Consider the following 72089-nt stretch of genomic DNA (forward strand, 5'->3'; position numbering starts at 1 on the left):
TGGAGTCAACGAGCGATTCTAAGCAACCTTGCAATGAGCACTTCTAGGGTCCAAGCAAATTGGCCCACTTAAAACGGGCATGCCACAAACAGGCCTAGTATGTGATAATAAACGGAGGTAACCACCAAGGCCCTCTACTCTATCTATCATTAATTAGCTAAAGCTAATCTAACAATCCTCTAGTAGATGTTTCATGGTGACTTTATTTTCTTCAGTTCTTTTAAATCACACCAGACATACCGGAAGAGACAGAAAGACATCTCATTTGTGTTAAAAAAAACACATTTCTAGTTTAATATACCACACACACACACACACACACACCTGTCACATTACATCAGGTCATGTGAAACAGAACAATCCGATAAAATGTATCAGTGTCTTCTGGGGCAAATACATTATAGAGCCTTTCATGCTGTCAGTTCGATGTGTTGCCGGATCTTTGTCCTGGAGTCAATCTGTGAGGGTTAGTGCGAGTGCAATAAAATAAAAGAAGCTCTTCCTGAAAGGAGGTATTCAGATGTGTTTTGTTTGTCAGTGAAGTGGGGCGAGTTTGTCAAAAGAATTACAAAGTATGGAAGGAAATGAGACTTAACTCTTCATGCTAGACAGCTTGCCCCAGATACAAGGATGTGAGGCCCGTACAATGTGAAGACCAACTCTGACCTTTCAGTACTTTATATTCGACCAAGGGACATTATTATGGTAGTTAATTATACTTAAATTGTACTCTTTGCATCTAACCAAATGAAATGGGTTTCTGAGAAAAGCCCGTTGAGGCTAAACTTGAAAGTACAATTCTTCTCACAAAGGAGCAGACTTCCAATTGGACGGTTTGATTCATTTGCGCTTAACATGTTTTTTTTGGGGGGGGTCGGGGGGTGGTGCATTTTGAGTCTTCAACCTTGCTCGTCCCTCCTCCCGTCCTCTCCTGCCTGTTGGATGGGGTTGCCATGACAACGCCCATTACCTCTTGATTGGAGATCCGATGTAATGAGCGTGCCCATTTATCCGCGGTTAACACAGCGGTAGCGGCATTAGCAGCAGCCAAGAGTGGGAAAGCGAATGAAAGTCATTAGAGCGAGGGATGTACTGGAGATGCCTCTATGACAAAGAGAAGGATTGAGTGCTTCTACGATTGCACATGTGGGGGCCCGGACCCGCCGCCTGCAGGGCTAGCGTGCACGTCGAGTTTTATGTCCGTCGTTTGCTTTGCTAGAGCGGCAGGAGTGATCTCCGGCTCAGCGTGACTCGGGTGGCCGGCTCCCGAGCATCACACCGCGGATTGTGCTGCCAACTGAGATTGCGGTGCACAAAGATAAGCTTTTCCCCGTCTCCTCTCCAGCTTTCAGATCCCCACAATGAAGTGGGACAGGATTACGCCCGAGTGAAATTGGGTGCTCGCTGCGAACAAATCGGCTGCAAAAGTCGCATGCTCCCGGTTTCCGTCAGTCGGACCCCGAAATGACGCGTCCGCCCGCGTCCGCCAGCTGCCATCGTGTGGCATTCAACCAGAGATGTGATATTGATATGAGGGGAAACACATCGACTAAATGCCTTTTGATTTTCCAAACGAAACAACATTGAAAGTCACCGTTGTGGTTGCTAACAATCTGATGGGCTATGTGAGGCGCTAGCCGGGCTACTCCAATTACGTTGAGGGACAGAATAAAGGGATTCGCTGCATGGTAAATCACAATCTTTTCTCATTTCCTCTCTTTGTGTAACCCCCCGAAAAAAAATATGTGTCACTGTGAATCAATTCTGCCACCACTCTCCTGGATATGCAACAAATAAAAAGTGACATCAAATTATTTCCAAGCTGATAGATGCTACACTAGCTTTGTCAGTGTTGTCACCTCTTTGGAGAGATCTTTCTAGTTTATAATAATTGAAAGAGTAACTTGAGTTTTCCAGACAAGTCAAGAAACGGTGGACAAGTTGGCACAGGGAAGATTTCTTCCTCTCTTTCTCTTCTTTTATTGCCATCATTTCATTCTTTTTCATTCAGAAAAAAATTAATGATATTGGACTGCCACGGGCAAATAAATAAATATGAAAAAGAAAAGGAAAATGAGCGTCGCGCAAACGTAAAATGTGACTTCAAAGTCATGACACTGACAAGACAACAAAGCCACGCCGATGGAGGTACTACACACCTGAGGTTCGAGTATTCGTCATTAAAGAAGAAAAATGAAGAAGGAAAAAAAAAAAGAAAAACTAACGTTGTTAAAGGACAGCGACAGTATGAGATGTTGACTATTTTCTGTTTTATTGCCCTGGATTCCCTCGAGTCCGCTGCCAAAAGAGTTGTTTTGATGAACAATATGAGTGATGCGGTCCTCTGCGCCCATCTAGATTGCCTTTACACCGAGAGGACAAAGTTCATGCTGCCAAACCTACTGTGAGGATGCGATGCTGCAGTCCAACAGTCGCGATACAACTGTGCAGTTTCGGCTAAATAGCTGTGATTCTAATTCCAAGACATGGGATGAACTGTATTAAAATAGACCATAGACCAGTGATTTTATATCTTAGCCACTTGACTTTTCACAGTTTCAGCTATTCTTGACTTAGTTATCGATGTCAACCTTTAATCCATCACGTCATGTGTTCATTTCTTGTAGCTGTCTATTTGAAGCCTTCATCCTATACATTTAGATATCTCCGTGGGATTGTTATCTAGTTTTCAGGCCGACTTCATACGTGGATTTATTCCTCTGGCATAGAAATGTATATTTTCCCATATAAGCTGAGCTACTCAACAATCTTTGCACGTACCCCGTGGCAACTGCAGAAGTAACCCCTGTGGTGCGAGTTGGAAATCCCAACCATAGACAATAGTTCACAGAGGAGCATCTTCTCTCTCCTGTACTTCACAAACATCTACGTGTGACATAAACTCTCCACAACCCCCCCCCCCCCCTCCCAACATGACCCTTAACATATCTGCAACGCCGCACATCTTGTGTGTGTGTGTGTGTGTGTGTGTGTCGCTCCATTAGGCGCGCATCCAATCAGTCACCCGAGCAGCAGCTCGGCTCGTCTCCGCCCGGCCTGTAACCCGTCTGTCAGTCAACCGGCTGGAGTTCATTAGAGACACTGGGAGTGGTTGACAACTCCCCGCGGATCTGACTTGTGTATACAAACGCATGTGATCTGACCCTCTGGGAGGATATTATCGCATACGCAACGATATTGTGTCTCTTGGGAGGAGTACAAATATGGGCATAAACACTCGGAGATCCATAAAAAAGAAAGGCCTGTGAGAGACAAGCAGGAGGGAAATTGAAAAACAGAAAAAAAGAAGGGATTAATGAAACACGAGCACATCATTTGAGCCTGGTGGGCTTCAGTGTATTCGTGGCCAAAGAGACATTCAGATTCAACGAGATCCCATTCAGCACCCGGTACTCTCAAGCTGCAGATACATCATCTGGTAGACAGACGTGTGCTGCATTGAAGGTCAACGGTGGGATTTCTTACTATTGATACTCCAAATTCTATAAAGCACACACATAAGCAACTGCACAAATGTCGTTTTTTAAAGTGAGTACCCGGCATACCAACGTCTTCACTTCGTCAAACTGGATTACATCGGGGGAGGCTGCAACAGAACCGCTTCATCCCGGCTAAAAAAAAAAAAAAAAAAAAAAAAAATGAGTTATGGAAAATCTGTTGTGCGTCTCGACACTCTTTCCTGTTGAATGTGAAATATTAATTGAAAAAAAAGGCTTAATAATAAATGGAGGGGTATTAAAAATTGAATTAATTCAAATTCCATCCATGAATTGTTAAAAAGGTACATTAATAAGAGTGCACCAACAAGCCATTTCATTGATGTAGTCCCACCTACTGCTCTTCCATTCATTTCCCACATGCTCAACAGACGTCTTTAGGAAAGACTAACGGCCAGCTTGACAGCAAGGTGAAGTAAAGCTCCTCCACCGCTCCTCCACCGCTCCTCCACCGCTCCTCCCTCCCTCCAATTAGCATTAGCGCTCACACCTCCTTGTGAACTGATCGCTGACAGGAGGCGAAAAACGGGGCCCAGGGTCAATAATTTAAGGAACTTGAGGCTAATTTTAATCTATTACCCTGCCATGTGCATACAGTGTGTCAAAGGCAAGGCCAGAGAGGGATCCGTCATGTGATTCATACTCCGGGTAGAGAATTACTTTCATGACACATCATAATTTAATGCATTTTAAGGGAACTCAGCATGACGTTTGCCGAGGCTGATGGAGGGAGGGAAGAGAGAAAGAGGGGGAGATGAAGAACGAGAAGGATATTAAATTATGAAGCACCTTAACAGAGCAATCTGTCTTAAAGAGACATGATTGCTTTACCTCTGTGGATTGATGATAATCTGTTTGTAAGGGGCCTTGTAAAAGCTACAAAGGCTGTAATGGGAGGAAACTCTGGGCTCCGCCTCTGACCATAGCAGACCAGTGTGTGATAAACCTATGGAGTACATTTCAATATAAACTTTGGAATTCAGCACCACTTTATAATAAAGTATACTTAATAAGGGGCTTAGGTAACGGTATAGGCTATGGTATAGTTGTCAGGATCTGTAGTGTTGTTTCGTGTTTCCTGTCTTATTTTGAAGTCCTTGTCTCTCGTGTCCTCTGTTTCTCTTCACTTCCTGTCCCTGTGATTGTCTGCCCTGTTCCTGATTGTTTCCTCCTGTGTCCAATCACCTGCACCAGCCCTCTGTATTTAAGTCCTGTTCATGTCATTCCCCTTGGTCGGTTCGTCTTGTCTAGATCGTGGAAGATCTTGTGTGCATGTTTTGTATCCTGGTTTTTTGGAATCCTGTTTTGGAATCCTGTTTAGCAATAAAAGTTGCTTTTCCATCGTTGACGGCGTTTGGGTCCTGTGTTCCAAGCTGCACATAACAGAACGAACCGACCAAAGATGGACCCAGCCTACAACCCCTTCGAAGGGACCCGCTTGGCCTATGGGGGCCCTCGTAGCCTCCAGAAGGGGAACTACAACCCCCATAGGGTCTCGGCACCAAACCCATTCGAAGGAACCCGCTTGGCCTATGGGGGCCCTCGTAGCCTGCAGAAGGGGAACTACAACCCCCATAGGGTCTCGGCACCAGACCCCTTCAACGGGACCCGTTGGGCTCGTAGCCCCAGTGGCAGAGGTCACGCAGGCCCAGCCCCAGAGTGGGGGGCGCAAACCTCTGGACCGCGTCGTTGGAGGGTTCCGGCTGCCGCCTCTGTGCCGCAGACTACTCCGGTTCCCGCAGTCGCCTCCGTGCTGCAGCCCTCGCCCGTTCCTGTTGCCGCCTCCGTGTTCCGGCCAACCCCAACTTCCTGGGACCTATTGGACTTCCGGCCGGCCCTTGCTTCCTTTGCCTTATCCCAGGACGCTTTCCGGGACATGATGGAGTCCCTCCGAGCGTTAGACATGGTCCTGCTTCGGCCGCAGTCTACGCCGGTTCCTGCAGACGCTGCGCCGCAGTCAATGCCGGTTCCTGCCGACGCTGCGCCACAGTCCACGCCGCAGTTCCGTGTCCCGTCGGCGCCCCGGCCGATCCCAGCTCCTCGTGTCCTGTCGGCGCCCCGGCCGACTCCAGCTCCCCGTGTCCTGTCGGCGCCTCGGCCGATCCCAGCTCCTCGTGTCCTGTCGGCGCCCCGGCCGACTCCAGCTCCCCGTGTCCTGTCGGCGCCCCGGCCGACCCCAGCTCCCTGTGTCCCGTCGGCGCCCCGGCCGACCCCAGCTCCTCGTGTCCCGTCGGCGCCTCGGCCGATCCCAGCTCCTCGTGTCTTTTCGGCGCCCCGGCCGACCCCAGCTCCTCGTGTCCCGTCGGCGCCTCGGCCGATCCCAGCTCCTCGTGTCCTGTCGTCGCCCCGGCCGACTCCAGCTCCCCGTGTCCCGTCGGCGCCCCGGCCGATCCCAGCTCCGCGTGTCCTGTCGGCGCCCCGGCCGACTCCAGCTCCCCGTGTCCTGTCGGCGCCTCGGCCGATCCCAGCTCCTCGTGTCCTGTCGGCGCCCCGGCCGACTCCAGCTCCCCGTGTCCTGTCGGCGCCCCGGCCGACCCCAGCTCCCCGTGTCCTGTCGGCGCCCCGGCCGACCCCAGCTCCCTGTGTCCCGTCGGCGCCCCGGCCGACCCCAGCTCCTCGTGTCCCGTCGGCGCCCCGGCCGACTCCAGCTCCCCGTGTCCTGTCGGCGCCCCACCCGACCCCCGCTCCTCGTGTCCTGTCGGCGCCCCGGCCGACTCCAGCTCCCCGTGTCCTGTCGGCGCCTCGGCCGATCCCAGCTCCTCGTGTCCTGTCGGCGCCCCGGCCGACTCCAGCTCCCCGTGTCCTGTCGGCGCCTCGGCCGATCCCAGCTCCTCGTGTCCTGTCGGCGCCCCGGCCGACTCCAGCTCCCCGTGTCCTGTCGGCGCCCCGGCCGACCCCAGCTCCCTGTGTCCCGTCGGCGCCCCGGCCGACCCCAGCTCCTCGTGTCCCGTCGGCGCCTCGGCCGACCCCAGCTCCTCGTGTCCCGTCGGCGCCTCGGCCGATCCCAGCTCCTCGTGTCCCGTCGGCGCCCCGGCCGACCCCGGCTCCTCGTGTCCCGTCGCCGCCCCGGCCGTCCCCGGCTCCCCTTGTCCTGTCGCCGCCCCGGCAGACCCCGATTCCCCGGGTCACGTCGCCGCCCCGGCAGACCCCAGTTCCCCGGGTCACGCCGCCGCCCCGGCCGACTCAGGCTCCCTGTGTTCGGTCGCCACCCTGGCCGCTTCCTTTGACACGACCTACGGCTCCAGAGCCCGGTTCCCCTGAGCCCGGTTTTCCGGAGTCCGTCTGTCCGTCTGGTGACCGTCCTTCTGCCCGTCCCCCGGAGCAGGTCTATGTGCCTGGTGGCCATCCTCCTGTCCGTCCCCCGGAGCCCTTCCGTCCGCCTGGTGGCCGTCCTTCAGCCCGTCCCCCAGAGCCCTTCCGTCCGCCTGGTGGTCGCCCTTCTGCCCGTCCCCCGGAGCAGGTCAGTCCTCCTGGTGGCCGTCCTCCTGCCCGTCCTCCGGAGCAGGTCAGTCCTCCTGGTGGTCGTCCTCCGGCCCGTCCCCCGGACTTCTTCTGCCAGGCTTTTGGTCCCGCCTCCGGCTCCCCTCCACCCACCCTGGGGGACTGTGTTGGGTCGTCTGGAATCCGCCCCTTGAGGGGGGGGTTATGTCAGGATCTGTAGTGTTGTTTCGTGTTTCCTGTCTTATTTTGAAGTCCTTGTCTCTCGTGTCCTCTGTTTCTCTTCACTTCCTGTCCCTGTGATTGTCTGCCCTGTTCCTGATTGTTTCCTCCTGTGTCCAATCACCTGCACCAGCCCTCTGTATTTAAGTCCTGTTCATGTCATTCCCCTTGGTCGGTTCGTCTTGTCTAGATCGTGGAAGATCTTGTGTGCATGTTTTGTATCCTGGTTTTTTGGAATCCTGTTTTGGAATCCTGTTTAGCAATAAAAGTTGCTTTTCCATCGTTGACGGCGTTTGGGTCCTGTGTTCCAAGCTGCACATAACAATAGTGGTATAATTAATGGTTAATAAATCATTCGTCAATGCTTTATAGGTCATTAGTTGTTGGTTGCAATTAGAACAATTTAAACGTTAAAATCAAACAAATAAATAACGCTGATAGTAAAAGGTAATATATAATAAATCACATGTTATTCTTTCTGGTAAGCAATCGGGGAAAAATGACAGCATCTAGTCACGTGGATGTTTTTTTGCCAACATAGCAACCTAAATAGTTAAAGTGCCATGGAGGAGTTTTGAAAACAATGAACTAAAAGTTACTCCATGAGAGTGCAGCGTAACAGGTATGGCAGGTGGGGTCAAGCACCCTTTTCCCCTTTCCTCTCATTCCCCCTCAGTCTCTCCATCCACTGCAGCCGCACAGGCTTTCTGCATGGGAAGTAGAGGGGAATAGTAAACTGGCCTATCGCTGCCAGGGCTTACTTCAGAGAGCAGGAAGGCTTTGGCTGTCATAGGTTCTCAGGATCAGAGCCGAGAGCGGGGACACTTCATTTGTCGGTGCTGAGGAGGAGAAGAAGGTGGAGGAGGAGCAGGGATGGGAGGTGGGGAGGGGGGGTATGTGCCAGGGTCAAGTGCTGTGGAAAAAGCCGGGCAGTTATCCAATAGAGCTTTGCTCTCCTCTCTGCTCTCTGTTAGTGTCTTACGCAGCCCACTCTGTCCCGAGGCTTTCCAGGCTTTGCCGGTTCTGTTGTGGCAAGGGCATCCTGGATCAGCATTTCAAAGGCATTATAACTGGAGGAACTGGCGCGGGTCTGTTAAACCTGCAATCCATCAGCAATTCACGAGATGTGAGAGGCCCATCCGAGGAAGCAAAGCATATGGATCAGATGCCTGTGTGGACGCTTCCAAAGCAGAATATCGAGTGGCATGTATTCAGAAAAAAATCGTTCTGAACGTGGCAAATGTAAAAGGGATTAAGAGGACGCTTGTCTCTCATTTGCAACTTAATTGCTTGTGCAAACTTCTTAATTTCACAAACAGGAGGGAAGGTGCTATAATATTGTGCTGAACAGGTGCTGCAGACACACACAAACATGTTCAGCTAATGTGCAAGTGAAGCTGAGGAATTGTCGTCGTGTGAAACAATATTCATGGAATGAGCTAAAGAGTTATGCAGAAGGGGAAGAGGACAAAGACAAGTGATGCCTCGTGACTTTCTTCGTCTGAATCCACGAGTGAAATGCTCAGGGGGGAGGCAACCCGCCTCGTCCATCCACCCGCACACCTGCTAAGCCCCCCCCCTAGTGGCAGTGATGGACATTGCAGAGCCAGAACGGGCTGCTTGACAGGCAGACGGGGGCTAATCCCTCCTCACCGACCGCACACAAGCCCACTTTTCATTCTCACTGGTTTGACCCGCGCACACAGACACACAGACACACACACAGACACACACACAGACACACACACACACACACACACACAGATATGGGAACAGGAGCTGGAGGGGAACAAAAGTGCAGGAGGAGGAGGATAACGGAGGAGAGAGCAGATCGCAGAGGAGAGAGGGCAGGTGGAGAAGTATAAGCAGTGGGAAGGACGGAAGGACGGGGGGGACGGGTGGGGGGACGGGGGGGTATAACACGTAACAACTACCTGAGCCACACACAGGATGTGGTCATCGGACACCCTGGAAGCCCATCTGCCACCTACAAGCCTGTCTGACAGGTCAAACTTATATATATTATACATATCCACTGTATATTATAGCTGCATTGCACCTTTTCTTTGTGTGTGTATATATATATATATATATATATATATATATATATATATATATATATATATATATATATATATATATACTGCTTTCTTTGCACTGCTCTGGTCAGATGCTAACCCCATCGTCATCATCATCATCATCATCATCATCCTCAACCAGCCCCCGATCCCCAAGACGCATTGCAGGAAGATGTTCTCTTTTTAATTAGTTTTCGCCGGAAAAAAACCCAGCAAGCGACTGTAATATATCGATCAGAGTGAAGCAAACATTACAAATTATGATAGATTTGTACAGTAGACACGACGCTAGGGATGTAAATACAAACGGTAGTTCAAAGGCTTAAAATCAAACTGTATTATCCACGGTCTGCACTTTTCTTTTTTAGCAAAGGCTAGTACATTTTTTTACATTCTGTAATTACCTGTTCATAATTGGTTATTGCCACGCCGGATTAAAATGACCCCATGCTCATGATATTCATAGGGAACGATGCAGCATTTAATCCACCTTTTACTGTACTACTAGTATTTGTTGGTGGTGGAGCAGATAGACTTAATGAACTGGAGACAGTCAAATTAATATCATCCACTGGAAGACAGATCTGATGATCTCCGAGGAGTTTGTTCCTTTGGCTCCTCCTTTAAGTGCAGAGATGTGTCAAGTGATTTCACTGAGCCGTTCTTCTCTTGTTATCAGACTGACAACACTTTTCAGCAGAGAGGGGCTTATTAACCCACTCACAATGTCCCCTTGTTTTTCTTATTATTATTTCTGGTATAATCACTCAGAGACATTTTCTTGATTAAAACTCTTGGAGGGAAAAACATGATTGCAAACAGAAGTTTGTTCCATCGCCCACTTTTCCTGGGAAATAAATATTAATCTGCTTCCTAAAAAAAGGAAAATTCAGAATCTGTGGTGAACAGATGTGGCAAATTATAGTCATACAATATGTAGCTAAATGTCCACATTAACAACAGAAGAAGTTGTTTTAAAGAGAATTGCTCCACATGAATAAACTGGTTTGAAATGCCTCCTTTTGATCTACTAATTCTGAGGTACAATGAACAGCCAAAGGTTGCCTGTGTGTGTTAATGCTGTACGACTTTGATCACATGAGGAAAATGACACTACAGCGGGCACAAATATGCAATATCAACAGGCATTAACCGAATAAATCAAATAGAGAATCATATATATATATATATATATATATATATATATATATATATATTCTGTAATACCAACTTTATCCCCTGGTAGGCGTCATTGTTAGTGACGGAGTCCACCATTAACCCTTTAATTGCCTGCTCTACATTTTGGTAGAGCACATTTTGAGTCGCCATATCTCATTGAAAAATGTATTGACCTTCACTTAACCTGAATGAGCCATCTCTACTACTTGGTTGAGGTACCTCATTGTAAAAAAACGGTGTCTTTAAGAAGTAACTTATGCCTTCTCAGCTAGCTTCTTCACAGGAAGTTAGCGAGACGAATCTTCCTCCAGACATGTGGACACTATTTAGTGAAAATTTCAAAGGTAAGTGAATTTATTCGACATATGACAGCACTTTTGACAGCAGAATTATGTAACTTGATTAAAAAAAAAATTAAAAAACCTAATGAGTCATTATTTGCTTTGAAATAAAACATGTGACTATTCATTGTTGTAAATATGATGCATGTAATGTTATTTCATCTTATATATGTAGTAGTCTTTTCCTACAAAATTGTTGGTACGTTAAAGGGTTAAAGGCAATGTGGGATGCATTGTCACCGACGTCAGCCTCTGTTTACTGTTCACTCTCCTAACACCACAGCAGAGGTGTATTACTAATGCGAGCTGATTACCTTGCTACTGCTGCTTCACAACCAGGTAAACACAGTATATCCTTCACTGTGACCAATTAAGGCCAACAGCAAGGAGGTTTTCTGTATTTCTTTTTTGACAGCAAATCAGTTTCAGCTCATAGAAAGGTCCAATTATTCTCTGAATTATTTATTTATCAGTTTGTTTTCGGCTCTACCTTAAAAAAGATACACCAGTTTCTCATCATTTCTTTTCTGGCAAAGAGTATTTTCTGTTTCTACCCCCAAAAAAATCACAGGTGCTTCTGAATACAACAAGGACGGAAACATTTAGGGTTATACCTTTTACATTTAAAGAGAGGTTCCCATCTGTCTGGATGCCGTTTCCGGTTGGTTCCGTTTTGAAACCGTATGAAAAGGCATAACAATCAAAAACAATCTTTTATGCAGATTTTTTCACAATCCAAATACACTGTATTGCTCACAATCTGTGACCTCTCAGCAGACGCTTAGTGAGAATGTGGCCTATATGTGTAGACGTATGGTGGCCCTTTAAATGACACCGTGACGTGCCTTCCATCACAAAGCAAGCATCAACATCTGGCAGATGACTTTGGGGAGGGGGGGGCTGAGAACCATTGGCACTGTGGGAAGGCTCAGGGGGGCTGCCACTTTTACACGAGTTGTCCATTCATTGTAACAAAAAACTAATCAATTCACTTGTTTGGGGATGATTTGAGAAGGATGATATTAATAGTTATCTGTTTTTCTCCGATGACAGAGCGACAGCACGCGAATGCAACGTTAATGAGGAGCACAAGTGATGAAGAAAAAAAAAAAAAAGGCTCCACTTATGGTTACGAAGCTGCAGAAAATATGAGCCAGAGTGTGTTTCATGCCTCCTCACTAACAAGCACATCATTTTCCAAAAAGTGCACAATGGTGTCAAGTCGCCTGGGATGATCCCCCCTTCAACGAGTGCCGGGATTACTGTAAGCTGATTTTCCATAATTTACCCTCACCAAGTGGAAAAGCACAATCCGGATTCGCCTTTTAACTCCCTCTCCTTATCTTGTTCCACTCTCGTCATTGTTGTCCCAAGAACAAACATGAGTTATGTCTGCGAGCCGTGTGCTGCACATGGGGTTAGTCTTCAAGTTGGCGAATTTGCATTGTGGGTCAAATCCATTTTTATTAGGGATGCAGTTGATGTTCTAATAGAGTTTGTCTTTCTTTTTCTACGTGAGTTTTTTTTTAGGCTTGACACGCTGTACCCTGTACAGCATTTCCGCATCCTTACCTCTTGTTTAACATCTCAGGAAGGGCAGCCTGCGATCATTATTATTTTCTTGCTGAGTGGATCGTCCTCTGAATCCAGACCCATCACACACACACGTGTGCTAATAAGACGAGGACTCGCGTGGTGATAATGGAGCAGCGATTCCACACATTCGCAAACAACCTCCTGCAGACTGTGCCGTGCTGGGAAAATACAGTGCTTTTCTGTAAATGCTGAGCTCCACATTGTTGCAGCTATTACAAACACTTTGTGTGGAGGACAATAACAGGGGGTGTCAGAAGGAGACAAAGTTACTTCCAGTCCTGCAACGGCTCAGTGGAGTTTACATCGGGGTGGAGGTAACCTGAATGGATACGGCTGCTGCTTCAAACCATCTTTATTTACCTCCACGAGGACACAGTGGTGGCTTTATAAGTCATGCTAGTGACAGGCGTTATGGATGCTAGTGTCAGTCGGTCGGTCAGTTGGTTTGGTCCAACACGATGTTTGTTTTATAGATAAGACATTATTTATTTAGTATTTATTAGTCCCGCCATGGGGACGTTTACAGAATCAGAGCAGAAAAAAGGGGGAAAGCGCAGACAAGAGACATAGTACAAAATAATAATACAATTACATTTTTTTTTTTTAAAACAGTAAAAAAAGTGATAAAAAAACCAGTAAAGAATCTACATTAACGTGAATATTATATTTACAGACTGAATACATCTAACTATTTTGCACAGTGTAATTATATTGCACAGGTTGAAGTGTTTGACTAAATACTTGCAAAACCAATCACATTCTCATGAGCCTCAGCTGGGCATCGGGTTAATGCTAATTAGAGAACGTTAAAACCAAGATGGTGAACACATTATACACTATACCTGCCAAATGATCAGCTCGTCAGCATGTAATTGTGAGCATATTAGAAGGCGTATGTTAGCATTCGGGGAACCCAGGCTTGGTCGGCTTGTCTGTGTCTGTCTGCTTGCCCGCAGACAGCTGGGTTACTGCTCTGTGCGTTATGACGCCATTGAATGGAAACACAAGATAGCATTAGCTATCTCTGAGCACACGACTCAGGCTGTTTCTTTTGTCCCTCCTCTTTTTTTCGTATGGCGGAGAAAGTCAAAAAACGACAACTCGCTGTTAACTGAGGTCACGTTTAAAAATCGTACAATTCTGGGTCGGAAGTTGGACGTGATATTCTCTCCCAAACACAGGCAGACACAAACGAAATTGGCATGGAGGTGAGCCAGGCCCCAAAGCAAATGGTGGATGTTGGCTCTCCGTGTCGTCTGCATCATCTTCCAGCATTTTGTTATTGTTCCTTATTAGGCTATTTATTGCCCATATTTTCAACCCCCCTCCTTCCCCACATACACACCCACCATACCGTATTAGGCATTATATGTGAATATCTGGATCAAGCCAGTTCTGACTGAATGACAATATGGCTCTGGTTGGTTTCCCAGGTTGCACAGTTGAAAAGAAAGTGCAGGTGAATCAATGCACTGTTGAATCATGCATGGAGGAAAGCTATTTTGTAATACGTTTATGAAACTGTGAGTGCTTAGAAAACATTTCCAGGCAAATTGGTCCGTGCTATTTGTTCAGTTTACCATCATGCTCTACTCCACTGACTGCGCTAAGTTAAAATGCACTGGTTCACCTTGTGCATCTTCCATCCAGCAGGGCATTATACGGTCTGCATTCAGCTTGGCTGTCAGCTGGAGTCCTGGCTTCATGTCCACATTAGTCTGATTTTAACCTATGGAAACGTCAACAGTAGAATTCAATGGAGGCAACCAATCAGCCAATTACCCCAACATGTCTTACGAGGACGCTGTTGGTCCAATACAATCTTTAATGGCCATGGAGTGATGGAGTGGGGAATAAGCAGTCATACATTTGCCGTGCCAGCAGTTATTCTAGCATTAGATCAATCTCTGAATGATTGCTTGGTTTTGGAGTGAGACAAAGGCATCTTGTTCCATTTCTATCCCTCTTGGGTGCACAAGGGCTGGTTATTAGTACATGCTGCGGCAGAAAATGTTTATTTTGTTATTTATTGTTGCATTTAAATAACAACAGGGCTTTTAGTTTGGAATTATAGGGACACCTGAATGGGTTTTGGACTGGAAATGGGCTTAATTGTCAGTATTCATTTTCCAAATGATAAGATCAGAAGAAAGGCTATCCTAAGAATGCAGTCAACGGTATTTCATCCTGTGTCTTAAATTTATTGATTTCTATGAATAAAAAAAGATCAAATCATGACATCCAAAAGATTTCTTTTTCATGGTTTCTCGTGCGCCACCGGTCATAAAACTTGCAATTGGCCATATGCGGTAGAAAGCAATTAAACCGGCAATAAATAAAGTCATTGGGAGTTTCTGGTGAATGTAATTCCAAAATTCACTCTTTTTTATTTCTGTTTTTGGTCTCCCACTCCTCCTGAGGGAAATATCTATCTCTTTAGCGGCTAAATGCTCCACTGTGTTTCTCCAGCTCATTGGTACTGTGTCAGTCTACTGTTTTGTGCTTAGCAGGGAGTGTACACTGGGTTTTTAGAGCTTTTTACTGCCGGCTGCAGCCATTAACGATGCTATGACAGAGGTAAAAGTGAGTCTAAACAGTCAATTATTATTATCAAAGCTAAACAATAAGCTGAACCTCACCATACAGCTCTAAAAAGACGAGAGGAGCAGCAGATTGAGATGATTATTATGTAGGTTCCTCGTGTCCTTTCACATATAAAGCTGCTTACACCAAACTGTTACCAAAACATTTAGACTTTCATCCCCATAAGTCCCGGGGAGTGTCGAAAGCCCCCACCCCCATCCAGATAGGTTCAGTACACGCCCTGAATGTACGAGTGTCAGACTTCAACTTCCGCGTGACAGGCCTCAAAGTCACAAACAACAACACAAGGACAGTGCAAACATCAATTAAAAGTCGGAACAGGACAGCTTTGCTCCGACGCCATTTAATTGCCAGTAAAAGTCTGGGGGAGAGCATGTCATTGGCATTTAACGCTATTGATAGCAGCATGTGTTGGTATTTAGCTGTCGGGCCACAGAAGGGCCATGCGGAGTCAGAAATCATCAGGGTGGTGGCGAGCCAAATCCTGCAGGAGCCGAGGCATGGCTCACTGTGATTAGACAGGGTTCCCATCTCGGTGCCAAGCGGAGAGGACACCAAGGTCACACGTGTCGGACCAAATGAACAGGCTTGGACAGGGAGGCTGCACAGGTGTACGTGAATGTGAATGCATATAAAGACACAGGCTATAGGTGCTCAGATTGTCAAGTACATCAGGCAGGGTGCTTTCTTGGTGGTCTTACTCGTGTGCTACTGATTTATGTTCTATATAATTGGTCGACCGTAGCCATCTGTATCAAACGCAGGTAAAATGTCAAGGCTTTGTTCAGTTTATGTGTACAGCGCCTTACAAAAAATGTTTCATTAATAATGTATAAACATGCTGATGTGAGCACCCATTAGCCCTGTGCACAAATACTGCCAGGAAGGAGCGAGAAAAGGGAGGATTGGGACTTCCTAGAATAACTTCTGAACTATTAAAATGTCTTTTTCCCCCTATTGGATAAAAATGCTGAATTCATAATGAAATGAAGTTGAGAGGGGAAAAACAGTCTGCTGACTCCTTTTTCTCTGTGTGTGGCGACACCAGAGTAGAAAGACTTAAGAATCAATACAGAATATGTAAACTACCCATTTCTTTCCCCTCAAGCTTGAACGTATATTTACGTGGAAGGCATAAGTCATTTCATTTTCAAAGTCAAAGGTCACGTTAAGGTGAGGACTAAAGTCAGCAAGCCTGAGGCCTGGTAAATTATACAGCCCATTGCCAATGCCTAGACAAAGAAATGAACAATAACAAACCAATAACCAAATGCAAGCGTGATCCTTTCCCCCTCACATGGTGCTAGAAGGACAGTTGGCATATACTTTCAGCTACACTGTGGCTTTAACTTCATTGCATTTTTTTTTCATCTGTCTTTAAATGCCTCCAGCGTTTTTTTTTCTCGTCTGCATTAGAATCTGTCGGTCCATTTTTTACGTTACAACACTGAGATTACCGGGCAGCGTGTGCCTTGCATCACAATCGGAGGGCTTTAAAAAAAAAAAAATTTCCGAGCGCTTTTTTCTAAACGGATTTTGGGGCTTTCCAAGAAAATGCCGAGCTGGGCGCTCACCAAAAAGCCACAGCAGGTGGCTGCTGGCTTGACAAGGCTGGAGCATCCAGTCCCTTATTCGCTCCATTACTCATGCCAATATTAAGCTGGCTATGTCACCGTGACAACAGGTGTGTCGGTGACAGTTAAGGCAACTGTTGAAAGAGGAGCAAGTGTTTTGTTGTTGCGGAAGAAGACAAACAAGTCCGGCTCGCTGCTATAACTGCGGCCAAGAGGCATGTTTATGTGTTTCAGGTGGGAGGACATTCTTCGTCACATGTGATAGGACTGTTTACTGATTGGTTGTGAGCACTCTGGCCACACCCTCGCCTCTAAAAGTTGAACAATCCCCCCAATTTTTTTTGTTCCAGAACATGTCCGCAGCTCGCTAAAATGCCGATGTTCGGTAGGTATTATGTTTACCGTCTTAGTTTAGTGTGTTAGCATGCTGACTTTCGCTAAGTACAGAGCTACGAAAGAAAAACACGAGGTTACATTTCAACATGTTTGTACAAGAGAGTCAGAGGATCACCCTAAAGATCAATGTAGCTACTAAAGCTAAACATCTGAAATACAACAATTAAATGACCTGTGTAGTGTGTTTTCTCCACTCCACCAACCAAATATAAAGCTCCGATTCCAAATTTGTCGGAGCTCTTTTAAATTACACTCTCGCTTCCTTTCATACCCAAGAAGAAGTTACAAAACACGATGCTATTGCCCGCCGAGGCTGTGGCATCTCTAGCTCTAGAGAATGGGAGAAGGTTTACAAAAATCTAAAATCAAAGCCGAACTAAAACCCGAGAGATGAATGAGGAGCCTGGTTTCTCTCCTTGTCTTTTGCTCCTTCTCACTCTCTCACTATTTCTGCCTGAAAAGAGAAGGGAGAGACAGTCATGATGAGTTTTCTTTCCTCGCCATCTACGTCTTTGTGCATGCTGCGCCCTCTCAAGGCTTCGCCCGTCATCTGAGAGCAGCACGGAGACAACGGTGCTCGGTGGGAACTTTAGGCAAAAATAATCCAATCGAGCGAAAATCACACAAAAATGAAGAAAACCGCTACGACCTGGTAAAAGTTTTCACACCTAAAATGTCTATTTTCACTGTCGAGACAAAGTCCTCTCCTGCCTTTTCCCTCCCTTAAACCTCCAGATTACTGCTGAGCTCTCTGAGCTCCTTTTTATTCCTCCACTTCATCTTCTCAGTGTGGAGCTCTTAGATCCCTGCAAAGCATCTATTTGCCTTCCCGAGGCCGTGGCTGCAGTTTAAGTCAGACCTCGGATGAATTCAAAATGTCTACTCTTTAATTACAACTTGCAATATACCCAGATGGATTCATACAATCGTGAATTGTTTCATCAATTAAGCAACCTAAACTCAGCAAACACAAAGATGTTTGCTGAGTCGATCGCGGTATTGATGGATGTTGTGATTTTAACTTGAGGCTTATGCGCTTTCGCATTGTGCCATTGTCTCACTCTCTTCCCCACCCTGCATTTCACCAATGCGTCTCTCTGGGACCTTTGTTCAGTACATTGTGTTCACCTGACTCGTCATGGTTAGGAGGTGGAAACACAGAGATGCCGCTTCGCAGATGGCACATTTGTGTTGATAGCAGTAACCCGTGTGGTCTGCAGTTGCAGGGGGAAGTGCTTGTGTGGTGTATGAATAAAAGCCCCTCCTAATCTTCCATCCAATCTGCAGAAAATCCAGATCAGAGCCGCTGAACCAAATCTTTGTTTTCTCTGCTTCCCTCAGTGCTCCTGAGGAGCGGAGCTGTCAGCAACGAACAGAGAGACGGGGGTGAAAAGAGAGAAGCGAGGGAGGGGGAGGAACACTGAGGGGAGAGGCATGCAGCGAGAGAAAAAGGGAAGGGGGGGTGGGGGGGAGAAAGAGAAAGGTGGACGAAGCACCACACTGTGAAGTGCTGTCTAAAGGATGTTTACGGAGCCAGAGAAATGACCAGGGAAGAAGCTCTTGGAGAGGAATGAGCAGGAGGTAAAGCAGGGAGGATGAGAACGAGAATTAAGAGAGTCCTTCACAACCAGATGGTGCCACTGGGCAGGAAATGGTGTCATCTGTGCTCCGTTGCGCTTTTGCTGTGATTAAAACAAACAAAAGAAGAGGAAAAGATGCAGACGCAGACGTGATAAACAACGTGAGGTAAACGGCAAGCGCTCTGCTGAGGCGGGGGCCCAAAAATTAGCTGTTGACCAGCAAAAGGAAACAAATGAGCCAGCGGGGCAAATTAAATACTCATCCTGGACAGTCCAGCTAATGGGCAGCACTTTATTTCTCACTCGCGAGGTACGTTATGCATTTATATCATTGTTGGATTCTCCCGTCCAGCTAGTCAAATACAGATGCATATGAATTATAAATTAGCTTACATGTTCACAGGAAATGCACAGTATGTGCTATTCACATGCATAACGAGTCTTTTCAAAAATAAACTTCCAACTTAGGTTTAGTCACACAACAAAAGTATTTCTTTAGGCAGTTAATGGGACACAAACAACGGTCTCCGTCGTGAAAGTCGTGCGTTTGTTTGACCTATCTGTCTTCACACACATCGTCAATGAAACTGCATCTATGACGTGTAACCGAGGTGATCAGGAGCTGGTGATTAACCTCGACTCTGTTGTTGTCCACACAAACCAGTTACAAGGTGTTGCACGGCTATACTGGCTTGGATTGGATTCATCCCCCATCACATTACCAATTTATGGCTACAGGATGCAACTTCTTGCCTGCGGGCGAGAGCTGTTTTGGCATACCCACCTTCGATTGCCTTATCGGGCCAAAGTTCAGCTCAGACAGCTGTCACTCATCCTGATGAGATGTCTTTTTAAAAAACAGCATCTGCAGCGGTCTAGCGCGGATGTAACCGGCGTCAATAAGCAGGCATGAACTCACTTGATACTCATAACTCATATCATCATTTGGCATTTCAAGCGTCAATGAAAAGCCAATGACAAGCTAAAGGGGAGTTTAGACCGATTTACAAAAGGGATAGAGTAGCAATGTGTATTTGCTGTTGTAGCTATAACTTCACAAACTGCTATACATAGTGTAAACCTAAAGCATCCTGCTTTAATATCAGCTTTTCTGCTTCCTCCCTGAGGTCTAAAGGGTGTAAGATAAGAGAACCTGTGATATCTTTCTTATATCTTAAGCAAAATTAAGTATTCAGTTTGTTGTTTTTCCGCTTTTTGTTCTTCTTTCTGTGTATCAAATCAGACTTTCATAAATAGTGACACCTTCTGTGCTCAAGTCATTCTGGACAAGAAAATACATATATATATATATATATATATTTTTTTTCACCCCACCTCATTGGTTCACAATTACCAAGCCACTAACTCAATTTCATATCTGGAACACAGCAGAAACTCTTAGATGTTCACGCTCACTGCACCTGCATTTGAATGGATACTTCCATATTAGGAGCTGAACAAATTTCACCGGATAATATTATGGTATAATTTAAGAAAACATGCGCGTTACCTTCATTTTCCAGCCACAACATCAACTCATATCCATGCACTACCATTGTTAAAATGCTTTAGTTGCTACAGGTGCGACCATGTGTGACTGCTGCTACAATCACTCTGGGTCGCTCCACGGTCCTGAAAACATTTCTGTACGTCTGCGAGGCTAAAACGTGTAAAAACATGCAACACAATAACGGTGTCTCGGCATTTATGAAGCCGAGGTGGCACAATCATTGCATCTCAGAGCAATGACTGACACACAAGTCAGTGCTATACTTGACCTGCATCCACCGAGGGGTAATGAAAGTATCTATTATGTTTATTTCACACCATATTTTGTGTTTTATCCTCAGAAATTAGCATTGTGAACTTAATAAACTGATTCATAGAACCGACACTTTTTGCCCTCTAGTGGTGTGACATCAGCTAGAAGCAGCTTTAAAATATACATACAAACCAAATAAAACCCACATTACTTGAACTTCTTTCAGTTTGCCCATCCAACATGTTCACTTCGACTCTATTCAGTACTCCTCAATCACCTCCATCGTTTACACCAAGCCTCCTTTAGCCAGCCGAGTGCTCACCAAAGCACAATGTGTGGCAATGCTTGTGTAATGTAGCCTCAATAGCTGTCGTCCCTTATTATACACAGCGGTTACAAACAGATTACCTGCATTTGTATTCCAATCCGGCGGCAAAAACCAGACCAAAGAATATTTTGCCCTCTTTTGGTGTCTTATCTGTAACACAGACGATGCCCACCACAGACATTCCCACCACAGAGAGCAGCGCACTCGGCTTTACCAGCTGCATTTTATTCCCTTTTGTATGTGTGTGCGTGGGTTGTGCTTGTGTGTTCTGGACAGGAGTTAAATGGGTTGTAGAGTGCCAACAATGTGCGTGTGTGTGTCCTATAAAGAGGTTAAATGGTTAGTGGAACAACACCACTGACGCGTGTGTGTGTGTGTGTGATGTGTGTGTGTGCGTGTGTGTGCGTGTACCAATGCGGGGCGTGCGCGTTGCTGTTGACAGATGCGTTTTTCTCCTGACAGTCGTGATCAACCGTGAGCACCCCTGGCCTGCCACCAAGCTATTACTTAATTCATTGACATTTTGTGTAATTGCCTCGGGGCAGTTTGCAGAGGAGGTACGGAGTCCTAATGGGATTAGATTAGAGAAATACAATTACCATTTCATATATAAAGGGAATCATCTTTAAGCAGCTCTGGGGAGGTGGGAAAGAGAGAGAAAGAGAGAGGTACATATATTCATATCTATATGCGCGTGTGTACGTTCAAGAATGAGTCAGAAGAAGAAGATATATTATCTTTCTTTGTCCATGCATGCTCACTTGCATGTGAGTTTGGGGTTTGACTTCCCCTCCCTTTCTCTTTTCCGGGTTCATCACCGTGGCAGCCTCAGAAATGGCCTGTCAGGGCGCTTGGAAATGTCGATGTGCAGATAATGACATGCTGAAAGCCCTGAACCTCCAGCTTGTCACCTGCTGGTAATTGGTTCTTCTACCAGTTTATTGTCTCCAGCTGCACTGCTCATCACTGATATTCCTATTTTAGAAACAGAGGAAGAGTGAGAGAGAAAGAGACAGAGAGAAATGTGATAATTTCCATATGCACAGGCCACTTAGTAGATGTATGTTTGCACCCAATGATTATTTGGCACATGGGTACAGTAAAAAAAACTAAAAAAAAGCAGTAGCTTACTACATTTAAATAGTTGAAGAAAACGTGGGGGTCAACATCTCTGATCTAGACAACATATTTGATGAAGATGAGGAAGAGCTGGGGGTGAGGCATCTTGATTTTATGTACTATATTCTGACATATATGTATTTTTTTTTTAAACAAACTATAGGCACTGATATTAGTGTAATTATGTTTTATGCTCCAATATTCTGAGACTACTTTATTTATCTTATCTTGCCAGTGGTGTTTCCAACCTTGCGGGTGCCGAGCACGATAACCCAAGCAATGCTCAAGCCGTTTCAATATTTCAAAACCATAATCAAAACGTCTTTTGGCATTGAGAAGATTGCATTGAGTCCGGGCTTGGCATCAACACCACTGAGGTTTAATCTGCTGTGAAGGCAGAGCCCCCTTTTCTTTGCGAGATAGGAGAATCACATGTTACACAGCAGATATTGAGCTCCGTTGCTGGACGTTTCCCTCTGGCTGCTATTGCATGGAACATAACTCGCCTTTTGTTACAAAAAAGGAAGCATTCCCTCACCACCTCGATTGGCAGCATTGGGGCACGGAGAGCCTCCAGCACGTGTTTGCACTTCGTATTTATTTTGCCGTGTAGGACAGCTGTCGGTTACACATCTTTTCAAGTCGTTGTTTTTACCGTCGCACTTTCAAAACTGTGGATTGTGTGCGAGTGCTAAAATGCTAAAAGGCTGTTGCACCACATCGTATTATTATCATTGACTGGGGAAAAAAAAACTAAACACAATGTCATTCAGTCCATTCTTACTTAATTAGCTTAAAGCTTTTACATTTTCACTTTAGGATAGGGCATTGCGGTTAACATTAGCAGCAATTGCCATCTTTGCTAAAAGACTTCAAAAGTAAAAAAAAAAAAACACCTCATTAGTTGTTTAAGACTCTTGAAGATATCACCAAAAGCATCCATTCGAGGGGAGTGGAAATAAACTGTTAGCTCAACATTGACATTATGTTACCTTATAAAATGATGTTGCCAATGCGCTAGCACACAGTTGTATATTTACTTATCCAGCAGGCATGAGCAAAATTAACATTTACTGACAAATAGACGAGTAAGTCAAATATTAACTCTTCTCCTTGTCTCCTTTTTGGGTTCTGCCAATTTACTGAAGAATATCTGCTCATACTCCTTTAATTAGTTGCAAACGTTGTCTGCGCAGTGTTACTATTGGGCGGATAACATTCAGAAGGTTTATTGGAATTTATTGAATTATTTATGATTTTATTTATGAAAAAAAGGTTGCCTGCCACTGCGTAAAGCGATGTACATGACCGTGGTGAAAAGTGAATCCAAAATGGTGGGCCAATGTTAGGGGATGTTTTAAGCAATGCAACCTGACAGAACAGGAAAATGCACAGTCGGGTGATGATTTTCACCAATAATCACGATAGGCATCCTTTCACAATCATTTGATTTGACAAGCTCGTACGTTCAAACGCCACTCCGGATTACATTTTCCAGTGTTGCGCTGACGCCGCCGCCGAATCCATGACCGCCGCCGCACTCTCCGCCCTCGCAAACCGATAGAATGATGCGGAGGCGAACTGACGTCACCGACTCAACAGCCGTGAATATGAAATCGTCGTCACCGGACCCAAATCTGTCCACAAATCCAAGCACAATGTCTCCCTCTGCATCGATGGGCTGCACAGTGCCCGCTTCCACGCGCATCCGTAACCTCGGTGTCATCTTTGATCAAACCCTCTCCCACGAACGCCTCGTCAAGCACATTACAAATATAGCTTTCTTTACATCTCCAAAAACATTGCCCGTCTAGGCCCCTCCCCTCTCCTCCTCGAAACCCTCATCCGTGACTCCAGCGCCTCACGACCCGACTACTGCACAAGCATCCTGTACGCTTACCGAAGCACCGGTACACGGACACCAACATTGCAATACATCCAAAACAACCACTCCTGCACTAGAGGTCACCAGCAGCCCGCACCTTCAAAACCTTCCATTGGCTCCCCATGCAGCCCTCAACTGCACTCAAAACTCATATAATCTGTGGATCATTGTTGTAATAATGAATGCAATATAATTGTTTTCATACAGTTGTTTTTTTTTTTTAACTTTTCTGATATTCATTTGTCCTGTTTCTCTTACAATTAAAGTGCCTTTGAGTACCTTTTTAAAGGGCTATGCAAATAACATTTATAATAATGATGATGATATGTATATGTATTCTGTATATATATATATATAACGGTACTTATCATTACTATTATTAGTAGTAGTAGTTGAAGTGGTTTGCTGAATATAATCAGGCAGTCACGCTGTTCTGGTTTCATGTAACAAGCTGACCACAATTAATGCCTTGAAATGCAAAACATACTTTTAAATTTGCGTATGTCAATGCCTCTTTAAATTCCTGAAAGGAGTCCTTTCACCGTCGCCTCATGTTCTACCAACGCTAACACTGTTATGAGAAACTCCAAACTATAAAGCCATTATATAATTTTGAATAATCCCAAAGCCAATATCCTTTTCCAATAGGGAATACATAAAATTATGAAGCCATCTGCAGTCAAATTGCTCTTTCTTTGCCACTTGAAGTCTCATATTCCACAACTAGTTCCAGCTTCATTTACTACAATATTTTCTTTCTTCTGGGTCAAGTACGGGTAGGAGTACACATTTGTACGGCAAGGTCCAGCTCAGGAGAGACCAGATCTGCAACAAGTCGTGGAAATTAAACGCCGTTATTGAACGATACACACACACACACACACACACACACACACACACACGCCTGAGAAGTGCTTACGTTTCTCTCGTTCATCTTGACCTTGCAGTCAGCATGTGTCTCCATTCAAAGGGCGCAGAAGATTATGGCAGTTCAGTGATTTTGTCAAAGGAAGGCCCAGGTGATGATTTATCAGGCGCCCTCTATTAATTTTTCAAACACAAATGATGGTCATGAATCATGCTGTACGCTGACCGCCCCCTTTCTGACCAATGTTGACCTTTTGCATACATCTTGAATGGATCATTTGCTGACGCTTCAAAGTCGCCAACATGCTTCAGCTCACTTAACGTGGTGACTTTGAATGTTTTTGGGGGGGGGAAAGTTTGTAAAGAAGACATTTGGACCTAGAAACTCACCAACCTGAACATGGTGGATTGCAGTGTAGAGTATAGGGAGCTAGCCATTACATATAGCCCTCTTTAATGGCTGTAATTTTGTCTATATGACGCTGATGATTGGATCTCCAAGCTGTCCTTGACCTTTTGGAGCAAGACTGTGCAATTCTATTTTAACAAGCATCATAATACCTGTGGTTTGAGAGAAAAGAGATGAAGAAAAAGCTTGAGGACTTTACAGGCTTCTCAAAACGCTTGTTTGTGCAAGACTCGTGATGGGACGTGTTAACAAGGTTATGACAGGAGGCGGGGGCTGCATTTTACACCATTTCATCTGTCATGTAAGGGAATCAGAGGTTTAATGGCGACTGCTCTGAGCCGGTGACGTTAAGAACCAGCTTCCATTATTAGAACTGTTTCACCCTCTGATTTATCTCTTCATTTTGACCATTGGATTTTTTTTTCTTTTTTTCTTCTTTCTCACCTCACCAATTTTATCCGGCAGGGGATCGAAAAGTGGTGAATCTCGAGTCGTGATCTTGTCGGGCGTAGTGAAAATCCACTTGGCCCGGGCAATTCATCAGTATCCACAGTCTGCTCACACAATCCCTTCATCTATCTCTCCGGTACCATAAAAATCAATTGATTTGTCCCACAAAGTGCCCGGTTTCTTTTTTTTATTACAGTTTCTTATGATTTCCGTTGAAAAGGCTGCTGGAAGCCGCTTAACTCTGGGACTATACTTTAAAATACGACAATACCACTAAAAATGACAAAACATACATAATGTGGGATAATGTCAGAAGGGGTAAACATCAACATTTTAAGAAATATGGGTAGAAAATGTAGAAAGAAATATGCTGGAAAAAATGCTGGAAGAAATAGTTAAATCTGAGATTTTGGCCACTTGGGGGCAGCAAAACTAAACATTGACATATTATTAGCATATACAGTTATCTACTGACCTAGTAAAGCAAGACAGTCCACACAGGAGAGGTGGAAGTGGTCGTGAATGAGTTAAACATCAGTCATTCAGGAGACTGCCGTTTGCTTCCCGTATAGCACTTACAAGTAAAAAGTTGCCCTTTTTGTCACGTGAGTCGTTAGTCACTCGACAGTCACACCGAGTATGGAACGGAAACCATCCCCGACAAGTCCAACGCTGACGCTCGAGGGGAAACCAGAGCGCCATATTTTGCGTCTTCGGGCCAAAGACCAAGCCGAGGTATTTGACGAGTTATGAGTGAGAATGTTTGCAATGAGCTGAAAGCTGCTAAAAAATCTGTGGAGCACTGGAGAGTCGGGTAAAGTGCATCTGTGGGCGTGTCAGGGATGACACACGTTCCACGTCACACGACGTCATTTGACCTCGTGCTCGTACAGACACACTGACGAGTGGAGGTTTAAGGGTCTCGTCGTGCGTCACTGTGGGTCGACGCACATCGACTATGCAGGAAAGCAGAGAGTTCGCGGCATTCTCTGGCACATCCTGGTTACTGTGCCACGACTAATGTGATGTTTGCGTTTGGCCTCAACTGTGGGAGTCTAAAGTTGCACTTCAGAGGAACTATTACTTTCAGTTGATTATGTCGTGCAATCAGGAACAATTCAACTTTATTCTTTGAGCAGTTTTACAGTTCATTTGATTCCAACTGGCACAAACGGAAATAAACAATATCAGTAAAATAATAGTAAAAAAAAAATTAAAGGCTCTTTCTTTTCATGGTGATCACCGCTGAGAAGCAATAAAAAATAAATAAAAAAAAGACTGTTTACAGCAGCACACCTCATTAAAAGCGACACACAGTTACCTCTCATCCGAGTCCAGCATCATTGTCTAGTGTCTCAAATAGAATGGTCACCTTGCAATTAGGCTTCGGGTGACACACAGAGACCTAAATGCCATCGAAGGAGAGGCCGGCTGTCTCAGGCTCGTCTCGGTCGATGCTTATTCTCAGCTGAGGACAATTACTGAAATACTGACTCATTAGTTTCCGTCACATCCTTTTCTACAAAGTGTAATCTATCTCCCCTTGTAAGCACATCCTCTCCTGGATGTTTTCAATTACTCACTGTGTCCCATTCTGTTTTAGCATCTCTGCGTAAATCTCCTCCCCCTTTTTAACTGTCCATACACAACCACTGATAACTGCCCGTCTGTGTACATTATTATGCCTTTTGGACTATTTCTCAATCCGCAGAGAAACTCTCTCTCTCTCCAAACAATTGTTGTTATTTATGTCGTTTGATGGAAGTGTCCTTGTTCAACTGTGTCAATACAGCATAGCACGGCCTTGCCTGGCCAGTCATACCATAATATAGTACGCATTATGTGGAATATTTGAAGATCATTTTTATTTATTTTTTTCCTGTGAAGAAGAAGCTATATATTTGTGTATTTTCCCGTTGACAATATTTTTCGGTTTCAGTAACCTTGCTTATTTTCCGTCCCCTTCAGTCATGCATTTTCACCGGATTGGCAATGTCATTATCTGCCCGACAGCGAAGTCCCTTGTATTTCTGACTAAATGTATGTATTTGTGATTGTGGAGCTTCGGGGTGCAGTGATATCTGCCACTCTCAGCAGCGCTTGGGGGCTTTTGTGTGGCGCTTCAGAAAAGGTGTTGTGTCCCCGAGACTCAACACCTTACCAAGCAAGACGGATTCCAGGCAGCCTGCCTCCCGATAAGCCTCTGTGAAATCCCAGAGAGGGATTCGATTAAAATAATCAACAAGGAGGTGAGAATATCTCCATATTTCTGGTTTGGTTTCCTCGACATTGTGATAGAGGAGGACCATTCACCGACAAAAAAACCCACAAAAAAAAACGTGTCTCGTCGAGCTCAGAGTTTGTGTGGTAAATTAACCTTTTTTTTTTTTTTTTTTAAACCGCCATTTGAGTCTGTGTCCTCCCTTTTGCCCTTTTTTTTTTTTTTTACCTTTTGCATCTGCATGTTCGTGCATGTGCGAGCGTGAAACGTTTGCAGATCACTCGCTCGGAGGAGAGGAAGCGATGCACACGCTGCCAAGATGTGTCATTATCACGTTCGGTGTCAACTTTTACAGCTTTTCCAATCCATAATATGCCCAAAAGTGTCACTTCAAAGTGTGAAGTGATCCAAAATGTGTCCGGCAACATGCAGCAGACTTTTTTTTCCCGTATTCCACGAGCAATAAGGCCCCCCCTCAAAAAGCTGCTGTAAGAAACAAGAAGAATGACTCCCGAGGTAAATATCGCCTCCTTTAAACAATCTCATGTAAGTGCTCTGGCGTTTTTCAAGAGTAGCTGAAGACCACTGTGAAATTCATGACTTGAAATGGACAAAAAACGAGACTAATCAATAATATACATTAGCGTTTCCCCACAAAGTGCAGCGACTGCAGGCCGAGGATCTCTAAAATAGATAAACAACACCAGCAACATTTAAATCATGGTGGGAATTCATCACGGCCGGGGAATGGAAAAGGCGCACATTAAGGACTGGAGCCCAAATATAATTGTTTCCAGTGTAAATTAGTGTGAAACATCACAGTGTTATTAAATGCGCTGCTGACTGACGTGTTGTGACGATGCATTGAGTAACGGGTCTGGCCAGTGTGTGTTTTTGTGCACGTGGTCCTCTTTTCGTACACGCTAATTGAATTCTTCTCTCCTCGCGGGCAAAGTCGTGGAGATTTGTTTTGTGTGCGCGGGACTTACTGCCATCAAAAGGGTGTGACCATAGGTTGTGCTTCCGTGTTTCCTTTAAACGTAAAGCAATCAACAGGCGAAGAAGATCCGTTTCCTGGCTACCGAGTTGGCTCCATCCTCGCGCAAAAGTTGGATATCTTCACTTGCGATATCCCGTACATCCAGGTTGTCTTTCGGGGCTCTCATTACCTTACATTACATTACATTACATGTCATTTAGCTGACGCTTTTATCCAAAGCGACTTACAATAAGTGCATTAAACCATGAGTCCAAACTCAGAACAACAAGAATCAAGCAAGTACAATTTCTTCAATAACGTTAGACTACAGAGTACTATCAGTAAGTGACATTTAAGTGCTACTAAAGTGCTAAACAACAAAGTGTTATCGGTAAGGGACATTTAAGTGCTACTAGAGTGCTACTACGGCTCTACCTTCCCTATTCAAGGTATAGTCGAAAAAGCTGTGTTTTTAGTTTGCGACGGAAGATGTAGAGACTTTCTGCTGTCTTGATGGGGAGCTCGTTCCACCAATGAGGAGCCAGGACAGCAAACAGTCGTGACTTTGTTGAGTGTTTAGCTCAAAGTGTTTAGCTCGAAGTGTTTAGCTCTCCCCTCCTCCCCGTTGCGAGCGCAGGAGGGTGATGACAAGGGTTTACGTAGCCTTGCAATTAAGGCTGTATCAGCGGCCACGAGCCCCAAAAACAGCGAACTTCCTCCTCCTCCGCATCTTTTACCCTGCAGCCGAGGCACTTTTGTCGAGACCCCGCAAGACAGCGGCGGATCAAGGAGACGTCGCGATGCCCGGCAGAGCAACCTGCACCTTCTCACAGGCGGAGACGTTTACCGGCCGGAGCCCGCCAGCCAAACGTCCCCGCTGTGGCCTCGCTTCTAAGAGCCCTGTTCCACTTCAAAGAGCCCCTGGGCCTCCACGGAGGCGGCTTTTTTTTCCCCAACCCACAAGAAACCAGTGTGATGCTAAGTTAAACGTCTGCCTCCACAAGTCACAGCTTCCCCCTCAGATCACACGGCAGCGGCTGGATGGTATCCCCAGATGGGCCGTCTGGACAAACTCCTTCAGAGTACCCTGACTCATTTCTATACAACAGGGTGAGGCATGAGGGTGAAGCGCTTCGTTGAATTCTCACACAGTTTGGTAAGATGTTTCTGTGACGTATAAATATCTCTTAATGATGTTTGACCTGCGGATTACTAGCCAAAGAATACTCAGCCAAAGGGTTTCGGCATTTCTACTTAATTAATTAAGTCTGATTTGGGTTCAGATTGACATCATCTGGACTGTGTGGAATTTGTTACTCATGACGATATGAAGTATGAAGAAAAATGATCCGGAAATATGTATGACATGAAAACAATGGCCCTACACTACTATAATCAAAATGCCTGAAATAAAAATAAAATCCAACACACAGATAAAGGGAATTGCCATACACATTGTTTCATTTGTTTATTTTTTTATGGATGCATTTGCTATTAAAAAAAAAAGAAGAAAGTCTTTCTTATGAGTCTACTTACTTTTACTCCCTCGGTCTATTTGAGTGAGGTCCACATTTAGAACAGGCTTCGCTGCAGGTCACACGTGTCATCACTTTCCACCCTTCAGCTTACATCTGTCGAGTTGAACAGGGACTTGTGATTTTCTTTCAATTGATATATAGAGAGATATATATATGTTACCTGAAATCAAATTAATAAACTGCAGAGGTTGTTGAAGTGAATTGTTAAACCTTCCTTCAGTCATTTTCACACTAATTAACTTACACTCGATTTCAACTTCTTCTTTTAGGTAACAGCTGGTGTCGAGTGTCACATGCTGTATGGCGGATGTTATGTCTATTCTGAGTTCTGCCGCCCTCACTGAAATATCCCTGAAATATCCCTGCCTCCCTCCAACTCCCTCTCATTGTTTTGTTGTAATGTAATAAGTGCGTTTCCCAACGACACAAATTATTTATGTCAACATTATCAATAAAAGCTATACCGTTACCCCATTCACATATTACCAAGCCCTCTCTTCCAAGGGTTAATGTCAAATAAACGTCACTTTTGGAAGACCAGATTGTTTTTGTAAAGATCATTTAATATCGTGGACTCGTGACTTTGCCTACTGAGTCACTGCAATGAGGAATATAATCTGCCCCCCCCCCCCCCCCACCTCCCATAACCACTCCGATACCCGTAGACCCGCGTAGCAGTGCATGCTGAAGGAATGATGGAAAAGGACAGCGAAGCAGAAGGAGCAAAGATGGATGCCAACGGAGGGAGGGATCTTTCCTCGCACAGATGTTCCCACAGAAGCGGCGCGCAGACGATCAGACTTCTGCGCAGCTCTCGAGGAAACTTTCCTCGTGAGCGCCCCAGACACAAGGAGGTCAACTGCCGCCTGGAGCAGCGCGCCATTACTTTCCAAAATGTGCACAAATGTCGTTAATAGCCTCTCTTCTCCTGCAAAAAAAAAAGAAAGGATCAATTGAAAAACAAAACAACAACAACAACAAAAAAGCCACACACGCCTCCTGAAGTTACTGTTTCATTTGCCCTGCTTTCCTCCCATATAGCTGCTGTGATCTATGTGGGGCAATATTTCAGACACCACAGAATATGACTGCCATAAATAAAACAGTATTAATCATCCCAACTCCCATTTGAGGCCCTTCTCACATTTATCAGGCTTTTAATATTAACATAGATTAAGGGCATGTCTCACACCTTCAGTAAATGTACATTCTCTTGCTCCAGATAAGAACTCTGCAACAAAAGGATTTGTTTGCACTTTGGGATGTGCAACATAACATCAATATCAATAAATATATGTATGTATGTATGTATGTATGTATGTATGTATGTGTGTGTGTGTGTCAATGGTAGAATAATATTGGGGGACTTAATGTAATTAAAGTGATTTAAGCCTCAGTTCTTGATATCTTTACATGAAGGCACAGTGTACTCTACTTAGTGATGAACTTTATACAATGAATAAATAGGATTTTGTAAATTATGAAATATTGTATTGTTTATAGCCAAAAATAGTAGTATTTAATCTCCTCGCTAGTATTTACTGTGCAGTTCTCACAAGAATCATGTCACGCCTCTTTTCTTCTCGATTCCATTTCTCTTTCCAATACACCTTTTTTTTCCTTTTCGTTCCCCCTTTTCTTTCCCGGCCTGGCACAAGTCGTCCAATCACACGGCTCCTCCACTCACTGCTCCAGGCAAGCTAAACCTCTTTAATGCCAGGGAGGGTGCGCGTTCGCGCCGGCGCTTAACACCGGGTTCTGATATAGCTAAAGTGGTACCATTTTAGATGAAGTCTACATGATAACGAGCAGGTGTGAGTGTGTGTTTACGTGTGAATGTCTGTGACTGCCATTGTGCATCAGACAATAGTCCTTGATTAAAGTGATGGGAGGCTGAAGTTTAAAGTGGGGGAAAAAGGGATGAAAATGACGCACGTACAGTACGTCATTTTCACACATGTGCACTCACATAGTGGGCCTGCCGCTCACTAACAGTCTGCCTATATTTTGAGTATATGGTACCTGTAATATATCTCGAAATGCAATACTTCTGCAGATATTGGCAATGAAATAATGTGTTTTACACAAAACCCAACAAGACGCTTTTAGCCACATAAAATGTTTAAAAAAAAATGCTAACATGCTCACAATGACAATGCTGTTGAGTTCATATCGCATCTTATTTTACTGCGTTAACATGCAAACATGTGCGATTAGCAATATACTAAAACTATAGCTGAGGATGATGGAAATGTTTGTATTTTCACCTGATCATGGTGCTAAAGGAAAACTTAAGGGATCACCATTTTTATTAGAATTCAGCCTCAAGGAAACATGCATATCTGCACTAAATTAACATTGTTGAGATATGGATAAGATGGTTACTGTTAAACAAAACATATCTGACAGATTATTGCAATCTGTCCAATAATGTTGTTGCATTTAACTGACAACCACAAATGAATGTCATTGCGTGGCAATCCATCATATAGTTGTTGAGATATGTCAGTGGAGCATCCGTCAATTCTCTACCAAAAGCCATTCATTCCCCTCTAACGTGGCTGAAGATGTACACAGAGGTAATTCATACTCTGTAAAGCAATTTTTCGAATTCAAAATTCTTGCAAAGTTGTGTGCGTTTCATCTCCCGAAGCAACAAACTACATGAATAACTCCATTAATTGCTGGGTGGATCAAACATAATTTGCACCGTTCACAAAAAGTAGGTGACTCATCATCGAATAATTATTATGACAAGAAAAGGCTATTCATCCCCCCCCCCCTCCCCCCCTCCCCACCGAATGCACTCTCCCCCCCATCTCTCGCTGTGAACACCTGCTTCATTTGTTGGAAAAACAACAACAACAACAACAAAAATCACACTCACTCAACACGCCTTCATTTCAGTTTTCAGCTTGACAAGCCGCCTTTTAAGCGCCAAACATCAACCAAAAAGATAAAAGCCAAAGTTTAATTATTCCTCTCTCTCTCTCTCTTCTGCGTGGCTGTTTCACTCACGACTTCCTCACGTGTTCAGATGGAAATGAGATGGGGGAAAAAAGAAAAAAAAAGCTATTACCTTGAATTATAAGATTTGTCTTGTTTTGCTTATCTCTACTTCTGCTGAGGACGTTTTCACTGGAGGTGAAGACGTGTTAAAGCAACGTGGCCACACTCGATTGCCTTTATAAGATCATGGATGAAAAACACACGAACGGAGAGAAAAATATTGTTTAAAAAAAAAAAAACACATTATGCATACAATATATTCGTCAACATTCAGTTTCTTGTGAATCAATGTGAAAGACGGCTTGTAACCCCGTACAATTCATCCGAAAGCGGTTCGTAAAAGCCGAGGACTTACTCCGGAGGAATCAATAGCAGCGGTCCAATAGTTTGAGGCATCTGTAGTGAGGCTTTTGTCACACCTCTGCTCCCTTTAGGCGCTACACTTCCTTCACAGTGGCCTTTGCACAAAATGCGCTTTGTGCCTCCCCCTGGCTAATGGGGAATTCTCCGAAAGGTCACATTAGGATGGCAAGCCGAACCGAGAGGAAGAGGATAATCCCTCTCAAGCAATTCAAACTTCTTCTCCTGACACATTTAGCCATGTCAAAGCAATGATGCACACACACACACACACACACACACACACACACACACACACACACACACAGACTAACACATTTATGGAGTTTATAGAAGTGACAAAATAGTAGTAAATGTACCGTTTCTGGTCAATTGTGATGATGTGTGGATGCTGTATTCACTTGTTTATGTTGCCCCTAAGTAGCCAACGATTGGCAAATTAAATATTAGCTATGTATGTTGTAGTTATATGAATAATTACGTTTTCATTAACTGTATGGTTTCTTTTATCTTACACTAGCCCGTTTTAGTTTTTCAGCTACATCGTTTTAATTTTCCTTGGTCTTGGCGCCCATTCAATTATTTATCTATTTTCCCCAACGTCTTCCTGTTTGTATTATTCACTGAATATATATCATCAAGAAATCAAAGCCTGGCTTTTAGAAGTCAGCAGCGAGTGCAGGAGACTGGCGCTTAATGGTCGAGGCCGCGCACCCTCAAATGCAGTCATTTCTCCAAGAAGCCACTTTACATTGGCAGCAGTTAAGAGTTGCTGCAGCACATGAAACGGATCCAAAAGGTAGTACAAGAACAGCTAAACTATTCACAAGAAATCTCTCCAAAACCTTAAATTCAACACAGTTCAAACTCAGTGTTTAGTGTATATAAAAGTATGCTGCATGTATTCACATATCCCAGATGCGTGTGAATTAAAGTCTCTTTCCTCCTGTTTGAACAAACTGCTACACTTCCGAGTAGTGTGGGAAATAACCTTTTACTGCATCGTGTCACATCCGAGGCTCCATCCATATGTATGCATCGAGCAAAATTGGTATTACCATCTATTCCCCGCATCTTTACATTTGTTCGCAGAGCTTTTGGTACTAAGAAGTCTACAATTGCACAGACACACAGTATAGCCCAACACCATAATGATATGACCTCAGAATACCCAACACTAATGAACTGCAGGGACTGAGGGGATGTAAGATATGCCCACTTGGAACACAAAGACCTTTTTGTTGGCGAAAAAAATAGAGCACCCTTGAGACGGGGGTCCTTGATGTAGAGAGATCGGCTTCAGGTCCCAAAGGCTCACCTTTTAAGTCCTTATTCTCGCAGTAGATACGGCTCCATGCCTGAAGTTATTGGAAATGTCAGAAGAGACCTATTAGCTTATGATAATGGATGCCGCTATACAGTATGTCAAATCATACCCTTATTCCTGTACTGGGTGCTAATGAGATATCTTGGGAATGAAGCGCCTCTTGATCTTCAGGTGAGAATGTCACAGTTGCCACAGGTGTTGATTCAATGCACCAAGGTTTACGCATCAAACAAAGCCATTAAAAATAACTTTTAAAGACTGCATGATTGAATTGAATACACGGGACACTTCAAATTGCAGACACCCGTCGCACGTTCGAAGACGGATTTATTTTCGGGCTCGGAATGGCGGCGCGACGACCATAAAGCGCACTGTAGATGCTGGAGATGTCCTCCTCCAGCCAAAATGAAGATGAATCCCAAAAGTGTAATTTCTCACTGCCACTCTGGTGTATTGTTTCATTTTGGCCGAGAGGCCGCGGACAGTAAAAAGCGTGGCGAGTTCACAGACGTGGCTCACATAATTGTTGGCAAGAGTAGGGGGTGCGGTTCGGTTGCCACTAAACCCTCCTGTGAGATTCACAGCTTGGGCCTTGGGACTAACGCCAAACTAGTTTAAGGTCACCTTGCTGAACAAGCTGGCAGGAAGCAGAAAGCTCCCATACAGCTGCTCATCCAACATGCTTCGCTCACTGACATTCAGCTTGAAGGGAGGAAGGGGAGGGGGTTGTGGGGTTTGCTGGCAATCACCTGTCTCGCGCCGCTACCTGCTCGTCGGCCGGATCAAACCGGCACTCCGACGCCTACGCTGAAGCGGTTTCATTTCTCACCTTCCCAGAGTGCAGCTGTGGCCTTACTCGTTCTGCCCCTTCTCTGAACTTAACAAACCATTTCCCATCGCTGTTATGTCAAGCCTGTGCTCCACCTAACAAGGTCCTGCTGACCTCGAGCTTGTGTCCTCTTCAGTCCTGGCCTTGGAAGCCCGGTACCACCGCAGGGTTTGCAAGTTTAATTAACCCCAAACCGGAATCGGGCCAGTTTTGACAGCTTTCTAGCATCTGGGCTGCCTGCGAGTGGTGGAGCAATAACGCAACGTCCGGAGCCAATGCACCCTTCAGAGAACAAGGTAAGAGTGACAGCTTATCGCTAGATGTCGCTCTTTGTAGAAAAGAGAATATTTTAAATTAAAATAAACATGTATAATGGCTACTTCCGGTCGTACGTGTACGTCTCTCAACTCCAACTCCAACTGAAGTTGCCAATTAGACAGTAAATGATGAGCAGTGCGTGGATATCCGCTGGCTACACGACAATACAGGGGTTAGGGGTTGTCCAGGAGAAAATGACCCTACTTCTCACTAAACTTTATTACTTGTAAACATTGTAAATATATATTTACAATTTAAATTGCCTTCAAAAGTCTTATTCAACACATCATGATGGCCATCTAGTAAATTATAGTCCAATTTAGATTATAATAGACGATAAAGCAGCGAGTGCTTTAGGACGTGGCTACCAGGTGATTGACAGGTCCCTACCACGCCGGTCTGGGAGTGTTTTTTTTGTCTTCGAAAATTTTAACCCTTTCACAGTGTGTTTTCAGTTTTCGGTCGCCTAAAAATGACTTATCCACCCTCTCGTCACACTTCTGGTTGTAAAAAACAAAAGATGGCTACTGCCAAAATACCGAGATACTGAACTCAATATATAAGGTCTGCGATAAATATCCAATTATTTCCAACCTCAAAAAGCCCCCATCGTGGAACACAGGCCTCCTCGCATTACGTTTTCTCGCCTCAGAAAAGCTCCCCTGCAGAGCCACAGAAGATGTATTCACAGGCTGAGTAGCACTTAAAAACGAGTGAAATTCATGGAGAGACTATTTATTAGCATAACGTGTTGTTCAACTAATAATTTTCAAGCACTGCCGCTATGTGTGACATGAATTGAACTGCCCGCCTGTTAAATTTGAGCACAGGTGGGTTAAACAGACAAACAAAACATTATTTTACTCATTTAAATACCTCCAAACTTTTAATACTAGTGCAGCATTTAATTTAAGTGAACACATTTCAAAACATCTTCAAGTAGCCCAGACTCTCTTGGGCAAACAAGCTGCACTCTCAAAGTTCAGCAGTTAAGTGAACAGATAAGCGAGTGCTCTTTTTTCTTTTTTTTTTCTTCTCCTTCCTTCATTCCTTCCTTCCTTCCCAAGATTTATCAAATGGGCCTTCATTTGCATGCATGAGAGTTGAAAGAAAAACATATTAAGGAACATAAGGAAAATACAACCCCGATCTCTCTTCACAGATATGGGTCAGCTATATTTCAGACATCAATAAGATTTTCTTATTTCAGGACATGTGCAAGTGCAAGGTTTCTGGGGAGGGACTAGACGTCGGCGGTGGGGATCGTGCGTTTTGCAGCCCAGATACTTTATTCAACTCACAGCGGAGGACGGGAGTGAAGCTAATCACCGGCAGACAAACCCAATTCAAAGCTGACTTTGGAGGCAAAATCTAATTAACATAATAACGAATGAAATGGAGCGAGAAGTGGAAAGGGGATTGTTTTCACCTGCTGGTTGGAGAAGCGGGGTAATCATGTCAAGACGATGGAGAATTAGCCTTGAAGTTAAGCTGCGGAAGGTCAAAGGTCTCTGTATTTTTATTGTACTTTTGAATGCCGATTAATGTCTGTACATATTTGATAGCAGTCGTGTTGGAATATGTGAAATCAGACGGTCATGTCTAAACTTTTTAAATAATTGTAATATTACGACATTAATATGAATGTCAATCACCCATTGACAGGAGCAAAAAGTAATAACTGTACCGACAATTGAGTATTTCCATTTAATGTTACTTTAAACTAGAATTTAGAGAGACATATTATATACGTTTTCCTTACCTTTAGTACTTGCTGATTCAGATTACTAATACAAAATATATTAAACAAACTAATTATGAAGTATTAATATGGATAAATATAAGACTTAAATGATCCCTTGGTTGAATTCACAAGTTACACGACAGAATATAAAAGTAGTACAATAAGACCCACATTTACCAGCTGTAACATTAAAGAGATTTAGATATTAATGCATCGCTAATTATAATCCGATAAAATGAGAAATTGCACTTTAATCAAAAGAAGTAATTAAACTTGTTGTACTTGTATGTACTTAATGTATTTGTATGCTACTACCTATGTAGCAGAGTTAATACACGACTGCTACACTTATAGGGACTACTTAACGAAACATTTCAATGCATGACATTCACTTTTCCCCACTGTTATTTGTAAAATAATCTGAATTATTCACAACTAAAGTTTTGAAACAGAAGATGATTTAGCTTTCATATTAGCCCCCAGTGCCCTCTCGTCCCAAACTCAGCTGGCAGGTGGAATCTCATTTGCGAGAGCTTTGCGAAAAGTGAAATAGGAAGAGGGGGGGGGAAAAAAGGGAAATTCAACAGCCAAGTCAGCACTGCTCCGTGAATACCTGGGCAGTGTGGCACCTTGGAGTTCTTGTCACTGCTGTCACGCATCACTGTCTCATGAAATTGGAAACACAGAGAAATACAAATCTTGACATTGCCGGGTATCTGTGTGACATTGGGCACGTTAAACTAACTGCCGCAGTCTGCATATGCAAGCACTTACTGGTGTGCATACCAAACAATGGCTTTTTGTGGAGGCACGACAACTGAGACAAAGAAGGAGCAGCTGTAAATGTAAAAGTTTTTTGTCCCCCTTACAATATTATCTAATAATCCAAATCTGCATCTACTCCTTCTCATCTGTGACGGTCGAGGGGCGAGCCGGGACTATGCATTAATTATAGCTTCTTTGCCAGGTCACTGCCGGGGGCCAGAGGACATGGGGAATTATTCATTGCGTCAGCGGAGCCGTTGGACCCCAGTGGACGAGGAGACCTGTTGATGAGGGCACGGGGCACAATATTCTCCTTCAGAAACACTCACACTTAACACTCATAAAGTCTCTGGCTTGCTCGTTGCTGCACCCTTTATTTCTGGCCTCCTTCCCCTCTTGCTCACTTTCCTATACTTGCTTCACTCCCGGATGTCGAGGGGGTGTGAGGAAGAGACAGGGTGTCCTCCCCGAAGCCTCTTTAGCGACTTCAACCTATTTCACGAGTAAAGTCGCCTCATTCCCCCCTGGTCTGATGGAAGTGAAGAAGGTGAGACAAACCAGATTTCCTCTCAACGACTCCTTGTCTTAATGAGATCCGTAAGTGTGTTAGCTCTGAGGTTAATTTGCCCCTAACGGCGCCCGCACTGGATTTACATTTGAATAAATGAGGAGGAAAATAGCGAGTTTGACCCCAAAATAATAATATATATATTTTTTTTTAAAAAGGATCTGTAAAGTTGCCCTTCCTGGATTCAAGTTGTAGATATAGTTAATATCGAACATTGTCAAATCCAGTGTGTGCTCGGTTGAACAAAAGAGTTGAATCAGACACACGGGGGCCGGTAGCTCGGCGCAATCAGGGAGTTCAGCTAATGACGAGAGTGCCAGGTGTATCGCCAGGTGTGGTTGATTAGAGGGAATGCAATGCACGGTGAAGGTGACAACTGGCACTGGGTTCCAACTGGGAGGGGAAAAAGGGAATTTTCTGATCAAAGTGGAGCAGAGGACAAAAAATAAATAAATAAATCTGAATGATCTACAAGCCTGACGTTGACAAAAGCAGAAAAAAATGTTCCCTTGATCATGTATTTTCACACATGTTGATTTCATGTGACTGAATTCCAAGGTGAGACTAAGACGAAAGAAAAGACTACATGTTACTGTTGACATTTTCCTCCCAACCAACAGTCACTTTTGGATATAATAATGGCATGTACAAGCATTATGACAATATCAAAACAATGCTTCAGCTCATTAGCTCTTTGGTTCAGTCTCGCTGCTCTCACATTGTCATTTTTTGGCCACAGTTAGCGGCTTTTTCAATGATTAAAAAAAACACTTAGCTCTAAAATCCCAATGCGCAATACCTGCGGCAGTGCGTAGACTGAGTTTAACAAATTAAGGGTCACCGCTTGTCACGACCAACACCAGACAGACAGTCAGCTCGGTAATATAGAAGGTAATGAGTCATATAACTCCCTCAGGACATGAGATACAAAAGAAACTGAGCAAAAATAGATTAAATATTGGTCTTAAATTGCTCAAAAGCTTAGTGTGCCTAGCTAGCGGTAACATGATGTGCTGTTGCTAGGCCTAGTTAGCTGTCACAAAGCTTTTAAAGCCTAACTGTGCCAGTTAAGAATAGAGCTGACCTTTACAGATATATTGGTGTTTCTGAATCAATAATCCATCATTTAAAATGATACTACACTGGTTTAAAACAAATATATTTTGGGACTTACCTGTGTGGATTCGTAGGACTTGACTGGGAACTTCTGTGACAAAACATGGACTTTTTCTCACATCTTTGAGAAACAAGTCAAAGTGGACGAAGGGCTCCAAGTTCAGAGGTGATCGTTCTAATCGGCTCCCAGTCCACATGGTGCCTTTTTAATATTTGATCACAGTTGATGGTGAAATCTGTCTGAGGACGTTCTTCTCTCATCTCTACACGGCATTAATACCAATGTCTACAACGCACATGTCTGCATTTCTTCTGGTCTCAGGCTTTCATCTAATTTTTTTTCCTCCCAGTTTGCTCCACATAATGGATCATAATTCATCAGGATATTGATATACATGCTCAAATTGGACCTCAAAGTGTTTTTACATATAATATTTCTCAATAACTACTTTGTATTTGCAATATCATACAACCTCAGTAACTATTAACCGTCCTTTTAAAGAGCTACATTTTTTGTATATAAAATCTATAATTCTATAATAATAGAAATGTGACAACATCTTTTAATATATGCAACATATAGTATTCTTCTGCTATAATGATTTTAGTTGACTTTGAAGTTGAAAGCTTGCAGGGAAGTTCTGACATTCGAGCCTAACTAGAACAGCATTAATTATGTTGAGTCACTTATGGGCACATCTCATTGAATATCATACAGCCTTTAATTAATAAACCATAATGGTTGTTTGAAATAGGAAAGATATATTGTAATTATTGGAAAAGCTAAGGAATATGGCAGGTCTGTTAACGCTGTGGGCATGGGGGAGAGCTTTAGGGTGTTTTGTATTTTCTTTTTCTTTAAACAAATACGATTTCCATGGGGGGTAGTTAAGTCAAAGCACCAGGCTTTAAGGGTTTAACATATGAACCACGAACCAAATTATCATCACCACCATTACTGAAAGTATCAGAATCATTATTGTCTCCACAAAGTGTTTTAAAAGTAAATGCTCATTTGCAAAAAACAATTAAGCATGGGGCCTGTTAAATAGTTTTATTGTACAGGAGCTATCTAGACCTATTGAGGCCATAAACGGTTCCTTGTTATATTCAACTCCGAGGGAACTTTGTGAACTCACAAAAACTCTTGATTGAAAAGGTTTGATTAATTTCTCTCTCTCTCTTTTCACATATTAAATGCTACAATATTATAAGAATAACAATGTATCTTATTCATCTCGCTCTCAGTCAACACTTAAGTACTTTTTTTTCTTCTTCTAAAAGCACAATGTTACTATAAACTGCAAAAAAAGCCAAATTGGTTAACATTTTTGCATGGAAAGTACATTTCGACATAAACTTTAATTGCATCAAATACCATTTATTTTACAGACACATTGTGCATGAGTCACTCGCCTTAAGTCACAGACTTTTGACTTTTGAATCCATTCTGTGCCTGAATGTTCTGTTTTCAGACGAGCATCCAGTAATTAATTGGTACAGTCCCATTAGCCATTCCTCTGCATCATTTCCGCTGTCTTACCTGACAACAACGTGTTCTAGTGAAACACTTAAGAGCTGCACTTTTAGGTGGTATTGGGCAGTTCCCAGGTCCTATGATGCTGAGAGTGGAGGCCCAGATACACAACATGGGTGTCTGCCTCAGGCAACGTGCAGTCAAGTACAAGTGGGAATGTAAGTTTCTCCTGTGGTCCTTCTGAGGGCATACCATTGGTCAGTGCCACAAAATGGAATGAGGTCCCCTTTTTCTTCAAATCTAGCAAAAAAACCTCACTTTTTTTTTTTTTTTCAGTCTGGGGTGATGCGAGGACTCTGAAAGCGGAATGAATGAGTTGTATGCAAACTGTGGAAGCAAAAACAAGACCCATAAATGTCAGATTCCTAGAGATATCTGATATATCCCCGCGCTCTGCAATCTGTTTGCCGGTGCCGCAGTGTCATCCGATAGAAATACTGTAGTTCGGCTCAAATGAAAGCGACGTGTGGGCTCCGAGATTGGGAACGGAGACAAAGGGACACGGAGCGCTTGTGTGTGTGTGTGTGTGTGTGTGTGTGTGTGTGTGTGTGTGTGTTTGCGAAAAAGAGAGGTAAAGGCAGACATAATACAAGGCGCACTGTTGCCTTCCGCTTGCAGAGATGAGAAAACATTTATAAAAGAGACAAAGAGAAGTGTATTTTGACGGGAAGAAAACCTTTTCATACCGACACCACACAACACAACAGCTCTAGCTCTCTTCGACCTTCCAGGTCTTCTTCAAGGTCATCAATGTGTGCACAATGTCTGGCGCGTGTATTCGGTCCTAAAGCACATCAGCGAGTGTGTGAAATATTAAGTAGCAATGGAATTGGACAGGGGCTTCAAACTGCTTTGAGCAGATGCTCTCTGCTTTTAAGTGCTGAATAATACATTTTGGTTCAACGTCTCTGTCTCCATTAATGCACCAGCTAAACGCTGCTGGGATTTGGCTTGTGCATTATTATTTCTCATAAACACTACTCACACCCTGACAATCAAGATATGTTAGCACTCATGCTTGCGGAAAAACGTGCACGTAGACACACGCTCGTGCACGAGTGTGTGTTCGTGCGCACACACACACACACACACACACACACACACACTGAGCCATGCTCACATCTCTAGCGTTACGGTGATGACGCTCGGCTGCAGAGCCAGTCGGCCCAGGTACCCGGACGGTCGAAATCACCTGCTGCCCAAAAAGGAGCATCACACCTCATTTCAAAAGTAATAGATCTCATCAGTCAGTGAACCGAACGCATTATAGTTCGGACACGCATGGGCGCACGGCCATTAATTCAGTCGTGGCGATACTTTGTCACCAGCACTGATTGCCTGTAATTACAGCACCCGGTATATATTTGATATGTACGTTTTTTTTCCGTTCGCTTTAATCATACTTAAAGCTATATTTTCTTTCAGTTGAACAGCTTTCAGCTTTGCTTGGGTGAGCAACCTGGACCCATACGAAGCTATTCTTCTTTTATGGCACTTAGAAAGTCACATTTTGGCTCATAGAGATAGATAATACACGGGCACTTTACCCTATTGCTTCCTGTCATTTCTTTTCTTTCGTCATTTCCCCCTCATTCTTATCATACAAAAGTCTTTTCTCTCTCTCTCTCTCTTTGGTCATACTGTTCAGCACTTTTTTTTATTAAGCTTTACCTTCCACAACCCTTTTGTGTGTGTGTGTGTGTGTGTGTGTGAACCATTTATCATCTAAGTGGATTGACAGAGGGTGGAGCACATCTCCCGAGCCCTGCTGATGTAGCCGACTCACTGTTATTCAATTACAGCGCAGCTTGCTTCCCGGAGACCACAAAGGCTAACAAGCCCCCTATTCTCAGAACTAGGGAGGAGACGATGTGCAGTTATGTCATGGGTCACCGAGAGCCAGCGCTAAGACAGTTACTTCCCCCTCTCCCACCACGACATTTCTAATCCTTCACCAGCCGGGGTCGAGATCGATGGGCATTGACGGGTCTAATTGATTTCTGTGAGAAAGGGATGCAGGCTCATCCAGCTAAAAGCCTGCAACCCACCACACAAACAAACTACCGGGTGCACGTTTGGACCTACTGTACTGCGGACTTACAAGAGATCAAGAGCAGCTATTGGCCGTTCACTCTGCCGATGAAAGTGAGCAGAAAAGTGTTAAAGTCTGACCTTTTTGACAAGGCGTAGCAATACAGGACTTGATGGAAATAGTCGGAAATCAGATCCCCCACGTATGAGACCAAAATGTGATTTATGAATGAAGGACGTAATCAGAATTCGTCATGGTTGACAACACATTAATTATCATTCAGCGAAGACACAAGCAGGGGTAGGACACAAGCAGGGGTAGGACCCGAGTGAAAAGGAAACATCCACGCAACCTTCTATGGTGCAACTTTTATTTGCTTGTGTGTCTTTTTTGATAATCACATGGGTGTGTTTCATCATAGACGTGAGCGGTGTCCCAACACATCTCGTCGTAGCTGTGTTTGCTGCCGGTACACACACACACATGCTCGTATCTCACACTCGTATGCTCAGACTGAAAAGGCCGTGAGACCGAGTCCCAAATGGGAAGCATTTATCTAGCCTCTGGACATTTGAACATCTTAATCAGAGAATTCAGAGTGATGTGTTATTTACACGGCAGCATTGAACTGCTAGGGGGCCCCGGGGCGAGCTGCTTGGCCCAGATTAACCCCTGCTCCTTCTACTCGCTGTTTTAATAGTATGTATAGGTTTTCTTTTATGCTACCATACGTCATTTACTTTGCGACTCATTTTTAATAATGCAAAAATAATAAAAGGATGAATAATAAAACAAACCAACAAAAGGTCTTAAAACTATGTTTTGACCCTATTAAAAGGGGGGCCGCTATGGTCTAGGCCTAGGCAGCCCACAAAGAAATGACAGGGTGGTCTTATTTCACATTTCTTGATAAACATGGGGGACTATCCTCCGTCCTATAAACCCTGGACATGTTCACCCATTGGATCTCAATACGTAGCCTGGTTCCAGATCTCTGAATCACCGACGATGTTTCACTGACTGAGATACAAATGTTTGATGTGTATCTTGATGTTTGACTTGGCAGCACGACGTGATCCATCCTTTTCCTAAACATTATTGTCTGGCTAAATCACAAGCACGGGGACGGCGTCGTTGTTGCTTTGCGTAAGGATGTCAGTCGTGTGATCCACCTCTGCAAGCGTTCAAACGATTATAAATAACTCACTGATCGAGACTCAGCCCGTGCAGAAATACAGTGGCTGTATGTGAAGCTCAGCACATTTAAAGGATTTCTTGGCACGCTGGATGCACCCAGGCAATGCCAGTTTCTTTTGATTATCCCTTAAAAACGTGAGCACATAAATGGTAGACATGTTTTGATTGCTTGAGAGTCTGCACACTCCCTTAAACACCATTCCAATTTTTTCTTTTTTTTATAGACCAATCAACAGCATTGCACTGCCTAATTAATCTCCTTGAAGTTTTTTTTTGCGATTCATCATTTCATATCTCATTGATGTCTTTGGTGTTCAATAATATGATGATTTCTTGTTTTACCTCAGCAAGCAGATGGCAGGGAGAGACATGCTGTCTGTTTTTGGATGACTGACAAAGCATGTGGAGATATGCATTTGAGCTCAAATCAAAATCTGTGGAGGAAGACGTGGAAGGGGTCCGATTTTATTTGTGCTTTTCAGCTCGAGTATCAGCAGGAAATAAGAAATCAAACTCACCGTGATGATTTTGATACGCAGCTATAATATAACTTGGATAAAAAAACATGCCGATATTAGACTGACATTGTCTTAGGAACGAGATAGTCTGTGTAAGACAGGTGGGAGGGGAGAACGGATGAAATAAACACAGTACTTTCACACATTAGACCACGTCAAGTCAACGTTGACTATATGTAATGTAGTTTTGTTCCATAACTTATACTTATGCCATTTTTTAACATCGAATTACAATGTATATGATATGAAAAACAAGCCTAACATAAAGAAATACGTCCACAACAAGTTTGCCAGACGTACAAGGAACTGTGTTGTGCATGCAGAATGTTACTTAATGTAGCATGGCAAAGTGAATTGAATTAAAAACACCTCCTCCCTGCTACATGTTAATATTCAACATAGTTTGAATTGAATAAAAGATATGAGCTTGAATGCAAAGGAAATGCTCTCTGATTATTGCAAGGCTGTTTTTCTTTTTCTTTTAGTTGAACTATGCCCCTGAAAGGAACATTTAATTGGCCTTTTTATAATTGCATTAGGTTTTTATAAGTCAAAAACATCAATTGCGTGAGTAGACGATTAAAAAAAAAAAACATGAATCGTGGCAGTTAATTCTTCATTATTAAGGATCCCTGCACGTTAATAACTCCAATAAAATCAAATGTGCCACACATTTATGCATATACACACAATGTGGTGTGTGTGGTGCGGTCTCGTGTGGTTTAATTTGAGAAAAAGAAAAGTAATCTTAAGCTTTTTTTCTTTTACTGACTTGATCTAATATTTAGTTTTGTGTTATGGAAGTTAACAGGAAGTCACCTGCTTAGCCTAACCGTCACCTTTGAGTACGCGTAACATTAACGACACATGACACGCATTAACTCAGTGGAAATGTTTCGTGCCACGCAGTTCATCTTTCACAGCGCGCCCGCTACGAATTAATTGCATTCGCACGTCCAGATATTCAGATGCAAACTGCTTTTAATACAAATTACTTCAGACGGCAAGTAATGACTTTCACAACAGTTGCAGTCTCGAACATCTTTCATATTCAGGGCTCGTGAGAATACACCCACGGCCTTCTAATCAGAGCTCCTTCCACACATCTTTCACTCACGCTTGTGTTTTTCCAAATGTCACTTGACTACATTTCCCCATCTAAAAGATAATCTGTGAAATCAAATTCAGATCCTTAACAATATTATTAAGATATAAACATCGTGAGCAGATTGACCATCTTAAGGCAGCCCAGACTAATTGCGCAGCTATAGTCTCATGATGCGATGCGATGCGCCCCCACCCCTCCCCACCCCTCCCCACCAATGAGCTCCATCAACCTCAAATCCCGGGCAGAGGAGCATCGAGCAGCTCTCCGTCACGGACAGCTCTCTCCTTTTCACCCACAGGTTAGGCCATCTATTTGAAATTCAGTAGGAGTGTGGCTGTGGCCTGGCCTCCCTCACCTGGTTCCCCTTTTTGTTCTGCTCTTCCAAACTACAGGTGTCTATTAAGGTCAGTCGAGGGAAGTGGCCAGTCTGCTTGATTCAGACCCCCCCACCCCCTTTCTCATGGCTCTGTTGGCCCCCAAATGAATTAAGAGGGAAAAACGGAACCATTGCTGCAGTGCATGAGCTAAAAAGTAGAAATATTAAATAAACGCAGCCACTCCTGATGACGAGAGTGTGATCTAAATAAAGTTTTAATTGGCTCAGAGAACACCTGGAGTACAATTATGGACTCGACATGTCACGCGTCTATGTCGGGAAATATGCTGAAGCAACTCAATGGCAGCTGGACATGTTGTTTTTGCTGACCTCTAATGGCTAGACATCAACATTGCAGCGATGATATAGAAGTGGGTGTGGCAGAGCACAGTGACATCACTGTTGGGTGTCCCGAGGGTCAGAGGTGCAACAGGTCGGACACTTTCAACCAGAGAGGGCAGGGAAAAAGGTAGATATTACGTAACTCTGTGAGTCGTCATCAAGTGTGTTGGAAGGTGCTTGTGCTCACGCAGATATTTCTACATCCAGTAAGCATGGATTTAGTAATTTGCAGGAATAACAATGTCTGGACTCTAAGTTAAACTTCAAAACAAACAAAATCCCATGCAATTTCCTCCTTTAAGTTGACACGTTCATGCCTCTCTGTTTATTAAATTCTTAAATCCCAAACTTCACACGATTTGCCTAACGAGTTGATTATTCACTATTTTCTGTTACGGCCTTTTAAGATTCTCCCAGACTTAGATCAAAGTCTATGAACGCAGCAGGAGGTCCGTTTTCCTGATGGCAGTGAGTGTTTAAAGATGGAGAGGTCACTGGCACTGCTGAGCCAGCCTTCCCTTCTTAATGACGCCTCAAAGTGAGAGCCCATCATTCCCCCTAATTATTGTTGATTGCATTCATTATGTTATGTCCTGATATTTCGGCGGCGCTGTTGGTGGTTCGGGCTAAATGGCAGCTACAGGTTAGCTTGTTTTTCAAAGCTAATTGGCCGTCAGTTTGGAGAGGAAGTAGAGGAAGAAGAAAGTGCCTCTCAGCAGCACACTGTCCATTGTGAAATGTATTTTTTATGAGCTGGCGGACCCCTAACAGAGCAGACTGAGGCCCGGGGTTGCGATGCTCTCAAGATGTCAAGCACCTCGTCGTCGAAATCCCCCAAGCTCTATTTTATTGAAATTAACATGCCTTTGCTAAAGAGTTATGTTAAAAGAAATCTGCTGCACTGACATGTGACACAGCAGTGGACTACGCTTCTTAAATAAAGTTTGTTAGGAGTAGCAGGAAGTTCATGGCAAGCTTAATGAGAATTTAAAAAAGGAAACATATTGCGGCATCCACTGTAGAGTAGGTTTACGCTCTGGACTAGATCTCCATCCATTACTCTTAAACTCTATTAAATGAATATGAATAAAAGAGTCAGTAAATGCATCTAAAATGGTACCGAAGGGAGAATTTTTTTTTTTTTTTTCCCTGCGGGTTACATTTACCCCCGGAAACAGAAACGATTTAGAAAAGCACTGTGGGAGCTATTCTAAATCTCACAAATCAGCAGTGAAGGGACGGCCAAGCTGGCAACAGAGATATGGAGGCATGATGGTGAATCACTCGCACACGTCCCACAACAATGCAAGACGGGGCCAGTGACTCAGAAATACTGATTCACTTGAACTCTTTACGTATGTGCACCTCCACCGACATCCTCGAAACCCCCTTTGAACATGTAGCCTATGCATTTGGTCCCCGCTTAGGCTGGAGTTCCTGGCTGTCCTCCAAATCTAGTAAAAATCATAGAGAGAATCACTGTAAGAATTTACTGCTGGGGGTAATTTCTATCGGAATATTAAACGCCCGAGTACTCAATTACACCTCACTACTGTTGCTAATTTCCTGTTTTAAAAAAAAGTGTGTAATACCATTTGAGCCAACAGACTGGCACATTGCATTTTTTTTTTTTTTGCAGAGCTTACTTTCTTAAGGTGAAGGAGAGAAATTCCTGCCTATTTTTCTGCTCTGGTTTCCCCGCATCAGCTTCCTTCTCCAAAATAAATCTCCTTTTGGTCCCCTTAATGCCGCTTTTTGCTTGTGTCTGCACGTAAAAGAGCTCAGGGCTCTCTTCTCTGTATTACTGAGACTGAAGAGAGAGAGAGAGCATGAGAGAGAGAGAAGTGATATTTCTTGGCAAACCCTTACATACACGTCTGATGTGTGTACGCACCCACACTTACTCAGCCGCCTGCTGTAAATTGCATGACAAATACCGTAAGCATATTTTGCATGTCCTGTATGTAGGAAGGTTGCATGCAACTTGGAAGGGCTGCACGGGTAAACCCCCAGAATTGCCATCTAAAGCTATGAGAGAATACAGTGCTATAGCAAAGAAGTACTTCTGAGCCAAATGATAGACCTTAAAAAAAAGTCATAGAAATTCAGTAGCAGTGGTATTTTGATATTTCTGTTCATTTACGTACTTGCCGAGAGTCAGAGGCGAAGATGTACGCACATTGTGAGGACAGGAGGCACATACCTCAGCTAAGCATAACAACTAGGAGCAGGGAAACCGCTAGCAACTGTCCAAAGTATTACAAAAAGAATTACATCTACCAGCAACTCTAAAGCTCGCTAATCCACACGTCATATCATATTTGTTTGATCTGTAAACAGACAGAAATGTACAAATCATACTAAGCTGTGTGATGTGGTGAAGAAGTTTGAAATGTCTGTCTGAGTCACTCCGAGCAGCAGCAGAACATTGACTGAGATGTCTCAGTATTTCTAAACGTGATGGCTCCTCCCACGGGTGGCAGCAGATTGTGTATTCATACCTCAGGCTCACACACACACACATACACACACACTACACAAAGTATCCCTCTAGCACCCATACAAACACATATAGGTGCTGCATTCCAATTCCAAATTGCTGCTATAAATTAAGGGACACTTTGAAAACTGTCCGGTATTAAGAAAGACAAATGCAGCACACTGTCCCGGTGCACTCACAGTATCTTAGTGTGTTATATACTGTATATATATACACACACTGGACTGTGTGGTACTCAGTGAGGGGGCCAATTTGAGGAAGATGGTTACTGACGATGGCTCTCGTCGCCACATGGCACCTGTCAGGGCCTGTGCTGACATGTGGGACTGAGGTGCAACTCCTCCCAGCCGAACCCTCGGATACAGAGAGAGATATATGGCAGGTAGCCTTTAAAAGTCTGCCACTTGGCAACACTGCATCATTAACAAGCCGGCTGAAGGCCCAAGCTTGGCGGGCTTCCAAGGAAGAGAGAGGGAGAGTTCAACACCGCCTCACTACCTCCCCTCCCTGCCTCCATATATCATCCTCTATCTTTAGAGTACTATGCAAAGTCAGCACTCTTCAACCATCTACCTTTAACACATCAAATGTATGCCCGACAACCTCTTTTTCAAACTGAGTAAAAAAAGAAAGAACAACAGGAGAGTGAAGAGAAAGTGGCAGAGGGTAACCATTAGGATAGCCACCGGGTGGCTGATGCTGCTGCTCTCATTTCATCCCCATCCTCTCCCCCGTATCTTTCCAATTCCACTGAAACAAACCAACAACTCAAGTTCAATTCCCCATCTTGAGTTTAGATCAAGTGGCTTCTCCCTAATAAAATCCAATTTACTCTAAAATACCGTTTTCTGTTTAAGAGAAAAGGCCAATCCATTTAAAGTGAAAGTTGCATTATTAGAGCAGTGGCCTAAGTGGTGTCTAAAGAATGCGGACTTAGCAGAATTCAACAAGCGAGGCAGCTAAGTGAAGGACATCAAAGAAGCGGTGGGCATAAATCACTTATCATAATTATCACCCCAGGCACCTCGATTCGCGAGAAGACAAAGAAACAGTCGTGATCCCGAGCCATATTGAAATGCAACATTCGTGAGATGGTTAAAGCAGAGTCCACGGCATAAACAGGGAGTGAAATGTGAGACAACATGTACAGGATACAGTAAGGTGTGATGTCTGGTGATCATCGAAAAGGTAGACGAGATGCAGGCAACAGGAAGATACAAACCTGGGAAGGATACTATAAAGAGTGGGGGAAGGTGTTTGTCCAGGGGGTCATCTGATGAACCGTGCCCTTAAACCCGCAATTTATGGATCATTTGGACGAGCAGCGGGGGGAAAGACGCGTTGGGTGGGTTTGATGTGTTTTATGGGCCTTGCAGGCCACCCAGTCAGTGGCCATTACAGGAATGTTAGAGCGTAATCCATGAAGTCGACAACTCCCATAAATGATTTCCTGACACCAGCTAGTTGCTCCTCAGCCATGTTTGTGACATGCTAGCAAACCTCATTCATTTCAGGCTGCTTTGCTAGACCTTCTAGTCTACCGGCATCGTCCATTTCTTCACAGTGGAGTGTGCCAACTATGACTGGTCTGACAATGGGCCGCCAAGGAATTCTTCCATTGCATTGGGAACCATCTGTTGGCCCTGGGGGAAGATTGACAGTTGCAGTGGTCATCTGAAATGTTCATTCTGCTCAGTCTTAATTCACAGTTATGATAGAGGCCGACCTCAAAGACAAGCTATGCATGCGAGTTGGAAGAGGAGGAAGCAACAGTGGCCGGTGTGGTTCACTGTTGCTTGCGAGGAACATTTCACAGGTCCTTCTTGCTGAGAGGACGTTTCTAAAGATGATATGGATTTGCATCTGTGCATACACTAGTTTGTATTCAGGAATGCGCATACATGTTTAAAAACTGTAGTTCTAAAAAACTATTGTCTTTAATAATGCCTGGATGGACAGATTGGGAATTGAAAAGAGAAACTGTGTACCCCATCGCGTGATTTATTACTGCAGGTTGACTTTCTTTTGCATTAACAAGAAGCAACAGATTTGTCAAAACAGTATTAGGTCCATGCGTGTTGAGTCCTCAACATTTATCATGAAAGCCATTGTGTACTGCATATTCTCCTACAGTGATCTACTGGTTGATGGAGAACACCTACATTGATTAATATGTTCATATAAACAATGGATCAAACTACAAGAAAGGCGTTGCTCATAATGACACGCCCACAAAGACCCATCGCCCACCACTTCCCAGGTCAAGAGATATGTTATTATTATCGAAAATACCTCAAAATAAATGTTAATGTTGTTAAAGTACATAGTTAGTATCCAATGTTTCCTCATCTTTTATACTGCGACTGTTGGATGATCTCGGTTGACATTTTTAACAATAACTTCATCGGAGACCGTTTTGTGTGGGGAAAATCAGCAGCGGTGAAAAGAGAGAAGACGAAGCTGCCTGCACATCTTGTGCCTCAGCCATCCTCAAATAGAATGTGCTAGGAGACGTTGTGCTGAAGGTATAGTCAAGTCCACGTCTTCGCTGAAGCCCATTCAAAGACATTTCAGCATCGATACCTTTCCTGCGCTTTTCACTCAACAAAAGTTCCTCTTTGTGTCTTTACATCACTTGTGGTGACCCGAATGGGGAAACTAGCATCTGAACCAGCACAAAGCAGTTTTTTCCTCTAATCATGTGGCTCTACTTCTCTTGTGAAGTTCACATCATGTATTTTGTCATAGAAAAGCAACAGAGAACAGCTGAAATAGCAACATAACTCTGTCCCCATTGTCTGCAGTGACGACGCCGCAGAGAGACGGGAACATATTCTTCGAGGCTTCACGGAAATGTCTAGATTAAGTTGCTTAACCTCGTACATCTGTGCAGTGGGTATAAACATGAGCTGTAAGATCTACTGCATAGTCTCACATGACTCATACATCCTCCATCCTCAAAGAAACATCCACCACTGGCAGGTAGTTTACCTCTGGCTTCCAATTATATCATTATACCATTGATGTCATGGTAAAACATGCAGGTGATTTCAGTTTTAATGGTGGCATGACATGTAGATGACAAATTCGCACGGAGAAGTCTCGTTCTGAAACTTTGTAGTGAGCAGCCCAACAAGCTCTGACCTCACCGGCACTCTTGCTTCAAACTCTTAACTCCACTCTGGCAACAAGTCACATGACACAAAACAAACGGACCCGATCAAGCGCAAGGTAAAGAAGGACATTGTGCTTCTCTGTTGGGTGGTTTACATAATGTTATCAGACAATTATAATACGAATCTGAGCCTGTCATTGGCAAAAACAAGCACTTTTAGTGGAGACACATTGACATTGTGGAGTTGTCCCCAAGCAATTACATTGCAGCCCGTTAAGTCTGCAGCGCTCTCGCTCATTGCTGGACCAGTTTCAACAAAAAACGGGACAAATACGGAAGTAACCTTAACAAAGTTCCATCATATCAATGACCTATGATTCTCTGTATGCCATATTTTCATAAATGACTTCTAATTTCAATAAATTAAACAATTCCAAGTGTTAACAAAACATATTTAATTGCCACTTTTTTCTAAATAACCCCAAATAATTGAATATAAGTTATTGAATATATCCAACAACTAAATATTTCATACAACAGTGATACAATATGTTCATCCGTACGACCATTGGAGACCTAGATGTCTGTGTCTCGGCTCTGTGTTGAAGGGTTCTTACATCCTGCCTGCCACCAGTGTGAGTGATCTAACAAGGAGGGGTGATGAGGAGCTGAAGCAATGTAACAATCATCATACCCTGTGCCAATTATTTCACACATGTGATGGGGGGAGGGGATGTTCGGAAGTGCTAAATTCCCTCAAAACTTTTTTGATTTTTTTTAAACTTCTGCTCCATCCTCTTGCGTTCATGCTTGGCTTCTTCCCGGACCATCCACAGGCATTGATCACAGCATAGTGGGCTCTTGCTAACAGAGCTTCGGCCATGTGTTAAGGCTAACAAGGTGAACAAAAATAATAACGAGCAAACCCAAAGAAGAGGTCTCGGACCTGACCGCACTGAGTATTCCCTCAATCCAAATCATCCAGTATAATACTCCTGCAGGAATAGGCGAGCGCTAAGTGGAAAGTATGGAAGGGCTGTTTGTTAACCATGACCCTGCACTGCAAAGTACAGAAATTAGAGGAAAGCCCTTTAAAAGATATCAAGTCTTTTTACATGTGTGCTTTACGACATGAATCATCACTGAGAGAAGAGGCTGCAATAGCTAACACAAAGATGGCAGGTGAACTGAACAACACCACTTGGTGCCGCGGCATACGGTGGCCACTGTCCACAGTCGTCTTATCCTCTTTTATTTGTGACTTCAATCTCCCCGTGAAGAGCTTTTAGCATGCCAGAAAACGCTGTTGAAAAGCAAATAGTCATTATCTCCTACCCGGGCAACTTTGAGCAGCTTGTTGCCTGGCATGAGACCGTCTGTTGATGATGTAAGCCTATATGCACTTCACAAGCACCTTCAAAAAAACATTATTTGATCACCTGACGCAGCGCTTGATGTCTCAGTTTTAGTTTTGTGAATCATCTCACACCTGACCGAAGCATCTACAAGGACACTGTGTGAGTTTGGAATATCAAATAATACGAATGATAGAATATCCTTTCCTCAAGCATTTAACACTAAATTAATGTCATCAAGGCACAGTAGAACAACCTTGAAGTAATGATGTGTGTATTGCAACGGAGAAAAGTATATTTACTCAAGTGCTGCACTTAAGTTCAAGCAGAACAAGAGTTCCACCAAAGAGGGAACCTCTTACCCTCTCAGATCATTTCATTTAAAAAGGAGCCAATATAACTTTTGCTGAACAGCAGTCAATGTGACCCCAGCTGGCAATAACAGGATGTTGGTGAATGCTAAAAGGTAGTCTGACTGAACAAGAAAAAATGGACTCTGTAATGTTTCTTGCACAGTAATGCCAATCTAAAGTTTGCTAACCTTAGCCACCATACGCTAGTCATGCCAGATAGTGTAAGGCTGCACCAGAGAAAACCCCTTGGGTATATTTTAATAAGCAGGTTGTGTTTTATTGCCTATGAATTCCAATTTCAATCTGTAGGAGGAACAATGTGTTGTCGGGACAGAGTCTCACTTCAAATAACTGTTTGGGACCAAAGATTAGGCAAAAGGTCCAACAAAATGAACACTTTTGTATTGTAGAGCTTTGTTCTCCTTTCTTATTCCAATAATCTCACAACCGCCACAGATTTATCTCGTGACCCGGCCCCGAGTTTGGGAACCACTGGACCAGACAGCCCAACTGTACAACAGCCCAAAAGGCATTAAAGTGATCCTACAGTATGCATTCTAGTATTGGTACTTTTACTTTTATGCTTAAAAACATCGGCATTCTTCACTTCTCACTCTCCTGCAACAAAATTGGTTTTGTTGCATCTTCTACAGAGTTAAAAGGATCATTGTGTCGACCACAGAGTGATATAAATGAAAACAACCAAGGAGGCTGGCACCTACACCAGGTTTTGTTTAGTGTAGAGTTTGGGAAGGTAAGGAAGGGTTGTGTTCTCCACTTATCCATGTATCATACTTCACCTCTGTAGCCTTTCTGAAAACATAAATTGGGATGCTTTTGCACAAACTGCCATTGAGAGAAATTGCACTGATTCGCGACTCTATTTACACTTAATTTTAATTACACTGAAATCAAAAGGGAGATGTTATCAGTATGGAGATAAAGAAGAGTTGTACAAGCCAAAAATTGCATCATTAAAATGTCATAATCCACAAGGGTGGAACTGGAATCTAATTCATTTAATCAGAAATGACTGATTGAATACATAGAGAAGGGAGGACAGATTATAGGTCATTTATCAAAAGACCAAACTGAAGGGCTTTTCTTTCAGTTATTGGGCCGGTTTGTAATGGACTTTAAAAAGAATTGGCTCCTATCTATAGGGTGCCATATATCTCTCGTGGCAGCACTGTCATATGACATTCGAAGGCCTCAAACTGACAGATATTTACAAGTTTAATTTAAGACGGTATCATGCCCTCCATGGCAGGGAGATGTTGAAAAATAGGTGCTATGCTAGCATGGACACTGGGGATATGACAATCCATGATTAGAAATTGATTTTTTTTCTTTAACCCCAGGTTCAATTATCAGGGTTTATGTTTGATGGGACCATAATGGTGCCTATCTGAAAATACAGCCAGTGTTTTCTTTTCCATCGGGTTTGATCGAGCTGTAATTGATTCACTAATTGACTTTAATTATAAAGTAAATTACTTCTTTCTTCCACAAGTTGGGTTATCTGCTTTGGTGGCTATCAAAGGAGAAGTTCATAAACTGGATGATAGGGTTAATAATGACAATCAGTGCTGTAATTCTCATCAGCTCCAAATACGCATGAAGCAATGCAATTACTTCATGAGCATATAACAGCTTTGTATATCATCTGCAATCTTGATAACAATTATATTAAATTGTTTGCAGCATTTAACCCTGAATCAATCATCTGCTACCTTGACTGTCACCATGGACATTGTTATTTCTTGAAATGGAGATATTAATAAAATGAATCTTTTTCCTTTTTGTTTGTTCTGCGGTGGAGGTTACGGAGGAGCAGCTGCCACTAAGCTATTTGCAGCTTATTGAGGGAAAATGAATCACGGGACACACTCATTATTTCTAAAACAAAAAGTTCCCCGCTCGTCGTAAGCCGAGGAAAAAGCATGCTGAGATTTCTGCTGCTGTTGCGGTTGTTGTTGAGTTAAACACAGTGCTTGCTTTGCCATCCCTGATAAATAAAACATTGAAGTGCTTCGGGAGAAATGGGGACTGCCTCCCTGCCTGCAACACACTTCCCCTGAATGCACTATGGACATTGTCTCTCCTTTGACGCCACACACACACACACATACACACACACTGATTTTCACCCTTCGGCACTCACCCCATCCCACATTCACATTCCCCTATAGAGTCACTCGGAAAATATTCATGCTTATTCTGAAACATTCGCTTGTAATCTCACAAGAGTGTGCACAGCCTTGCAGGGAACCCAGCAAAAAGTACTGTAACGCGCACACACAAAAGACAAAGCTGAGATTGAAAACAGAGATAATGCTGCTGCATTAGTCCCTCGCTTTCATGTTTGAATAATCCCCTCAAACATGTATTGGTTTTCTTCCAGATAATATCATTAGTACATGTTTGAGGAACAAAGCACAAGTTAAACTGCAGCTGGGAGAGAAAAAAAACAGGAGGCGCCGTTTCACTGCCTCACCCATGGACTAGAGACGTGACCGTTCCTAAACTCCTAATACGCTGCTCAGTCAGCAGCAGCGTGCTCTCAGACTCCTCGCCATGTTCCACACAAACACTTGCTGAGTGCTTTCTACACAGTCAAACATCATGCATTCATAGATAAGACCCACATGAATAATTGAGACCACTGAATAGCATGACATGAGAGAGGAAAAGAAAAAAAGCCAATGCGGTTATGTCTGGGCACCTCCTTTTTTTTTTACGGCCTCAAAAATAAACGAGACAATTAACAAAATGGGAGCCCAGAAAAGCCCTATAAAAATGTAAGGGCTGGATATTATTTAGATGAGCCTGGCTGAAGGTTCAGAATATGTTTAGTCTTGGGCGAGGGCCACATTGTAGCGCATGAGCTGAATACGGCTGACGGGGTTTCCGCTGTAGGGATTTGTTCAAGAGCCAGACAGTGTAATGGTGATGAACTACAGATGTGAGACGGAGAGCAAAGAAAGTCAACCGTCTGGTGAAATATAATAAATTTGTTTTTTTTTCCGGTCAATGTGATGCGAAAACTGGTGCGGAGAAAATAAAAATAACTGGCTTGTTTTTTTGTTTTTTTAACAACGACAGACAATGCGTTTGCTTCCCTGCGCTTTGCTTAACAAACCCCTTCAAGTATCTGCAAATTGTAGACTTGGCACAAAACAAAAAAAGCCGAGGTGTTTTTCACGTCACGTCATTTTCACTCGCACACAAGCAAAGATCTAACCTTTTCATAGCTTTGGATTTTCCGTTCCTCCACGGGGGGGGATCATCTTCGATATTTTGAGAAGTACGCTCAATCAATTTCTTGCAGAGAGTTGCAGTACATGAGAAGGTTGACGCCACTCGTATGTCTATATAGTAACCGTAAAGCTGAATGCAGAAACTGGTTAGCTTAGCTTAGCATAAAGACTGTAAACAGAGGGAAACAACTAGCCTGGCTCTGGTTGTTGAATCCGTATAAAACCCAAAGTGTAAAAAGTGATCCCTGACTTCTTCCTCTGCTTGTTGCCTGGCAACTGCTCCCACAACACTGCAGTTATTGACTGATTAAACACATGAGATATAACGAGTAAATTAGTGCACTTTAGAGGGTCTTGTAGGCGGATTCTGTTACCTTTGGACAGAATCATGTAAGGATATTTCTCTCATTTTCTGGCTTTATACCAAGACAAACTAACCAGCAGCTGGATCCAGCCACATATCTATCATACAAATGGGAAAGTTGCATCAATCTTCTCATCTAAGCCTCTACAGGAAAACACAAAAGCACATTTCGTGACACGTGTAACATTTCCTTCCACTTTGCAACTGCGAATTACTTCAGATGAGCCATCATTAGTAACTGTCATTTCAATCCAGCGAGACAGAAAGATGCAAAAGTAATCTTCAAACTAAAAACGGCAAAATCCATTTGGGACATTTTAATCTCAAAACGAATAATTGATCGGCACCGAAGAAACCTTCTGCAGCATCAATACTTGCAAAGTTCGGTTCGCTACTGATCTGCTCTCGTTTGTTCCTTTGCAATATTAATGAAAATGTAATTGCTGTGGTGAAATCAGTCACAAGCATATAATAATATAATCTCTCGTATTTCTGATCCTTCCATGGATTGGTCCCTCCTTAGTGGCAGGTTGTTTGCACCTTAAGATGGCTGCCATCTGTTCAGAAACCACTCAGGACATCCTCCTGCTTACCAACATAGCATAGATAACAAGATGTAATGACGGATTACCTCATTAGAGAATATAATTACTTATCACCTATTTCAAACAGTACTTTAATGCTGATGTCAATGCTCGCAGTTCATAGGTCATTTCAGAGAGAGGTTGTTATTGGCTGTTCCACAGATGCAGATGACACTTCAGTGAAAGTCTGATTCAACGGCGGAATATCCTGCAGCGAAAGTTGCCACCACGGCAATGATTGGCAACAGCGGCCGACACACTTTAAAACCAAAAAAGGAAGACGGACATATGAAAAAAGAGAGTCGGAAGATGATGCGTAGCGTTGCAGAGATGGAGAGAAAGGGTCACTGTTCACTCTGTGTGCATATGCCCACGCTCGCCCGGTGGACTGAAAGGTGAGGGCTGGAAGATGAGGGATGCCTTTTCTAATTCTGCCTGACTACCCCTGGAACACCACTTTGATTGCAGTATGCTGAGAAGTTATTATTGTTACTTCTGGTTATTATTAAATTCATACTGTACCAAGTCACTGTAACAATGTCACTGGGTTCAACTCACCTCTAAAAGCTATGCAAGTCAAATTCTGTTTTTTATCTTTAACGGATACACCTAATCTGATATATGCATCAATTTATTTGTCTATGGTCTCTTTTGTTTGGGAGTAGTGGCATTATGACATGCTTACTAAACAAGTCAGTCATTTGGACATTTATATAGTCAGGGCCCAATAAAGACAAAAGAGTAGTTTATGTTTAATGCGGTTCATGGCGGGTATTCAGTTTAATACCTTCATAAATATCAGAAACGATAATTATGATATATTTTAGTTGGCCTGTGCTTCCAAGTGCATGCATAGAATGCAAAACCTTAAAAAATAGAAATGACATAACGCCATAGAGAAAAATAATAGCCGGCAAATGTTTCTTCTTCTCTCTTTCTATTTCTGAACTGTACCTTGCTGAGAATGTGTTGTGAGGAATAACGGCTAATCCACTGGGTGGATGTCTTACACTATTCCGGGAGAAAAAAGGGCTACTTCAGCAAGTGGCAAAGTACAGGAGGCCCCCACCCCCCACACTTTACATACAAATAGCTGTCAAAAATTAAATTGCTTATTTTGAATAAGAGTATGCCCGGGACGAAAACACAAATATGTGAAAGGACAAAGCAGCCCAGTGGAACAAATGAAGAAAGCATGAAATAAGATATTAATGTGTTCTAAATTGAAATACATTGCGTTATGACTTTGGAAATAAAGTAAACTCGTGTCACTTTCATCACTTTAATATAAATGTTATCATTAGCTTTGATATTTTCTCCCTGGATGCCTCCCATTGGGGAAAGTAATGATGTTTTACATTGTGAGAGGTCACCGTGGTATCTTGATGGAGGTCAATAGAAGGTCAAGAGGAACGTGTGTAGGGTACCTCATAGGTGTAACTATAGTGCTCATAGGGTAACTATATTTACCATTATGAAAACAATACAAAAGACTCATGCAGCAGGCTCTCTCTCATTCACATCTAAAATAGCCATGGGAGGGGTTATGCTAAGTGCGGCTTGTTATATAATGTTAAAATTCCATTATATGTTTATTATTGAGGTCATAGTTATATGCAGTGCTCTACTGGACTACAGTAGAGGGATTTCTGGCCTTTTCTCATTGACATACATGACAGGTCAGATAATTAGAAACACATCTGAATAGAATACAGGTTAGTATATTAATAATATTAATAATAACTCAGCTATAAAGCATGTAGAATTGAAAAAATAAAAGAAAACACTTCTTATGACAGTTGACTTTATAGCAGCATTATTAGATTGCATGAGCGCAGAATACAATTAGTATGAAATTGGCATTAACGCCTTTTTAGGTACGTGTAGATTTAGGAACTAGAAAGTTCAAAACTGGCCATACAGAGCTGTGAATCACATTTTCATCCGTCACTATAAATCTAGCAGCTGAATTTCATCAGAACAAAGCCCATGAGGTTAAAGGTCAAATTGCACTCAAACTTCCATAAGTCACTTAATCTGGTTTCTAAACGACCATAATCACCGACCATTATTAGCTTCATCACATAACGTAAGATATATGAGGCGAGAATGGCCCGGGCATTATGTTTGTGATATTCATTTTGATTTCAAGCAACAGCCATATAGATAGAATAATCAAGAAAAATGAGATGATTATCCATCAAGGGCATTACATGAGGCAGGAGCCAATTTATCCCAGACGAGAAGGCTCTGAATGGGCTTGATAAATCATCAAGAAAGGGGATATCATTTGGCCTCGCAGCGGAAAAACTGTAACGCAAGCATATTTCAAACCATAAAGGGCTAAAGTTAGCTCTTACCCCCCCCCCCCCCGACAATCTATCAAAGGGTGTGCAGCCTCTAGTGTGAGCCTAACAGCAGGCTCCGGCGTGTGCCTGTGAGGTGCCCTACAGATCAAACGTTTCATTTTCATTAGTCACCAGGTAGCGTGCGTCTCGGGGCGGAGGCGGGCTTCCTCAATGCCTTGAGTGTGAATCGCTCCCGTTGGATAACGGATGGAGAAAAGTTTTCAACCACTTTTTCAGTTGGAACGAGGATTGGAAGTGTCACCGGAGAAATTGTGAATATCATAAGAAGATATTCATCTCACTTTGGCTCTTTTTAGTAGTGCTGGTATGGCTTCCTTCTGCAATGACTATCAATTTGTAGGCGTAGATACAGGCCATGTGAAGGTAAATAGGAACTAATGATCCACCTTTCCGTGGAACAGTTCAGCAGCAGCCATCCAATGAATTTACATTCGGTAATAACTTCTCTACAGAGCAGTTTTCTTTGTCAGTCATGCTGGATCCAAAATGGACATGCGTGGGGAATTCACAGATGATGCATGTATGTAATCATGTGTTAGGGTTTGCAATTTAATCTCATTAATATCAACCAACACTGTTTATTGTTACTGGTGCTTCAAATCTGAATCTTAATGTGTTTTTATTGTGACTCAACTGTTGCCAGAGGAACTTTGAGTCATTTTGTGATCCAACAATGACAAAATTCAAGTGTACCAGCATCACTAAAGTGAATACAACTCGGTCTTCTTTAATGATTGTGGATGTATGAATGTATTGACCAAATCTTTAATTGAGAAAACAAATCGGTAGATTAAAAGGCGATCGGCACAGATTTTACACAACAAAGTCTTCCTGACTGCGTATGTTTTTTTGTGGCTACAGAGGGAGGGTGCGTGAACTCTGATAAATGTCCTCGAAAGATGTGACTTATGAAGTCAGCGTCAGTTAAATCTCAAGGCTACAAGTTTGAATATAAACCCGAGTGTGTTGAGTCAGAAAGAAGAGTTTACGAAACCACCGCAGACTGCTCCTTAACTTGCTTAATGCTAGGGGGTAATGACTAAATCAGTCTAAGACCAGTGAGTTGCATCATGGGTAAGGTAGGCAGCTGGTTTTCATTGGTTAAACACAATGATATATCGGTTCTGCTGAATCGATGTGGCTCCTTTCTTTTTCCATCCCGAGCCCGACGACGTAACAGAGGTGCGATGCAAAATCAATGGAGTACTATTTTAATCGTCAATAAAAAATGATCTGTAGTTGGAGCTAAAAGGTCACTAAGCGGCGACACACCTATATAATCTTATTACGACTATGCTGCCTCACGAGTCGTCTACTTTCATAAGATTTGCTTCGACATCCAATGTACCGACTGGGTTTCTGGTAGAAAGGAAGCGTTGAGTAAATTGTATATATAAGTGCTCATGTCCAACACGCGGATGCTCTTCAATTATTAGTTATCTAATTGGCAAACGTTTTCCTCATTCACCTGCCTGTTAGCTTATCTCCCTTCTACCCGACAACCATTTCACCGTAGTGGACTTGGTAATCCCGAGCCTATCAGCCTTTGTCTTTTCTGTGAACCCGTCCACACGGCAGCCGTCGCCTCAGGGCCAAATGTAGATGAAACAAATGAAAGGAATTTAGACAAATGTGCAGGTGAGACCAACAACTCCTAAATGCCCGAGGGGCTCTGTGTTGCTTTTTTTGTTGTTGTCGTCGTCGTTGTTGTTGTTACTGTAATTCCCTTCCAGAAAAGTAATAACTTCATCTCGGGAAAGCTTATGAAGAAGAGAACCTCTGTTGGTGGATTCTGACAGGTCTGGTAGAACGGGGGGGGTTTATGCGTCCCTTTCATTTTCTCAGCACTTGTCCTTGCAAGTGCCACTTGATTTGTTGTCCCGCAAATGTGCCATGTGGGCGGCACTCAGGCATAAACTGGGGAGTGTCAATCTTCCCCTGAGATTAGTTGGAACTTTCTGAGGCTATTGTGAGTTGAACCCCCTGAAGGTTGAAGCAGTTATATATATATATATATATATTTTTTTACACATAGATATGTAGGGCAGCACCATTTATTGTAAATATAAACTTAACAAAAAGAAAACGTGAACTTGTGAATATTGAATTTCATGGCTATTCGTTCTTTTATTGTACATTTTCATGAAAAACACAGACAACATAAACAGTAGGTAGCAGGCGCATAATAACAGCATCATGCCGAGAAGCTTATACTTATGTATCTATTTATAAAATTGCAGGTTTTGGTCAAGCTGAACCATCACAATGGCCTCTGGTGTCAAAGCAAGCCTGTATTCTCCGTTGACAAATTACAATATAGCAAAACTGTTGATTGGGTTTCTTAACCGGCAAGTGAACCTGAAATGACAGGTGTGTGGAGACAATTTACAAATCAAAATCAGCTGACAGCTCCGCAATCATACCGCACTCGATTCATACGCTGCCATTCACGTTCAAGGGGCCCCATTGATACAGGAAAATGAAAGAAATACATGGCTGTATAATTGCACTCTATAAAGATATGGAGAGGCTCGCTGCCACATTGATGCACTTTCGATGATTATTGATGCCTGTAATTGGACTGTCAAAAACTTCTCTAGTGATATTGGAAATGGATAAAGCAAACGCAATAGTTTTTTACAGGAGGATTGGTCATATTTGTGCATATGCATTTTGCTGTTTAGAAATGGAGGAAGTACTCCAATCTTTTACTTGAAGCACCAATACCACACTTTTTACCACACAGAAAAATATTCTGTTACATTATATATATATATATATATATATTATATATATATATATATATATATATATATATATATATATATATATATATATCTCATCCTAAGGTAACGACTGATTCTTAGTTTCAGAGGATTATAATTGGTAACATGATGAATACCATATTTAATTTCTGCTAAATCATACACTGGAAGTGAAGCTCTTCAGTAAACACTTTTAAAATCACAATCCAAAAATGTGGGTTTTGATATTATGACCACCTCATAAACTATGAATAATATGGAGTTTCAAATCATTTCAGCCCATCCATTATGTCCACTTCTTTTTATTTAAATATTCCACTTAAATCATTCATCTTTACTGCTGTAGATGAAAGTGTATAATTCAGAGCTAGAGTGGTTTAACACTGCTCTATGTGATATTATCTACAATATCATTCCTCCGGTAAAGCAGCATGGACCGAGTATGATCACACCCCGCAGAGCTTCTCATGCATTTGTAACAGCGCTGTATGTGAACCATCTCTCCCATCTTCTATGTACTTATTATGCATTTGGTCAAATTTCACAGAGTTGAATAAATGCGCAAATTATTAGTTAGAATTATGTATGATTCGAATAAGATTAAGAGGTTTTTAATGCAAAGAAAACTTAATGGAAGTACACTAGGGTCTCATTTGATATGCATGTTTTGACCATTGTTTAAGTCTTCAAGCACACATACTATTGTACTCTTGTACTCTTATTCTTATATTCTCTTATACTCTCGTAGTCAACATGTTTGAGAAGCGCCTGAGTTGTAGTGGTCATTTTCTCCTTGATAGGAGCCAAAGAGAACAGCTGTCAATGGGAAAGCCCCCGAATGATAGATCGCCTCCTCTGTGGGAGGCCAGCAAGGCCATTTGAACTTGGGGACATTCACTTAGGAAGACCCCCCCGCCCCCCCCCCCCCCCCCCTCCCTCGAGTTCTCCTGGAGAATTTATATCCTCCATCCTCTCCCAAATCAAAATCCGTCTGTGTCAATGTCATTTTCACAACAAGCCTTTAGCATGAACCACAAGAGGTGTGAACCAACTTTCTTTTTTTCGTGAAAACAAATAAGCAGCACAACACAACCTCCCCGTGGGGGAAGTCTTGAAATGGATTATCTGTCTTTAAACACCCACACTGCTTCCTCAACTCCTCTCCTTTTCTTCTCGACATCTCCCGTTTCCGAGATCCAAATTATAAATCTCAACTGGAGGGTGAAAGATAAAAGTTCCCACAGGAAAACATCCTTTATGTAAAGAAGAGGGAGCAGCATGTGGTTGTTGACGCATCAGGGGGAGACGCAGAGATGGCTGTTTAACTACCAAACCACACTAGTTTTGCTCCACATGAGGAATTAAAATAAATACACCCGTGTCTTTTGTTTGGTATGGCCGCAGTGCAAAAGGATACCCGTACTGCAGCTGTATTAGGTTGCAGCCGACTGTATATCCTTCGATTCATAGCGACTGCACTGCATTCTAACCATGGTGCAAATGTAGCAATCATCAGTGCCAAACTTTGTATTCTGCAATACTTTATACGGTTATTTTCCATTTTGTAAACAGATTCCTCGGTGAACACTGGCCCACTTTTTTTTCTTTTAAACGAGTGTGTATCTTTATTCTTGGAAAACTACCCATCATTACCGCCTCCTAATGAGCGGATAACATTTCTCCACATGCGTAAGTGGGCTTCCGTGGCAACAGGCAGAGGCTCACATGAGCCGAGGCTCGGCCTTGTTAACCTCAGGGCTGCACCTGACTGGGAAACAGTGCAACCCGATGGTTCCCACGCTAAAGTCAACACTTACCGGCTACATGGAACCGCACTGTGAAAGACCAATACTAGTCCAAATACTATGAGAATGGGCATTTCCTAACTTTTTGTAGGAGAAAATAACATACCGCTATTGTGCGTATTTTTCCTGGGGACTTCCACCAAGAAATATAAGTTTAATGACCCCAAGATATAGTTTGAGAATTTGTTAAGGACACAGATTCTTTATTGATATTTGGCCAGAGACGCGTTTAGTAAAATGAACCGGAAGTTTATTACAGGAATCAACAAAAATAATCTTTAAAAAAAAAAAGCCAAAACATGCAGAACAAATTTACAACGGACATACCATTCAAAACAGAAGCAAAACAGCAGCAGGTGAACCTACACATGATAAAAAAGAGATTAAAAGGTAACGCTACGCTGCAAAATAATACAAAGTTTGTGACCACCTCACATATGGAGTAAGTCAATTAAAGAATGTCTGAAACTCACCATGAGCCACCACAGGGTGAGGACAGGGGCCAACAGGGAGTGAGGCCATGACAACAGGTGCATTTTACATGCATTTTTACTTTTTGTTCTTCATTTTGACGTCCTCATATCCAGCCTTAAGGGTCACCAGTGGTTTTGTGTCCCTCTCACAGTGTCGCCACCCTTGTTTGTGTCGACGCGTTGTTTGTTTCCTCCCTGCCCTCTATTAACACTTGGCAAAGGGAGCATCTTCACTAACCGCAACGCTCGTCTGAAAATTGCGTCTGGCTACGCAAGCAGCCAACCAAAATATATGCTCAGGCCATTCTGCGGCCACGTCGACATTTTTAGCTGACTTCATTCATATCAATCCGAAGTTGCCAAGACGCAAATTGGAGCCAAAAGTTAAAGGAGTGGGATCAACACCCCCTAAATAGAGCAAGAGTATATCCCATAAAAGATGCTTTGCTGGCAGACTAGCAGTAATGCACTAGATGACCTTGCTCAGTTGGCTTCGTTGGACACCGGCACTGATTTTGTTCACACTTAGACACGAGTGACTTAGCATTTCATTTTTGATCCAAATGGAGCTAAAGACACATTTAATTACATTAAGTAGAACCCCCCCGCCCCCCCCCGGAATGACTCCATATTAAAAATATCTGTTTGAATGCCAGCCGGCAACGCAATTAAGAATTGGTTTTGAGAATGTTTAAAAAAAAAAAAATCGTTCTGCTCGATTTTAAAAGCGCTGTGAATGAAATCATCACGTGTTTAAGAGACATGAAACAAGTCCGAATACCTCTGGTCATGTCCGTAATGTTTGCCGCTTTGCTAAAACATATACTATATATTGTATTAACATATTCAATATTCAAACCGCTGCAACTGAGGTAAGCATGTAGTTTCAGGTCAGTAGTGCCACCGGTGGCGTCGCGGTACGCTTTGCTCAGACTGCGCCAGCATAAACCTCTCCCTACTCATTCCTTCATAACTCTGTGGGAGTTGATTAATGAATCAGATTTCCAGCTATCAAGCTAGGCACAAACTGTTCAATTATGCATCTCGGAATCTCCTTATATCATGTTTTAGTAGCCTCACCAGCTCTGTGGGACCAACGTGTGTGTTTGTGTGTGTGTGTGTGTGAGGCTCGGCCGGAGACGAGCCTCGGTGGTACCGGCTATATTTGTCCTGAGTGACGACCTTTGCCATCGCGGCAAATTAAAGTGCAGTGATTGGTGGAGTGCTGTCAATTTTCCCTTTTCATAAAAAAGGTCTTCGAGGTCTTTGCTGGGGGGTTGTCGCAGCGATCCTGGCAGAACTCGATTCATATTCAGACTTAATCAAAATGCATGACTTGGGCAGGCGAGAAGGCAGCCGGCTGTAAACAGTAAAGAAGCCGTTTACAACCCGACGCAGACATCTGTCCTCATCAGGCGCAGCTGCTCCGAGAGACTGCCTCATGATTGTTTGCTTGCTTTTGCAGACACTCGTTCCACTTTCATATTTTATATGAGTACGCGATTTGTTATACAGCAGTCTCTTTTAGCTGGTATAATTCTGAGTGGATTAAAAAGCCTTTGGGTGTTTTGCCGGTGGGCTTTGAGAAACAACACATTCCCATCTCAGCAGGTGAAAGTTAATATTATACCTTGTGTACGTATTAGGGTTTCAAAATTCTCATTATTCAACCATGAGAGCTGTTTCTGTTTTTGGCCGTGCTATGACGGGACCTTATCTGTAAAGACAGTTTGATGTAAAATCTGCTATATGAATTGACTGTAGTATTACATCTGAAACATGTCTCATGACATAACGCTTGGAGAGCTGTTGTAGGGTATCTACATTTCCAGCTACAGAGGTGAGGCTGTAGTTTGACACTGTTGGCTGGCTGGTGAAATTAATTTGTAAAGGGTGTTCACAGTCACCAAAGGATGGATTCTAATGACTGTGTTGATCTCCTGACTATTCATAATGCACCACCTGCAAGTCAAAACTTTCAATTATTAGCTTTGTAATGACATAGGAAATGACTGACAATAGCATTCATTCTCATAATGGATTATTATTTATTTCTCTGGTTTTGCAGCTAATGACGCAAATATAAGCCGGTATAACAAGTACATTGAAGTTTATTTATTAAGCGATGTTGCTATTGTTTCCACCTCGTCGGTCTATGTGTGTCTATGTATCATCATGGAAAATGCACCGTTGCAAGTCATGCCACTTTACCAGTGTGTGTGTGTGTGTGTGTGTGTGTGTGTGTGTAGAGGAGATCCAAATTAAGGTTGAGTTTGAAGATGGGTGTGGTCTGAATAAAAAAGCCCGAGAAGCTCTGATCACGACACACACAGAGGACGTGTGATGTCATTTCTCTAAGAAGGTAGACATCACTCCAGGATATCTTTACAAAACAAATAGTTGTTTGCTGCTCTATTAATGCTCTGAATGCTAGCTTTAAATATTGCACCTTGGTGGTCTCTTAAAATGATTACAACACAATTTCTACCTACGATGACACAGCTTTACAAAAGAGTAAATGAGGAATTTAATTGAAATCAAACATTCAATCATAAACATGACTTTCAGATTGTCCATCTCATACAATTGTAGATGTGACTGCAATGATATAAAAAAAAAAAAAACTATTTTTAAACAAGAACCACACCAAAATCTAAAGCAATCATGGTGAATTGTCTTGCTGAGTTAAATATATTAATATATATTTGTATATTAGATATATAAATATACATGCTGAGTTTCCAGTTTATTGGGTACACCTATCTACAATATAACATCCCTACATTATGTATGTCCCAACTTCATGAAGGTTATAATGTCAAAATGTTGTTTGTGTTCAACTTTCCGGTTATTTCAGAAGATGTAGTCCGCGGTGCTTTTGCAGTTCATTTTAATATACTGAAAGGTCTAATATGTATTCCATCCTTATGATGTTAACGGTGTGGACAAAATATTGTCTTCAAAAAGAGAGAGAGAGATAAGAAAGATTGCACAACCGACATTTTTTTTTTCTCAGCGAGCATATCTGTGTTTGTGGTTGGTGATGATTCCCCTGCGAGCCATGTAACAGGTGGTGGGTGGACGAAAAACAGAAGATCAAATCAATAGTTTCAGCCACCTCTTAATTGCACAGTGGGAGCCAAAGGGTTTTTATTACGAGCTCTGGTCAAACTTTTAATATACCTCCAGCCTCTAGAGTACAGTGTACCCAAACGCCTGGCTTTGTGTACGAAACAAAGGCTTACTCTCCGTTTTCTTCTTTTTTTTTTTACACCTTGTCTTCCAGTCAACCTTAGCAACTTTCAGTTTTCAGGAGAATAGTTTACAAACAGCAGAGAATGTAATGAAGTCTCAGTATCTGAATTAAGCCGCTTATGAGATTAAAGTACTCAGCCCACCTTCTCCGGTGTGGAAATTATTAGAAAACAAAAAGGTTTACCAAGCGAAGAGATTTAAAGTGAACTGGAGATTTTCCTCCTCGCTTCAAACGTAATGCCATCGAAATGTGTGCACTGCAAATTAGTAATGCAGTCTAACTTTTAATCAAATGTCGGATTCAGAGGAGAAAAAAAAAAGAAAAACAGTGCGAAAACACTCGAGGTTGAGTCCCCCCCCCCCCTGTAAGCTCCACATTTTAATGTTATGGTTATATGCGATTTGATTCTGAGCTTTGGATAATTTGACAAAAACAATCAATCACGAGAATATCATGGTGAGATATTGAGGCTTCTTATTGAGGCAATCCCAATTTCAAAAGAGAAGCGCAAGAATGTAATGTGCTCCAAAATATGACACAAATGATCCTCGATCTATGATCCGAGATTAAACCCAGTGAATGCATCATCGTGAGTCTCATTCAACTCACTCAGCTGTCACGATAAGGAATGTGAAGCGTGACCCATCAATTTTATTAATCAGGCTTTCCGCTGACATATTAGTAAACTCTCATTAGCCGAACAAATCAGCCAACGGGGGCAAGTTTTTTGGAGATGTTGTGCTCGATAAAGTACATCTCTGTTTGTGTAAACAGCTTGTTCCTTCAGACGGATACATGTACTCAGATTGTGTGAAGACTCGGATGTAAATAATGCATGAGTGTAAAGCATGATCGCTGGGACGTGTGATAAAGCATGCAGCGTCTCAAAAAAAAACAAAAAAAAAAACGGTGTCCTGGGATTTTTTTTCTCCGCTCCCTGGCAAAAGATTCAGAGTGCAACAGGAATATAGTGCCAGGAATAAAATAAGATCCATCCCAGCATTTCAGTCTCCAACACTACTAAGAAGAGTCTCCAGCCACGCTCGGAGGCACAGTGGTGCTTTTTGAGCTAAATGAGGATTAACTTGCTCAAATGACAATGTGCAGGGGAAAATGCGGATATTTAGCAGGTGTAACATTTATCATGTGGACCATTTTAGTGTGTTAGCATGTTAACATTAGCGTATTAGTACTCGACATATAGCACAGCCACCAAAGCAAATGAGCCATTTTTTAAATGTTGACCTTGGAATGGCGCTAGAGAAAAGGTCATGTGTGCCAAGCATTTCACGTTGGCTACCACCTTTTTTTAGTTGCAACGTTTTCATTCTGCGGGTTAAAGAAGAACTTAATTTAATAATATTACTTTGTACTCCGACGGATGCTCTTTTGTTGACATGAAACAGCATCTGGCTTCAAGCGGTTCATTCCAAAGAAGTTATATTGTACACATTTGTTATAGCATCTACAACCTTATACATATTTTCATTTTCCTCAAACATGAGGGCAAATTCCTTGAAAGAGAAAATCCTCCTCGGTGAAAAAACTTTTTTCTGATTCGCGAGCTTTTGAACTTTCTGAAAGCAGAACAAAACTACTCAATTCACCCACCAAAGGACGGTACAGTGATCATCAGTGTACAGTACAGTAAACAATATCATGTGCATTTTGTGGGAAAGTAACACTATTTATTTTCCCTTTTAGATTGTCTGGCTGAAACATGTGACTACTCTCATCGAGCCCACACACACACACACAAGCACAAATATCTTTTTGAATATATATATATATATATATATATATATATATATATATATATATATATATATATATATATATATATATATATATATATATATATATATCAACTTCCTTCACATAACTTCAGTTGGGTGTTTGATTTGGACTCGTTTCATGCCAGCTGCTCGCAGCGTACCGTTAGACTCGGCGGTCCTCGCCGTCCAGCCTCTTTCCCTTCGGCAAACAGATGTGTGGGCAAGGCACAAACAAGCTCCCGAAGCTTTGCTTGGTCCATAAATAACCTGTTTGTCTTAATCCATCAAGTTAGTGGATGGAAGAAACCGGTACCTTCGTAGCATGTGGGGGCTGAGCATTAGCTGGATGTCTGCAGTATCATGATGAATAAGCTTATTCTTTCAAGAGGGTCTGGTCCACTACGGGGCTATTATGCCAGGCTAGTGCCACCAATCCATCACGCTTAAGCACTGTGCAGCCTATTTCACTTGGCAGCCAGCCACCGTCACCCTCTGCTCACCTATTTTCATGCTCGAATCTGTGGATGTGACTTATTCATAAGGTTGAGTTTTTTTTTTTGGGAGAAATGGTCAGAAGGTCAGAGGGATACATGGGATTCATAACATGAGGGGGCTCTTCCCCGCATTAATATTGGCATACAAACAGTGGGGGGAGAGGTACTCCAATCGTTTGTTCACGTAGAAATACCAATGAAAATAATGTTAAGCTTTAAAATGATATAATACTCGTTCCTAAAAAAGCATTCTACCATTGTAGCTGGTCGATGATGGAACTAGTTAAACTGTGTTAGTCACTGGTGCCCAACATAGAGATCAGGCCCCTCCAGAGGCCCAAAGACACCTTGGTTTACCACAGCTTTGTATTTCATAAACTCTGCAAACTTT

Source organism: Cyclopterus lumpus, chromosome 18 (genome assembly GCF_009769545.1).
Source record: "Cyclopterus lumpus isolate fCycLum1 chromosome 18, fCycLum1.pri, whole genome shotgun sequence".
Classification (NCBI taxonomy): Eukaryota; Metazoa; Chordata; class Actinopteri; order Perciformes; family Cyclopteridae; genus Cyclopterus; species Cyclopterus lumpus.